At 44.7% G+C, this 72,089-nt stretch overlaps 1 protein-coding gene across 1 annotated transcript; it reads left to right on the top strand.

Moving 5' to 3' along the window:
- The first annotated feature begins 12,410 nt into the window (after positions 1-12,410).
- LOC110512274 (MHC class II transactivator) lies at positions 12,411-57,394 on the top strand. The gene is made up of 23 exons (XM_036973398.1): positions 12,411-12,616; positions 20,073-20,147; positions 28,713-28,766; positions 28,886-28,927; positions 30,013-30,081; positions 33,622-33,861; positions 36,915-37,043; positions 37,498-37,566; positions 39,873-39,926; positions 41,329-41,442; positions 42,038-42,084; positions 42,171-42,335; positions 42,555-43,262; positions 44,055-44,459; positions 45,971-46,422; positions 47,673-47,852; positions 48,170-48,235; positions 48,414-48,494; positions 48,616-48,699; positions 50,856-50,939; positions 53,747-53,830; positions 55,887-55,970; positions 57,014-57,394. Exons 1-23 carry the CDS (start codon positions 12,532-12,534, stop codon positions 57,087-57,089), a joined length of 3,447 nt encoding a protein of 1,148 aa, XP_036829293.1. The 5' UTR covers positions 12,411-12,531; the 3' UTR covers positions 57,090-57,394.
- The last annotated feature ends 14,695 nt before the right edge of the window (positions 57,395-72,089 follow it).

Below are 72,089 nucleotides of genomic sequence, written 5' to 3'. Positions count from 1 at the left end.
TGAATATGGGACCTGATCCAGTTCAGTTACTCTGAGACTGTTTGTGAATATGGGACCTGATCCTAGATCCAGTTCTGTTACTCTGAGACTGTTTGTGAATATGGGACCTGATCCAGTTCAGTTACTCTGAGACTGTTTGTGAATATGGGACCTGATCCTAGATCCAGTTCTGTTACTCTGAGACTGTTTGTGAATATGTGACCTGATCCTAGATCCAGTTCTGTTACTCTGAGACTGTTTGTCAATATGGGACCTGATCCTAGATCCAGTTCTGTTACTCTGAGACTGTTTGTGAATATGGGACCTGATCCTAGATCCAGTTCTGTTCCTCTGAGACTGTTTGTCAATATGGGACCTGATCCTAGATCCAGTTCTGTTACTCTGAGACTTATTTGTGAATATGGGACCTGATCCTAGATCCAGTTCTGTTACTCTCAGACTGTTTGTCAATATGTGTACAGCTCTTTAGTATCACAACTCTTGACTTAATTTTTTAATTGATAGTTCACCTGAAATGATATTTTGATTTCCTTACCCTGTTTACCTGGACACTGTCTCCAAATATTAAATGTTGTTGTTGTCCAAAACCTTGCAAGTCAATGTCCTCCCTCATGTCCTGGGTGAACTATCCCGTCAACCTTTTACACTGCTGGGGATTGGTTTTTATAGACGGGGCTAAACTGGATGGTTTCTTACAGAAGAAATATGGGATGCATAAACATAGTATAATTATTTTTTAAAGAACAGTTTGGAGATTATGGGAACAGTAACCACTGCTTATTGTGATCGGGAACAACCCAGGGTATGACACCGTGTCATCTAGTCAATACAACCCAGGGTGTGACACCGTGTCATCTAGTCAATACAACCCAGGGTATGACACCGTGTCATCTAGTCTATACAACAAACCACTGCTTATTGTGATCGGAACAACCCAGGGTATGACACCGTGTCATCTAGTCTATACAACAAACCACTGCTTATTGTGATCGGAACAACCCAGGGTATGACACCGTGTCATCTAGTCTATACAACAAACCACTGCTTATTGTGATCGGGAACAACCCAGGGTATGACACCGTGTCATCTAGTCTATACAACCCAGGGTATGACACCGTGTCATCTAGTCAATACAACCCAGGGTATGACACCGTGTCATCTAGTCTATACAACAAACCACTGCTTATTGTGATCGGAACAACCCAGGGTATGACACCGTGTCATCTAGTCAATACAACCCAGGGTATGACACCGTGTCATCTAGTCAATACAACCCAGGGTATGACACCGTGTCATCTAGTCTATACAACAAACCACTGCTTATTGTGATCGGGAACAACCCAGGGTATGACACCGTGTCATCTAGTCAATACAACCCAGGGTATGACACCGTGTCATCTAGTCAATACAACCCAGGGTATGACACCGTGTCATCTAGTCTATACAACAAACCACTGCTTATTGTGATCGGAACAACCCAGGGTATGACACCGTGTCATCTAGTCTATACAACAAACCACTGCTTATTGTGATCGGGAACAACCCAGGGTATGACACCGTGTCATCTAGTCTATACAACCCAGGGTATGACACCGTGTCATCTAGTCAATACAACCCAGGGTATGACACCGTGTCATCTAGTCTATACAACAAACCACTGCTTATTGTGATCGGAACAACCCAGGGTATGACACCGTGTCATCTAGTCAATACAACCCAGGGTATGACACCGTGTCATCTAGTCAATACAACCCAGGGTATGACACCGTGTCATCTAGTCTATACAACAAACCACTGCTTATTGTGATCGGGAACAACCCAGGGTATGACACCGTGTCATCTAGTCAATACAACCCAGGGTATGACACCGTGTCATCTAGTCAATACAACCCAGGGTATGACACCGTGTCATCTAGTCTATACAACAAACCACTGCTTATTGTGATCGGGAACAACCCAGGGTATGACACCGTGTCATCTAGTCAATACAACCCAGGGTATGACACCGTGTCATCTAGTCAATACAACCCAGGGTATGACACCGTGTCATCTAGTCTATACAACAAACCACTGCTTATTGTGATCGGGAACAACCCAGGGTATGACACCGTGTCATCTAGTCAATACAACCCAGGGTATGACACCGTGTCATCTAGTCAATACAACCCAGGGTATGACACCGTGTCATCTAGTCTATACAACAAACCACTGCTTATTGTGATCGGAACAACCCAGGGTATGACACCGTGTCATCTAGTCAATACAACCCAGGGTATGACACCGTGTCATCTAGTCAATACAACCCAGGGTATGACACCGTGTCATCTAGTCAATACAACCCAGGGTATGACACCGTGTCATCTAGTCTATACAACAAACCACTGCTTATTGTGATCCGGAACAACCCAGGGTATGACACCGTGTCATCTAGTCAATACAACCCAGGGTATGACACCGTGTCATCTAGTCAATACAACCCAGGGTATGACACCGTGTCATCTAGTCTATACAACAAACCACTGCTTATTGTGATCGGGAACAACCCAGGGTATGACACCGTGTCATCTAGTCAATACAACCCAGGGTATGACACCGTGTCATCTAGTCAATACAACCCAGGGTATGACTCCGTGTCATCTAGTCAATACAACCCAGGGTATGACACCGTGTCATCTAGTCAATACAACCCAGGGTATGACGCCGTGTCATCTAGTCAATACAACCCAGGGTATGACACCGTGTCATCTAGTCAATACAACCCAGGGTATGACACCGTGTCATCTAGTCAATACAACCCAGGGTATGACACCGTGTCATCTAGTCAATACAACCCAGGGTATGACACCGTGTCATCTAGTCAATACAACCCAGGGTATGACACCGTGTCATCTAGTCAATACAACCCAGGGTATGACTCCGTGTCATCTAGTCAATACAACCCAGGGTATGACGCCGTGTCATCTAGTCATTGTACGTCTAACATAGTGATTATAAACGGTGACACCGTTTTTATTGACGGGACTTTTATTATTATTGATGCACATTTGGACTCGGGTGTGTTTGTTTGTTTTGCTTGTATGACATCAGCGCCGTATTGATTTGATAACTCTGAACGTCTAGTTTTTCACGTCCTCGAGTCCTCGTAATGTAGAGCGTTTTAACCTCAAGTCCTGTAACAAAATTGGCAAAAAAACGTGGCCCAATTAGTGGGATGGACGGGGCAATCTGGGCCACGTTCAGTAGGTTACTGGGGCCACATTCAGTAGGTTACTGGGGATGTTACCGGGGCCACGTTCAGTAGGTTACTGGGAATGTTACCTGGGCCACGTTCAGTAGGTTACTGGGAATGTTACCAGGGCCACGTTCAGTGGGTTACTGGGAATGTTACCGGGGCCACGTTCAGTAGGTTAATGAGAATGTTACCGGGGCCACGTTCAGTAGACTACTGGGAATGCTACCGGGGCCACGTTCAGTAGACTACTGGGAATGCTACCTGGGCCACGTTCAGTAGGTTACTGGGAATGTTACCGGGGCCACGTTCAGTAGGTTACTGGGAATGTTACCGGGGCCACGTTCAGTAGGTTACTGGGAATGTTACCTGGGCCACGTTCAGTAGGTTACTGGGAATGTTACCAGGGCCACGTTCAGTGGGTTACTGGGAATGCTACCTGGGCCACGTTCAGTAGGTTACTGGGGATGCTACCTGGGCCACGTTCAGTAGGCTACTGGGAATGTTACCGGGGCCACGTTCAGTAGGCTACTGGGAATGTTACTGGGGTCACGTTCAGTAGGTTACTGGGAATGTTACCGGGGCCACGTTCAGTAGACTGCTGGGAATGTTACCGGGGCCACGTTCAGTAGACTACTGGGAATGCTACCGGGGCCACGTTCAGTATGCTACTGGGAATGTTACCGGGGCCACGTTCAGTAGACTACTGGGAATGCTACCGGGGCCACGTTCAGTAGGCTACCGGGAATGTTACCGGGGCCACGTTCAGTAGACTACTGGGAATGCTACCGGGGCCACGTTCAGTAGGCTACTGGGAATGTTACCGGGGCCACGTTCAGTAGGCTACCGGGAATGTTACCGGGGCCACGTTCAGTAGGTTACTGGGGATGTTACCGGGGCCACATTCAGTAGGCTACTGGGAATGTTACCGGGGCCACGTTCAGTAGACTACTGGGAATGCTACCGGGGCCACGTTCAGTAGGCTACCGGGAATGTTACCGGGGCCACGTTCAGTAGGCTACCGGGAATGTTACCTGGGCCACGTTCAGTAGACTACCGGGAATGTTACCGGGGCCACGTTCAGTAGGCTACCGGGAATGTTACCGGGGCCACGTTCAGTAGGTTACTGGGGATGTTACCGGGGCCACGTTCAGTAGGCTACTGGGAATGTTACCGGGGCCACGTTCAGTAGACTACTGGGAATGCTACCGGGGCCACGTTCAGTAGGCTACCGGGAATGTTACCGGGGCCACGTTCAGTAGGTTACTGGGGATGCTACCTGGGCCACGTTCAGTAGGTTACTGGGGATGCTACCTGGGCCACGTTCAGTAGACTACTGGGAATGCTACCTGGGCCACGTTCAGTAGGTTACTGGGGATGCTACCTGGGCCACGTTCAGTAGACTACTGGGAATGCTACCTGGGCCACGTTCAGTAGGTTACTGGGAATGTTACCGGGGCCACGTTCAGTAGGTTACTGGGAATGTTACCGGGGCCACGTTCAGTAGGTTACTGGGAATGTTACCTGGGCCACGTTCAGTAGGTTACTGGGAATGTTACCAGGGCCATGTTCAGTGGGTTACTGGGAATGTTACCGGGGCCACGTTCAGTAGGTTAATGAGAATGTTACCGGGGCCACGTTCAGTAGACTACTGGGAATGCTACCTGGGCCACGTTCAGTAGGTTACTGGGAATGTTACCGGGGCCACGTTCAGTAGGTTACTGGGAATGTTACCGGGGCCACGTTCAGTAGGTTACTGGGAATGTTACCTGGGCCACGTTCAGTAGGTTACTGGGAATGTTACCAGGGCCACGTTCAGTGGGTTACTGGGAATGCTACCTGGGCCACGTTCAGTAGGTTACTGGGGATGCTACCTGGGCCACGTTCAGTAGGCTACTGGGAATGTTACCGGGGCCACGTTCAGTAGGCTACTGGGAATGTTACCGGGGCCACGTTCAGTAGGTTACTGGGAATGTTACCGGGGCCACGTTCAGTAGACTACTGGGAATGTTACCGGGGCCACGTTCAGTAGACTACTGGGAATGCTACCGGGGCCACGTTCAGTAGGCTACTGGGAATGTTACCGGGGCCACGTTCAGTAGACTACTGGGAATGCTACCGGGGCCACGTTCAGTAGGCTACCGGGAATGTTACCGGGGCCACGTTCAGTAGACTACTGGGAATGCTACCGGGGCCACGTTCAGTAGGCTACTGGGAATGTTACCGGGGCCACGTTCAGTAGACTACTGGGAATGCTACCGGGGCCACGTTCAGTAGGCTACCGGGAATGTTACCGGGGCCACGTTCAGTAGGCTACCGGGAATGTTACCGGGGCCACGTTCAGTAGGCTACCGGGAATGTTACCGGGGCAACGTTCAGTAGGCTACCGGGAATGTTACCGGGGCCACGTTCAGTAGGTTACTGGGGATGTTACCGGGGCCACGTTCAGTAGGCTACTGGGAATGTTACCGGGGCCACGTTCAGTAGACTACTGGGAATGCTACCGGGGCCACGTTCAGTAGGCTACCGGGAATGTTACCGGGGCCACGTTCAGTAGGCTACCGGGAATGTTACCTGGGCCACGTTCAGTAGACTACCGGGAATGTTACCGGGGCCACGTTCAGTAGACTACTGGGAATGTTACCGGGGCCACGTTCAGTAGGCTACCGTGAATGTTACCTGGGCCACGTTCAGTAGACTACCGGGAATGTTACCGGGGCCACGTTCAGTAGGTTACTGGGAATGTTACCAGGGACACGTTCAGTAGACTACTGGGAATGTTACCAGGGACACGTTCAGTAGACTACTGGGAATGTTACCAGGGACACGTTCAGTAGACTACTGGGAATGTTACCAGGGACACGTTCAGTAGACTACTGGGAATGTTACCGGGGCCACGTTCAGTAGGTTACTGGGAATGTTACCAGGGACACGTTCAGTAGGCTACTGGGAATGTTACCAGGGACACGTTCAGTAGACTACTGGGAATGTTACCAGGGACACGTTCAGTAGACTACTGGGAATGTTACCGGGGCCACGTTCAGTAGGTTACTGGGAATGTTACCGGGGCCACGTTCAGTAGGTTACTGGGAATGTTACCTGGGCCACGTTCAGTAGACTACTGGGAATGTTACCGGGGCCACGTTCAGTAGACTACTGGGAATGTTACCGGGGCCACGTTCAGTAGGTTACTGGGAATGTTACCGGGGCTACGTTCAGTAGACTACTGGGAATGTTACCGGGGCCACGTTCAGTAGGCTACTGGGAATGTTACCGGGGCCACGTTCAGTAGGTTACTGGGAATGTTACCGGGGCCACGTTCAGTAGGCTACTGGGAATGTTACCGGGGCCACGTTCAGTAGGTTACTGGGAATGTTACCGGGGCCACGTTCAGTAGGCTACTGGGAATGTTACCGGGGCTACGTTCAGTAGGTTACTGGGAATGTTACCGGGGCTACGTTCAGTAGGTTACTGGGAATGTTACCGGGGCCACGTTCAGTAGGCTACTGGGAATGTTACCGGGGCTACGTTCAGTAGGTTACTGGGAATGTTACCGGGGCCACGTTCAGTAGGTTACTGGGGATGTTAGCGGATGTTTTATTATCCTATGAAGATAAACGTCAGGTTGTCTTGGTAACAGCTGCTGTCAAACCGTCATTTGAGTTTCTTAAGAAAGTGTGTGTGTGTGTGTTGCAGTCCCACTCGTTTATACCACCACAGTCTTTCTCAGTAATCTAGACTACAGATTGGGTAAGACCACTATTCCACTGTATTAAAATAGTGAAGTGAAATCAGAAGCAGCCCAGAAAGTGACGTATTTCCAGAACCCTCCCTGAGGACAACAGACAACCGCAAGTAAAACCACGGCAAGGCTGTTATCGTCACATCGAACAACAGAAAACAACAACATCCAACGCCGTCCTATTTAAATGGTGGATTGAATGGAGGTACAGGACAAAAACACGTGGAACTCAATCAACAAGATCGACATCACTGTGCTACTGCAGACAACACAATAATATGGCCATTCAGTTAGGAGACATCACTGTGCTACTGCAGACAACACAATGATATGGCCATTCAGTTAGGAGACATCATAATGACATGGCCATTCAGTTAGTAGACATCACTGTGCTACTGCAGACAACACAATGATATGGCCATTCAGTTAGTAGACACAATGATATGGCCATTCAGTTAGTAGACATCACTGTGCTACTGCAGACAACACAATGATATGGCCATTCAGTTAGTAGACACAATGATATGGCCATTCAGTTAGTAGACATCACTGTGCTACTGCAGACAACACAATGATATGGCCATTCAGTTAGGAGACATCACTGTGCTACTGCAGACAACACAATGATATGGCCATTCAGTTAGGAGACATCATAATGACATGGCCATTCAGTTAGTAGACATCACTGTGCTACTGCAGACAACACAATGATATGGCCATTCAGTTAGCAGACAACACAATGATATGGCCATTCAGTTAGGAGACATCACTGTGCTACTACAGACAACACAATGATATGGCCATTCAGTTAGCAGACAACACAATGATATGGCCATTCAGTTAGTAGACACAATGATATGGCCATTCAGTTAGTAGACAACACAATGATATGGCCATTCAGTTAGTAGACACAATGATATGGCCATTCAGTTAGTAGACAACACAATGATATGGCCATTCAGTTAGTAGACATGATGTCGCCGGAACCGCGGGTGGTGAGTAAGGGCCTACAAGCCTGGAGGTCCATAGCTCCAGGGGGTAAGCTCTACTCTCATGTAATAGAACGTGACCCAATCATAGATGAGTAAAGAAGGTGACTGAAAGTGAAAGGGAAAGTCACACCAGTAAAATATTACTTGAGTAAAAGTTTTTAAAAAAGGATTTGGTTTTAAGTATACTTAAGTATCAGAAGTAAACGTATAAATCATTCAAAATTCCTTATATTAAGCAAACCAGACGGCACGGTTGTTTAAAAAGATAATAATTACGTATAGCCAGGGGCGCATTCTAAAACTCAGGCATCATTTACAAACAAAGCATTTGTGTTTAGTGAGTCCTCCAGATCAGAGGCAGTAGGGATGACCAGGGATGTTCTCTGTTTAGTGAGTCCTCCAGATCAGAGGCAGTAGGGAGGACCAGGGATGTTCTCTGTTTAGTGAGTCCTCCAGATCAGAGGCAGTAGGGATGACCAGGGATGTTCTCTGTTTAGTGAGTCCTCCAGATCAGAGGCAGTAGGGAGGACCAGGGATGTTCTGTTTAGTGAGTCCTCCAGATCAGAGGCAGTAGGGATGACCAGGGATGTTCTCTGTTTAGTGAGTCCTCCAGATCAGAGGCAGTAGGGATGACCAGGGATGTTCTGTTTAGTGAGTCCTCCAGATCAGAGGCAGTAGGGATGACCAGGGATGTTCTCTGTTTAGTGAGTCCACCAGATCAGAGGCAGTAGGGATGACCAGGGATGTTCTCTGTTTAGTGAGTCTGCCAGATAAGAGGCAGTAGGGATGATCAGGGATGTTCTCTGTTTAGTGAGTCCTCCAGATCAGAGTCAGTAGGGATGACCAGGGATGTTCTCTGTTTAGTGAGTCCTCCAGATCAGAGGCAGTAGGGATGACCAGGGATGTTCTCTGTTTAGTGAGTCCTCCAGATCAGAGGCAGTAGAGATGACCAGGGTTGTTCTCTGTTTAGTGAGTCCTCCAGATCAGAGTCAGAAGGGATGACCAGGGATGTTCTCTGTTTAGTGAGTCTGCCAGATCAGAGGCAGTAGGGATGATCAGGGATGTTCTCTGTTTAGTGAGTCTGCCAGATCAGAGGCAGTAGGGATGACCAGGGATGTTCTCTGTTTAGTGAGTCCTCCAGATCAGAGGCAGTAGGGATGACCAGGGATGTTCTCTGTTTAGTGAGTCCTCCAGATCAGAGGCAGTAGGGATGACCAGGGATGTTCTCTGTTTAGTGAGTCCTCCAGATCAGAGGCAGTAGAGATGACCAGGGTTGTTCTCTGTTTAGTGAGTCCTCCAGATCAGAGTCAGTAGGGATGACAAGGGATGTTCTCTGTTTAGTGAGTCTGCCAGATCAGAGGCAGTAGGGATGATCAGGGATGTTCTCTGTTTAGTGAGTCTGCCAGATCAGAGGCAGTAGGGATGATCAGGGATGTTGTCTGTTTAGTGAGTCCTCCAGATCTGAGGCAGTAGGGATGACCAGGGATGTTGTATGTTTAGTGAGTCCTCCAGATCAGAGGAAGTAGATGACCAGGGATGTTCTCTGTTTAGTGAGTCCACCAGATCAGAGGCAGTAGGGATGACCAGGGATGTTCTCTGTTTAGTGAGTCTGCCAGATAAGAGGCAGTAGGGATGATCAGGGATGTTCTCTGTTTAGTTAGTCCTCCAGATCAGAGGCAGTAGGGATGACCAGGGATGTTCTCTGTTTAGTGAGTCCTCCAGATCAGAGGCAGTAGGGATGACCAGGGATGTTCTCTGTTTAGTGAGTCCTCCAGATCAGAGGCAGTAGAGATGACCAGGGTTGTTCTCTGTTTAGTGAGTCCTCCAGATCAGAGTCAGTAGGGATGACCAGGGATGTTCTCTGTTTAGTGAGTCCTCCAGTTCAGAGGCAGTAGGGATGACCAGGGATGTTCTCTGTTTAGTGAGTCCTCCAGATCAGAGGCAGTAGAGATGACAAGGGTTGTTCTCTGTTTAGTGAGTCCTCCAGATCAGAGTCAGTAGGGATGACCAGGGATGTTCTCTGTTTAGTGAGTCCTCCAGTTCAGAGTCAGTAGGGATGACCAGGGATGTTCTCTGTTTAGTGAGTCCTCCGGATCAGACTCAGTAGGGACGACCAGGGATGTTCTCTGTTTAGTGAGTCCTCCAGATCAGACTCAGTAGGGATGACCAGGGTTGTTCTCTGTTTTCCCTGTTGAACAGGAGACTAATTTAGGCCTATTGAACAGGAGACTAATTTAGGCCTATTGAACAGGAGACTAATTTAGGCCTATTGAACAGGAGACTAATTTAGGCCTATTGAACAGGAGACTAATTTAGGCCTATTGAACAGGAGACTAATTTAGGCCTATTGAACAGGAGACTAATTTAGGACTATTGAACAGGAGACTAATTTAGGACTATTGAACAGGAGACTAATTTAGGCCTGTTGAACAGGAGACTAATTTAGGCCTATTGAACAGGAGACTAATTTAGGCCTATTGAACAGGAGACTAATTTAGGCCTATTGAACAGGAGACTAATTTAGGCCTATTGAACAGGAGACTAATTTAGGCCTGTTGAACAGGAGACTAATTTAGGCCTATTGAACAGGAGACTAATTTAGGCCTATTGAACAGGAGACTAATTTAGGCCTATTGAACAGGAGACTAATTTAGGACTATTGAACAGGAGACCAATTTAGGACTATTGAACAGGAGACTAATTTAGGACTATTGAACATGAGACTAATTAAGGCCCATTGAACAGGAGACTAAGGCCTATTGAACATGAGACTAATTTAGGCCTATTGAACAGGAGACTAAGGCCTATTGAACATGAGACTAATTTAGGACTATTGAAAAGGAGACTAATTTAGGCCTATTGAACAGGAGACTAATCTAGGACTATTGAACAGGAGACTAATTTAGGCCTGTTGAACAGGAGACTAATTTAGGCCTATTGAACAGGAGACTAATTAAGGCCTATTGAACAGGAGACTAATTTAGGCCTATTGAACAGGATGCTTCTGTGAAAATGCACTGTTCTACTAGGCTACTTTGCCCTTGAACAATTTATTAAACTGAACAATGACGTTTTTCTTGAGCGTTTAGGTCCTATTCATTTAAAACGTTTTTTTGAACAGTAGCCTCCTGTTGCTGAAACATAACAGAGTGTGAAACAATTGGCCCTAAATGGCCCTCTTGTTGGCCGACTGCCTATGTGGGCTAATAGCATATGAATTAACTTATTTAAAAATATATATATATATATAATGAAAAAATAAAATAAAAATAGGCTATAACAACATAAAGTTTAGAAAATCTAAGTCCCCACCGTCTTACTCATCACTGTTGACTACATCCGGTTCTACCATTGAACAATAGCCTGTAAATCAATAGTTATTCTGAACAAAATACCTTTTTCGATGAATTCTTGTTGTTTGGTTTTATTGTCTGAACAGTCGCTGAGATTACATTTGTTTATCAATGCAACAACAAAAAAATATTTTAAAAAAATAGTCTATTCTGATGAATAGGTTATAGATCAGATCAAGGAACCCGGTGCCTACACTGCCCCGCATCGCTGCGGAAGAAATGATACATCGTGTTTGCATTTTTCAGGTCGTAACATGTCGGAATGCTGAATGTAACATGTCGGAGGGCATTTTACACGGAGCTCGTCCGTTTTGTCACGTTCTGTGTTAGAGCGTTTGAGGACACACTGGCGTGTGGGTTTTGCGTCTGGCATCCGTTTGATGCGAGCACGTCAGCGCCTGGTAACCAAACTGGTATTACCATGCCAGCTACAATGTCAGTGAAAGGAATGAGGGGGGCATTTCCGCGAGGGAGGGGGGGAGGGGGTGTGTGGTATGGTGAAGTAAGTGGCGTGGCTGGTATCTGTTTATGTTGCGCCTGTGCGTGTGTATGCGCCTATCAGACTGGTATGGCATATGGCCACACAGATAGACCGGTTGGTATGGCTGGTACTTTCCCAGCTAGACTGAAGCCAAACTCCCATGTAATTTCCTCCTCTAAAAAAACAGAGGGAGGGAGAGAAAGAGGGAGAGGTCCTCTGGTCCAGGAGTCTTCTTCTGTCTTTTTTTTGTCCTAGCAACATAATCAGCTCTTTAACATTACCAATAGTTAGTCGGGCATTAGTGGGGTTCCCCAGTCTCTCCTGTATCCGATTGTAGCCAATGGGGCGGCAGGGTAGCCTAGTGGTTAGAGCGTTGGACTAGTAACCTGAAAGGTTGCAAGTTCAAATCCCCGAGCTGACAAATCTGTCGTTCTGCCCCTGAACAGGCCGTCATTGAAAATAAAAAATGTGTTCTTAACTGACTTGCCTAGTTAAATAAAGGTAACATAAATACACCCCTTGGTCTGAGTGATGAAAGCACTTGTCTTTAAGTTTGTAGAACAGTGGAAACGAATGGGACAGAGAGAGAGAGAGAGAGAGAGAAGAGAATAGACGCACAATGAGATTCCTATCGAAAGTAAAAGTGAATCGATGCCGTGGGTGCGACGCGAACAGACAGACGCACAACAAACGGCAGCAAAGTGCACGGAGCGTTCAAGGACAGCTATAGCTTAATGCATGGATCATATAGTGGATCATATGGTGGAAGCTGTTGCGTTTTAACCGAGGGGATGGAGACTCTCGATGCCCGCCAGACAGGTGAGAATTTTTGGGGTCTTTTTCTCCTCAATGTAGTTTTTATCCGACGCACTTGCTCCGGTGAAATAAAAAAAAACATTTCTTTTTTTGAAAAGACAATTCATGTGAACTTATTTTGTACTATTTATTTAAGAGTTGTACTGTTTTTATATTTGTAAATCAAATTTAATTTCGCAATTACTTTTTGTTTGTGAATGATTGCATGTGGCGTGTGATTTGATGCGGGTTTTTTGGGGGTGTTTGGGGGGGATTCCAGTCAACAACGAGAAAAAGTGAATGACCAGGTGTCCTCTAATGGCCCTCGGTAGGTGCTGTTCTCCGTCCTGTTATTCAGAAGGAATACTACCGTGTGTTGCAATCTTGTCTTCTGTAATGTTTAATTTGTGTTTGGCAGGTTATCTGGAATTTATTATTTTACTGTAGGACTTGTATCATGCCCCCCCCCCCCCCCCCCCCCCCCACATGTTTCAAAGAGCAATACTGTGACACGTGTGTGTGTGTGTGGGGGGGGGGGGGGGGGGCGTGGAGTTCATTAATTAGGCAATGCTTTTACTTTCTGATCTGTTTTAATATCATTCTCTCACCCCCCCCCCCCCCCCCCCCCCAGGATGTGGGTAGCTCATAGGCTAGTTACAGAGTAAATCAACAACTATTATGTTTAGAGAGAGACGGGACATGCTGCTCTGGGGTCCCTGCTGAAGCCCAATAGGCTAGTTATAGTGTAAACAGACAGAGCCCAGAGACATTATGTTTAGAGACAGAGACCAGACAGACCAGACAGAGACCAGAGACATTATGTTTAGAGACAGAGACCAGACAGACAGACAGAGACCAGAGACATTATGTTTAGAGACAGAGACCAGACAGACAGACAGAGACCAGAGACATTATGTTTAGAGACAGAGACCAGACAGACAGACAGAGACCAGAGACATTATGTTTAGAGACAGAGACCAGACAGACAGACAGAGACCAGAGACATTATGTTTAGAGACAGAGACCAGACAGACAGACAGAGACCAGAGACATTATGTTTAGAGACAGAGACCAGACAGACAGACAGAGACCAGAGACATTATGTTTAGAGAGATGGGACAAAACATTGAGAATGTTGAATATTGTTCAAAATTCTAGAAATTTAGTTTATTATTTTATTTAACTAGACAATTTCAGTTAAGAACAAATTCTTATTTTACAATGATGGCATACCCCGACCAAACCCTCCCCTAACCCGAACGACCCTGGGCCAATATTGCACCGCCCTATGGGACCCTCGATCTCGACCGTAACCCAATGAGAGGTCCTGATGCTAGAGACCGTAACCCAATGAGAGGTCCTGATGCTAGAGACCGTAACCCAATGAGAGGCCCTGATGCTAGAGACCGTAACCCAATGAGAGGTCCTGATGCTAGAGACCGTAACCCAATGAGAGGCCCTGATGCTAGAGACCGTAACCCAACACCTTATTGAGAGGTCCTGATGCTAGAGACCGTAACCCTGGATCCCGTGCTTCCTACACCTAGCTGAGAGGCCCTGATGCTAGAGACCGTAACCCTGGACCCCGTGCTTCCTACACCTAGCTGAGAGGTCCTGATGCTAGAGACCGTAACCCTGGACCCCGTGCTTCCTACACCTAGCTGAGAGGTCCTGATGCTAGAGACCGTAACCCTGGACCCCGTGCTTCCTACACCTAGCTGTAGCTGCAGACATCATTGCTCCCCCCTTAACATGTATTTTTAACCTCACGCTTGATGTCAAACATTTTCCCACATTATGGAAATCTGCTTTTGTACTGCCTCTCATGAAAGGTGGAGATCCTTCGCTACTTGACAACTATTATTAACCCGTATCAACATTGTCTGTACCTTCAAAGGTACTGGAGTCCTTAGTTAGTAAACAGATCAAAGGCCTACTGCCAAGAAAACAACATCTTCAATGGAATGTAAAATCAGGTTTTGTAGGTCTGTCCAACAGCACTGTTTCAGCAACAGTGAAGGTTTTTAAATGACTGTGAGCACTGTGCTCTTGATAAGAAAGTTACATTGTGTTGTCCGTCTTTATCGATTTGTCGAAGGCATTTGACACCGTGGACCATGCTGTGTTCGTAGTGCAAAGGTTTAAATGTTGTGGAATTACTGGTCGTGCTCTAGCTCTGTTTATACACGACCTATCAAATCGTTCAGAATGTGTAACGGCGGATGGTTGTAAATCTGCGTCCATAGAGGTGGTGCTCTAGGTGTTCCGCAAGGTTCTATTTTGGGCCCACTATTTTTTTTGTTTTGTATGTCAACAACATTGGGAATCTTATTGAAAAACACCGGATGTTATTATTGTTTTATGCAGATGATACTTTATTACTTTATTTTAAACTTTATTATTTATTTATATCTTTATTCTAGTGGTAGTAGTTTATCTTTAGATTTTTTTTTAAATGCCCAAAGACCATTTAAACATCATACAACAGAATCTGTATGATTTTAAAGCTGATTCTAAATTCGGGTAAAAACAAAATGCATGGTATTTTCAAATGCCAGGCATGTTACCGATCATGTCATTGCTGCATTGGCTGGACATACTATAGAGCGAGTTAAAGTGTACAAATATTTGGGTGTGTGGGTTGATGATGATCTGAGCTTCACTGTGCATGTAGAGAACTTGATAAGGAAGCTCAAGCTGAAAATAGGATTTTATTACCGTCATAAGGCTTGTTTTTCTTTTGAGGCCAGGAAGGAGCTGGTACGATGTACAGTCGTGGCCAAAAGTTTTGAGAATGACACAAATATTAATTTTCACAAAGTCTGCTGCCTCAGTTTATATGATGGTAATTTGCATGTTCTCCAGAATGTTATGAAGAGTGATCAGATGAATTGCAATTAATTGCAAAGTCCCCCTTTGCCATGCAAATGAACTGAATCCCCCAAAAACATTTCCACTCTATTTCAGCCCTGCCACAAAAGGACTAGCTGACATCATGTCAGTGATTCTCTCATTAACACAGGTGTGAGTGTTGACAAGGACAAGGCTGGAGATTACTCTGTCGTGTTGATTGAGTTTGAATAACAGACTGGAAGCTTTAAAGGAGGGTGGATCTTGGAATCATTGTTCTTCCTCTGTCAACCATGGTTACCTGCAAGGAAACACATGCCATCATCATTGCTTTGCATAAAAATAGCTTCACATGCAAGGATATTGCTGCCAGTAAGATTGCACCTAAATCAACCATTTATCGGATCATCAAGAACTTCAAGGAGAGCGGTTAAATTGTTGTGAAGAAGGCTTCAGGGTGCCCAAGAAAGACCCGCAAGCGCTAGGACCGTCTCCTAAAGTTGATTCAGCTGCGGGATCGGGGCACCACCAGTACAGAGCTTGCTCAGGAATGGCAGCAGGCAGGTGTGAGTGCATCTGCACGCACAGTGAGGCGAAGACTTTTGGAGGATGGCCTGGTGTCAAGAAGGGCAGCAAAGAAGCCACTTCTCTCCAGGAAAAACATCAGGGAAAAACTGATATTCTGCTAAAGGTACAGAGATTGGACTGCTGAGGACTGGGGTAAAGTCATTTTCTCTGATGAATCCCCTTTCCGATTGTTTGGGGTATCCGGAAAAAAGCTTGTCCGGAGAAGACAAGGTGAGCGCTACCATCAGTCCTGTGTCATGCCAACAGTAAAGCATCCTGAGACCATTCATGTGTGGGGTTTCTTCTCAGCTAAGGGAGTGGGCTCACTCACAATTTTGCCTAAGAACACAGCCATGAATAAAGAATGGTTCCAACACATACTCCGAGAGCAACTTCTCCCAACCATCCAGGAACAGTTTGGTGACGAACAATGCGTTTTCCAGCATGATGGAGCACCTTGCCATAAGGCAACAGTAATAACTAAGTGGCTCGGGGAACAAAACATCAATATTTTGAGTCCATGGCCAGGAAACTCCCCAGACCTTAATCCCATTGAGAATTTGTTGTCAATCCTCAAGAGGCGGGTGGACAAACAAAAACCCACAAATTCTGACAAACTCCAAGCATTGATTATGCAAGAATGGGCTGCCATCAGTCAGGATGTGGCCCAGAAGTTAATTGACAGCATGTCAGGGTGGATTGCAGAGGTCTTGAAAAAGAAGGGTCAACACTGCAAATATTGACTCTTTGCATCAACTTCATGTAATTGTCAATAAAAGCTAGGGCCTGTAGGACCTGCCTTGTTGATAGTGTTGTTTAAGAAGGCAGAAACTAGGGCCTGTAGGACCTGCCTTGTTGATAGTGTTGTTAAGAAGGTAGAAACTAGGGCCTATAGGACCTGCCTTGTTTATAGTGTTGTTTAAGAAGGCAGAAACTAGGGCCTGTAGGACCTGCCTTGTTGATAGTGTTGTTTAAGAAGGCAGAAACTAGGGCCTGTAGGACCTGCCTTGTTGATAGTGTTGTTTAAGAAGGCATAAACTAGGGCCTATAGGACCTGCCTTGTTTATAGTGTTGTTTAAGAAGGCAGAAACTAGGGCCTGTAGGACCTGCCTTGTTGATAGTGTTGTTTAAGAAGGCAGAAACTAGGGCCTATAGGACCTGCCTTGTTTATAGTGTTGTTTAAGAAGGCAGAAACTAGGGCCTGTAGGACCTGCCTTGTTGATAGTGTTAAGAAGGTAGAGCAGCGCTTTATTATGGACAGACTTCTCCCCATCTTAGCTAATGTTGTATCAGTATGTTTTGACCATGACAGTTTATATTTCAGTGTTACATCAAGCAGTTTAGTCACCTCTACTTGGTACATTTCCACGTTATTCATTACAAGATTTAGTTGAGGTTTAGGGTTTAGTGAACGATTTGACTCAAATACAATGCTTTTAGTTTATAGATATTTAGGACTAACTTATTCCTTGACATTCATTCTGAAACTATCTGCAGCTGTTTGTTAAGTGTTGCAGTCATTTCAGTCGCTGTCGTAGCTGACTTGTCTAGTGTTGAGTCATCCGCATACATAGAAACTCTGGCTTTACTCATGTCATTAGTAAAGATTGAAAAAAGCAAGGGGCCTAGACAGCTGCCCTGGGGAATTCCTGATTCTACCTGGATTATGTTTGAGAGGCTTCCATTAAAGAACACCCTCTGTGTTCTGTTAGACAAGTAACTCTTTATCCACATTATAGCAGGGGGGTGTAAAGCCATAACACATACGTTTTTCCAGCAGCAGACTATGATTGCTAATGTCAAAAGTGGCATTGAAGTCTAACAAGACAGCCCCCACAATCTTTTTTTTTAAATCAACACATTATTCAATTTCTGTTAGTCACATTTCTGTGGAACTTGTTCAGTTTATGTCTCAGTTGTTGAATCTTGTCGTGTTCATACAAATATTTACACATATTAAGTCTGCTGAAAATAAACACAGTTGACAGTGAGAGGACATTTATTTTTTTGAAGAGTTTATCTGGTCAAACACAAGTGGTAACAGGCTGATTGGTCAGCTATTTGAGCCAGTAAAAGGTGCTTTACTATTCTTAGGTAGTGGAATGACTTTAGCTTCCCTTCAAGCCTGAGGGGTCACACACTTTCTAGCAGGCTTAAATTAAAGATGTGGCAAATAGGAGTGGGCAATATCGTCCGTGATTATCCTCAGTCATTTTCCATCCAGATTGTCAGATCCTCTGTGACTTGTCCTTATTGTCAATACTTTGTTCACCTCTTTCACACTGACTTTACGGAACTCAAAAGTACAATTCTTGTCTGTCATAATATGGTCAGATATACAATCGATGTGTCGTGTCAGCGTTTGTTGCTGGCGTGTCATCATGCCTAAGTTTGCTTATCTTGCCAATTTAAAAAAAAAAATCCTTGAGGTAGTTTGGCAATATCAGTGGGTTTTATAATGAATGAGCCATCTGATTCAATGAATGACGGAGCTGAGTTTGCCTTATTTCCCAACATGTCATTGAAGGTGCTCCGAAGATTTTTACTGTCATTATTTATGACCCTTGACCTTTGTTTCATAGTTTCTTTTTTATTCAGTTTGGTCACATGACAGGACGTTAGCCAATCTTTTTTATTCAGTTTGGTCACATGGCAGTACGTTAGCCAATCGGTTGTGCAGCCAGACTTATTTTCCATTCCTTTTGCCTCATCCCTCTCAAACCATAACATCCTCATTCCTCTCAAACCATAACATCCTCATCCCTCTCAAACCATAACATCTCCATTCCTCTCAAACCATAACATCTTCATCCCTCTCAAACCATAACATCTTCATCCCTCTCTCTTCTCTCTCTCCTCATCAATCCACAGGGGATTTTAACAGTTTTTTTTTTAAACAAGTCATGTTCTTAACGAGTGTGTGCCTATTAGTTACTGGGATAAGCAATTTCATAAATGTGTCAAGTGCAACGTCTGGGTTGCTTCTCATTACACACCACGGACCAACAAATATTCTTTACATCAACAACATGGGAATCACTACAAAACATATTGTATGACCTCATACACTATATTAGGCCCAGCCTTTGGAACTGGTTTTCCTACGTTGAGAGAATGCCAAGAGTGGTGCAAAGCTGGCATCAAGGCAAAGGGTGGCTATATTGAAGAATCTCAAATATATTCAAAAATTTCTAAACACTTTTTTGGTTACTACATGATTCCATCTGTGTTATTTCATAGTTTTGATGTCTTCACTGTTATTCTACAATGTAGAAAATAGTTTAAACAATAAGAAAAACCCTGGAATGTGTAGGTGTTCTAGAACCCTGGAATGTGTCGGTGTTCTAGAACCCTGGAATGTGTCGGTGTTCTAGAACCCTGGAATGTGTAGGTGTTCTAGAACCCTGGAATGAGTCGGCGTGTCCAAATTTTTGACTCTCAGTTGATATCACATATATTATCAAGCATTTCACACACGTTATCCAGATACTGACTGTTAGCACTTGGTGGTCTATAGCAGCTTCCCACGAGAATGGGCTTTGGGTGAGGCAGATTAATCTGTAGCCATTATTACATCAACAGTATTTAACATGAGATCCTCTCTAATCTTTACAGGAATGTGGTTTTGAATATAAACAGCCACACCTCCACCATTGGAATTCCTGTCTTTTCTAGTAAATGTTATAACCATGTATTGCTACCACTGTATCATTAAAGGTATTGTCTAAGTAGAGTTTCAGATGTAGTCAGAATATGAATGTAATCTGTTACTAGCAAGTTATTCATTTCATGAACCTTGTTTCTTAAAGCTACGTAGGTTAACGTGGGCTATTTTTGAGCACTTTTCTGTGATGCTTGCTTGTTTTCATTGCTTTACTGGGAAACTTATCAGAAGTAGACATTCTCATGTTATTTATGTTAGTGCAGGGTGAGCTGCACACGGTGGACTTCCTCCGAGGGCAAACCCGCATCAGTATTAACAGCATAAATCTGGTTCCTAGGCACGTGATTGCTGCGTACAATAGATGTAGAATATGGTGATCCAATGTGATTTGGTCAACAGGTGCCAGGATGCAGGATATGGACATCATGGATCTGCCCCCCTCCCTTACACCTGAGGTTGAAGACTTTCTGCCAGGTAACCCTGGACAAAACACGGATCTACAGAGATATAGTTACCCTGGACTAACACAGAGATATAGTTACCCTGGACTGTCACAGAGATATAGTTACCCTGGACTAACACAGATATATAGTTACCCTGGACTAACACAGAGATATAGTTACCCTGGACTAACACAGATATATAGTTACCCTGGAGTAACACAGATATATAGTTACCCTGGACTAACACAGATATATAGTTACCCTGGACTAACACAGAGATATAGTTACCCTGGACTAACACAGAGATATAGTTTCCCTGGACTAACACAGATATATAGTAACCCTGGACTAACACAGAGATATAGTTACCCTGGACTAAACACTGATCTACAGAGATATAGTTACCCTGGACTAACACAGATATATAGTTACCCTGGACAAACACAGATATATAGTTACCCTGGACCAACACAGAGATATAGTTACCCTGGACTAACACAGATATATAGTTACCCTGGGCTAACACAGAGATATAGTTACCCTGGACTAACACAGAGATATAGTTACCCTGGACTAAACACTGTTCTACAGAGATATAGTTACCCTGGACTAACACAGAGATTTAGTTACCCTGGACTAGCACAAAGATATAGTTACCCTGGACTAACACAGAGATATAGTTACCCTGGACTAAACACTGATCTACAGAGATATAGTTACCCTAGACTAACACAGAGATTTAGTTACCCTGGACTAGCACAAAGATATAGTTACCCTGGACTAACACAGAGATATAGTTACCCTGGACTAAACACTGATCTACAGAGATATAGTTACCCTGGACTAACACTGATCTACAGAGATATAGTTACCCTGGACTAACACATAGATATAGTTACCCTGGACTAACACAGATATATAGTTACCCTCGACTAACACAGAGATATAGTTACCCTGGACTAAACACAGAGATATAGTTACCCTGGACTAAACACAGAGATATAGTTACCCTGGACTAACACAGAGATATAGTTACCCTGGACTAACACAGAGATATAGTTACCCTGGACTAAACACTGTTCTACATAGATATAGTTACCCTGGACTAACACAAAGATATAGTTACCCTGGACTAACACAGAGATATAGTTACCCTGGACTAACACAGAGATATAGTTACCCTGGACTAAACACTGTTCTACAGATAAATAGTTACCCTGGACTAACACAGAGATATAGTTACCCTGGACTAACACAGAGATATAGTTACCCTGGACTAACACAGAGATATAGTTACCCTGGACTAACACAGATATATAGTTACCCTGGACTAACACAGAGATATAGTTACCCTGGACTAAACACAGAGATATAGTTACCCTGGACTAACACAGATATATAGTTACCCTGGACTAACACAGATATATAGTTACCCTGGACTAACACAGAGATATAGTTACCCTGGACTAACACAGAGATATAGTTACCCTGGACTAAACACTGATCTACAGAGATATAGTTACCCTGGACTAACACAGAGATATAGTTACCCTGGACTAACACAGAAATATAGTTACCCTGGACTAAACACTGTTCTACATAGATATAGTTACCCTGGACTAGCCTGTTATCTCTGTTAGCTCTGTTAGCCCTGTTAGCCTTTTTAGCTCTGTTACCCTGTTAGCTTTGTTAGCTTTGTTAGCTCTGTTAGCTCTGTTAGCCCTGTTAGCCTTTTTAGCTCTGTTACCCTGTTAGCTTTGTTAGCTTTGTTAGCTCTGTTAGCTCTGTTACCCCTGTTAGCTCTGTTAGCCCTGTTAGCTCTGTTAGCCCTGTTAGCCTTTTTAGCTCTGTTACCCTGTTAGCTTTGTTAGCTTTGTTAGCTCTGTTAGCTCTGTTAGCTCTGTTAGCTCTGTTAGCCCTGTTAGCCTTTTTAGCTCTGTTACCCTGTTAGCTTTGTTAGCTTTGTTAGCTCTGTTAGCTCTGTTACCCTGTTAGCTTTGTTAGCTTTGTTAGCTCTGTTAGCTCTGTTAGCCCTGTTAGCTCTGTTAGCCCTGTTAGCTCTGTTAACATCTTATCTATGTTACCCAACTATTCTGATTCATCCCCAACACCTGTTAGCCCTGTTAGCTGCCCCCAGAGCAGGTTTGTTCTGAAGGATTCGTTGCCATTACCTGGCTAAATGGTGAACCACTTTTGTGGTACCAGTTATCCTGAATTTAACTCAAGAGTTGACTAAAGTTACCTTGGTAGTTTATAGGACTCGGGTAACCGTGCAACAATTACCTTGGTAGTTTATAGGACTCAGGTAACCGTGCAACAATTACCTTGGTAGTTTATAGGACTCAGGTAACCATGCAACAATTACCTTGGTAGTTTATAGGACTCAGGTAACCATGCAACAATTACCTTGGTAGTTTATAGGACTCAGGTAACCGTGCAACAATTACCTTGGTAGTTTATAGGACTCAGGTAACCATGCAACAATTACCTTGGTAGTTATAGGGCTACCAGGTAACCGTGCAACAATTACCTTGGTAGTTTATAGGACTCAGGTAACCATGCAACAATTACCTTGGTAGTTATAGGGCTACCAGGTAACCGTGCAACAATTACCTTGGTAGTTATAGGGCTACCAGGTAACCGTGCAACAATTACCTTGGTAGTTATAGGGCTACCAGGTAACCGTGCAACAATTACCTTGGTAGTTATAGGGCTACCAGGTAACCGTGCAACAATTACCTTGGTAGTTAAAGGGCTACCAGGTAACCGTGCAACAATTACCTTGGTAGTTATAGGGCTACCAGGTAACCGTGCAACAATTACCTTGGTAGTTATAGGGCTACCAGGTAACCGTGCAACAATTACCTTGGTAGTTATAGGGCTACCAGGTAACCGTGCAACAATTACCTTGGTAGTTATAGGGCTACCAGGTAACCGTGCAACAATTACCTTGGTAGTTTATAGGACTCGGGTAACCGTGCAACAATTACCTTGGTAGTTTATAGGACTCAGGTAACCGTGCAACAATTACCTTGGTAGTTTATAGGACTCAGGTAACCATGCAACAATTACCTTGGTAGTTTATAGGACTCAGGTAACCATGCAACAATTACCTTGGTAGTTTATAGGACTCAGGTAACCGTGCAACAATTACCTTGGTAGTTTATAGGACTCAGGTAACCATGCAACAATTACCTTGGTAGTTATAGGGCTACCAGGTAACCGTGCAACAATTACCTTGGTAGTTTATAGGACTCAGGTAACCGTGCAACAATTACCTTGGTAGTTATAGGGCTACCAGGTAACCGTGCAACAATTACCTTGGTAGTTATAGGGCTACCAGGTAACCGTGCAACAATTACCTTGGTAGTTATAGGGCTACCAGGTAACCGTGCAACAATTACCTTGGTAGTTATAGGGCTACCAGGTAACCGTGCAACAATTACCTTGGTAGTTAAAGGGCTACCAGGTAACCGTGCAACAATTACCTTGGTAGTTATAGGGCTACCAGGTAACCGTGCAACAATTACCTTGGTAGTTATAGGGCTACCAGGTAACCGTGCAACAATTACCTTGGTAGTTATAGGGCTACCAGGTAACCGTGCAACAATTACCTTGGTAGTTATAGGGCTACCAGGTAACCGTGCAACAATTACCTTGGTAGTTATAGGGCTACCAGGTAACCGTGCAACAATTACCTTGGTAGTTATAGGGCTACCAGGTAACCGTGCAACAATTACCTTGGTAGTTATAGGGCTACCAGGTAACCGTGCAACAATTACCTTGGTAGTTATAGGGCTACCAGGTAACCGTGCAACAATTACCTTGGTAGTTATAGGGCTACCAGGTAACCGTGCAACAATTACCTTGGTAGTTAAAGGGCTACCAGGTAACCGTTCAACAATTACCTTGGTAGTTATAGGGCTACCAGGTAACCGTGCAACAATTACCTTGGTAGTTATAGGGCTACCAGGTAACCGTGCAACAATTACCTTGGTAGTTATAGGGCTACCAGGTAACCGTGCAACAATTACCTTGGTAGTTATAGGGCTACCAGGTAACCGTGCAACAATTACCTTGGTAGTTATAGGGCTACCAGGTAACCGTGCAACAATTACCTTGGTAGTTATAGGGCTACCAGGTAACCGTGCAACAATTACCTTGGTAGTTATAGGGCTACCAGGTAACCGTGCAACAATTACCTTGGTAGTTATAGGGCTACCAGGTAACCGTGCAACAATTACCTTGGTAGTTATAGGGCTACCAGGTAACCGTGCAACAATTACCTTGGTAGTTATAGGGCTACCAGGTAACCGTGCAACAATTACCTTGGTAGTTATAGGGCTACCAGGTAACCGTGCAACAATTACCTTGGTAGTTATAGGGCTACCAGGTAACCGTGCAACAATTACCTTGGTAGTTATAGGGCTACCAGGTAACCGTGCAACAATTACCTTGGTAGTTATAGGGCTACCAGGTAACCGTGCAACAATTACCTTGGTAGTTAAAGGGCTACCAGGTAACCGTGCAACAATTACCTTGGTAGTTATAGGGCTACCAGGTAACCGTGCAACAATTACCTTGGTAGTTATAGGGCTACCAGGTAACCGTGCAACATAACACTGTTCTACAAAGGACAATGTTCAGAAACGTTTGGTTCCGTATGGATAACTCACTCACACACAACCCCTGCACCCAAACCACAGGAGGTTGGTGGCACTTTAATTTGGGAGGACGGGCTTGTAGTAATGGCTGGAGAGGACGAGGTGGAATGGTATCAAACACATGGTTTCCATGGTTTCCGTGGTTTGATGCCATTCCATTCGCTCCGTTCCAGCCATTTTTACGAGCCGTCCTCCAATCAGCAGCAGTCCCCCCCAAACACTGTTCTATAAAGGAGAACTGTTCATTACAAAACATTTAGTTCCACATATCTCACACACACACACACACACACACACACACACACACACACACACACACACACACTACACACACACACACACACACACACACACACACACACACACACACACACACACACACACACACACACACACACTGTTAACCCCTGCAGCCAAACACTGTTCTATAAAGGAGAACTGTTCATTACAAAACGTTTAGTTCCACATATCTCTCTCACACACACACACACACACACACACACACACACACACACACACACACACACACACACACACACACACACACACACACACACACTGTTAACCCCTGCAGCCAAACACTGTTCTATAAAGGGAACTGTTCTTCTATACAGGACATAGTGTTGATGAACATGATTAGAGGACGTTAAGTCCCTCAACTCTGCACCGTAACACTCTATTCCTCCTCCTCATAAATCCACCTTCCTGTCTCCCTGTCCCAATATTCCTCCTCCTCCTCTATTCCTCCTCTAGTAATCCACCTTCCTGTATCCCTGTCCCAATATTCCTCGTCCTCCTCTATTCCTCCTCCAGAAATCCACCTTCCTGTCTCCCTGTCCCAATATTCCTCCTCCTCCTCTATTCCTCCTCTAGTAATCCACCTTCCTGTATCCCTGTCCCAATATTCCTCCTCTTCCTCTATTCCTCCTCCAGAAATCCACCTTCCTGTCTCCCTGTCCCAATATTCCTCCTCTTCCTCCATTCCTCCTCCTGATAAATCCACCTTCCTGTCTCCCTGTCCCAATATTCCTCCTCCTCCATTCCTCCTCCAGTAATCCACTTTCCTGTCTCCCTGTCCCAATATTCCTCTTCTCCCTTCTATTCCTCCTCCAGTAATCCACCTTCCTGTATCCCTGTCCCAATATTCCTCCTCCTCCTCTATTCCTCCTCCAGTAATCCACCTTCCTGTCTCCCTGTCCCAATATTCCTCTTCTCCCTTCTATTCCTCCTCCAGTAATCCACCTTCCTGTATCCCTGTCCCAATATTCCTCCTCCTCCTCTATTCCTCCTCCAGTAATCCACCTTCCTGTATCCCTGTCCCAATATTCCTCCTCCTCTATTCCTCCTCCAGAAATCCACCTTCCTGTCTCCCTGTCCCAATATTCCTCTTCTCCCGACTTCGTTTGTGTCTCCATCTCCTAATAGTCCTGCTCACCTTGGAAAGGTGTCTTTTCGGGCGCCCCAAGAACCTTTCACTCATGAGGGAACGGATATAGTTGTTGTTATAATATTCACTTCACTTCCTGTTTAGTCACTGCCAGGTAAAGTGATTGGCTGTTTAGTCAGAACCAGGGAAGGTGATTGGCTGTTTAGTCACAGCCAGGTAAAGTGATTGGCTGTTTAGTCACAGCCAGGTAAAATGATTGGCTGTTTAGTCACAGCCGGGGAGGTGATTGGCTGTTTAGTCAGAACCAGGGAAGGTGATTGGCTGTTTAGTCAGAACCAGGGAAGGTGATTGGCTGTTTAGTCAGAACCAGGGAAGGTGATTGGCTGTTTAGTCAGAACCAGGGAAGGTGATTGGCTGTTTAGTCAGAACCAGGGAAGGTGATTGGCTGTTTAGTCACAGCCAGGTAAAGTGATTGGCTGTTTAGTCACAGCCAGGTAAAATGATTGGCTGTTTAGTCACAGCCGGGGAGGTGATTGGCTGTTTAGTCAGAACCAGGGAAGGTGATTGGCTGTTTAGTCAGAACCAGGGAAGGTGATTGGCTGTTTAGTCAGAACCAGGGAAGGTGATTGGCTGTTTAGTCAGAACCAGGGAAGGTGATTGGCTGTTTAGTCAGAACCAGGGAAGGTGATTGGCTGTTTAGTCAGAACCAGGGAAGGTGATTGGCTGTTTAGTCAGAACCAGGGAAGGTGATTGGCTGTTTAGTCACAGCCAGGTAAAGTGATTGGCTGTTTAGTCACAGCCAGGTAAAATGATTGGCTGTTTAGTCACAGCCGGGGAGGTGATTGGCTGTTTAGTCAGAACCAGGGAAGGTGATTGGCTGTTTAGTCAGAACCAGGGAAGGTGATTGGCTGTTTAGTCAGAACCAGGGAAGGTGATTGGCTGTTTAGTCAGAACCAGGGAAGGTGATTGGCTGTTTAGTCAGAACCAGGGAAGGTGATTGGCTGTTTAGTCAGAACCAGGGAAGGTGATTGGCTGTTTAGTCACAGCCAGGTAAAGTGATTGGCTGTTTAGTCACAGCCAGGTAAAGTGATTGGCTGTTTAGTCACAGCCGGGAAGGTGATTGGCTGTTTAGTCAGAACCAGGGAAGGTGATTGGCTGTTTAGTCAGAACCAGGGAAGGTGATTGGCTGTTTAGTCAGAACCAGGGAAGGTGATTGGCTGTTTAGTCAGAACCAGGGAAGGTGATTGGCTGTTTAGTCAGAACCAGGGAAGGTGATTGGCTGTTTAGTCACAGCCGGGGAAGGTGATTGGCTGTTTAGTCAGAACCAGGGAAGGTGATTGGCTGTTTAGTCACAGCCGGGAAGGTGATTGGCTGTTTAGTCACAGCCGGGGAAGGTGATTGGCTGTTTAGTCAGAACCAGGGAAGGTGATTGGCTGTTTAGTCAGAACCAGGGAAGGTGATTGGCTGTTTAGTCACAGCCGGGGGAGGTGATTGGCTGTTTAGTCAGAACCAGGGAAGGTGATTGGCTGTTTAGTCAGAACCAGGGAAGGTGATTGGCTGTTTAGTCAGAACCAGGGAAGGTGATTGGCTGTTTAGTCAGAACCAGGGAAGGTGATTGGCTGTTTAGTCAGAACCAGGGAAGGTGATTGGCTGTTTAGTCACAGCCAGGTAAAGTGATTGGCTGTTTAGTCACAGCCAGGTAAAATGATTGGCTGTTTAGTCACAGCCGGGGAGGTGATTGGCTGTTTAGTCAGAACCAGGGAAGGTGATTGGCTGTTTAGTCAGAACCAGGGAAGGTGATTGGCTGTTTAGTCAGAACCAGGGAAGGTGATTGGCTGTTTAGTCAGAACCAGGGAAGGTGATTGGCTGTTTAGTCAGAACCAGGGAAGGTGATTGGCTGTTTAGTCACAGCCAGGTAAAGTGATTGGCTGTTTAGTCACAGCCAGGTAAAGTGATTGGCTGTTTAGTCACAGCCGGGAAGGTGATTGGCTGTTTAGTCAGAACCAGGGAAGGTGATTGGCTGTTTAGTCAGAACCAGGGAAGGTGATTGGCTGTTTAGTCAGAACCAGGGAAGGTGATTGGCTGTTTAGTCAGAACCAGGGAAGGTGATTGGCTGTTTAGTCAGAACCAGGGAAGGTGATTGGCTGTTTAGTCACAGCCGGGGAAGGTGATTGGCTGTTTAGTCAGAACCAGGGAAGGTGATTGGCTGTTTAGTCACAGCCGGGAAGGTGATTGGCTGTTTAGTCACAGCCGGGGAAGGTGATTGGCTGTTTAGTCAGAACCAGGGAAGGTGATTGGCTGTTTAGTCAGAACCAGGGAAGGTGATTGGCTGTTTAGTCACAGCCGGGGGAGGTGATTGGCTGTTTAGTCAGAACCAGGGAAGGTGATTGGCTGTTTAGTCAGAACCAGGGAAGGTGATTGGCTGTTTAGTCAGAACCAGGGAAGGTGATTGGCTGTTTAGTCAGAACCAGGGAAGATGATTGACTGTTTAGTCAGAACCAGGGAAGGTGATTGGCTGTTTGACTGTTTTCTTCCTGTTTCTCAGAATTAGACCTGGATGGCTTTCTGGAACATGAGGATTTTCCTTTTGACTTCAATGGTAAGTTACACACACACACACACACACACACACACACACACACACACACACACACACACACACACACACACACACAGTGACTGGCTGATTGACTCAAAGCATTTTTCTCTCCGTTTCAGATGCTCTGTTTGACCTGGACTTTACTGTGGACATACAGACAGGTGAGGAGTTTAGAAACAGGTGCTTCTAGTTGTTGTGTTTCTATACCTGGTGAGGTCCCAGAGTCACTCCACTTTAATGTGGACATACAGACAGGTGAGGAGTTTAGAAACAGGTGCTTCTAGTCGTTGTGTTTCTATACCTGGTGAGGTCCCAGAGTCACTCCACTTTAATGTGGACATACAGACTGGTAAGGAGTTTAGAAACAGGTGCTTCTAGATGTTGTGTTTCTATACCTGGTGAGGTCCCAGAGTCACTCCACTTTACTGTGGACATACAGACTGGTGAGGAGTTTAGAAACAGGTGCTTCTAGTCGTTGTGTTTCTATGATGCCGTCTGTCTGTTCTAGTGGGTGTGTTTCTATACCTGGTGATGCCGTCTGTCTGTTCTAGTGGTTGTGTTTCTATACATGGTGATGCCGTCTGTCTGTTCTAGTGGGTGTGTTTCTATGATGCCGTCTGTCTGTTCTAGTGGGTGTGTTTCTATGATGCCGTCTGTCTGTTCTAGTGGTTGTGTTTCTATGATGCCTTCTGTCTGTTCTAGTGGTTGTGTTTCTATGATACCGTCTGTCTGTTCTAGTGGTTGTGTTTCTATGATGCCGTCTGTCTGTTCTAGTGGGTGTGTTTCTATGATGCCGTCTGTCTGTTCTAGTGGTTGTGTTTCTATGATGCCGTCTGTTTGTTCTAGTGGTTGTGTTTCTATACCCGGTGATGCCGTCTGTCTGTTCTAGTGGTTGTGTTTCTATGATGCCATCTGTCTGTTCTAGTGGTTGTGTTTCTATGATGCTGTCTGTCTGTTCTAGTGGTTTTGTTTCTATACCCGGTGATGCCATCTGTCTGTTCTAGCGGTTGTGTTTTTACGATACCATCTGTCTGTTCTAGTGGTTTTGTTTCTATACCTGGTGACACCATCTGTCTGTTCTAGTGGTTTTGTTTCTATACCTGGTGACACCATCTGTCTGTTCTAGCGGTTGTGTTTCTATACCCGGTGACGCCATCTGTCTGTTCTAGTGGTTGTGTTTCTATACCCGGTGATGCCAGGTCCCAGAGTCAACTCTCTCACTTCCTCTGTCTGGTGTGGTGTGTAGGTGAGGTTGCCATGCCGACAGCTGTGGCCGAGTCAGGCGACCAGAAACAGAACTGCGAGACACAGAGAGGTAAACGCGCCTCATTCAGATATAAATGGCTTGGCGTATTAAAGACTTTAATAAACTGTTGTTGCTGCTTGACTTATTATTATTATTATTATTATTATTATTTTTATTATTATTTTTAAATGCCTTCCTCACCATCTCAAATAAACATGCCCCATTCCAGAAAGTTAGAACCACGAACAGATATAGCCCTTGGTTCTCCCCAGACCTGACTGCCCTAGACCAGCACAAAAAAACATCCTATGGCGTTCTGCATTAGCATCGAACAGCCCCCGTGATATGCAGCTGTTCAGGGAAGTTAGAAACCAATATACACAGGCAGTTAGAAAAGCCAAGGCTAGCTTTTTCAAGCAGAAATTTGCTTCCTGCAACACTAACTCAAAAAAGTTCTGGGACACTGTAAAGTCCATGGAGAATAAGAACCCCTCCTCCCAGCTGCCCACTGCACTGAAGATAGGAAACACTTTCACCACTGACAAATCCACCATAATTGAGAATTTCAATAAGCATTTTTCTACGGCTGGCCATGCTTTCCACCTGGCTACCCCTACCCCGGTCAACAGCACTGCACCCCCCACAGCAACTCGCCCAAGCCTTCCCCATTTCTCCTTCTCCCAAATCCGTTCAGCTGATGTTCTGAAAGAGCTGCAACATCTGGACCCCTACAAATCAGCCGAGCTAGACAATCTGGACCCTTTCTTTCTGAAATTATCTGCTGAAATTGTTGCCACCCCTATTACTAGCCTGGTCAACCTCTCTTTCGTATTGTCTGAGATCCCCAAAGATTGGAAAGCTGCCGCGGTCATCCCCCTCTTCAAAGGGGGGGACACTCTCGACCCAAACTGATACAGAACTATATCTATCCTACCCTGCCTTTCTAAGGTCTTTGAAAGCCAAGTCAACAAACAGATTACCGACCATTTTGAATCCCACCATACCTTCTCCACTTTGCAATCTTGTTTCAGAGCTGGTCATGGGTGCACCTCAGCCACGCTCAAGGTCCTAAGCGATATCTTAACCACCATCGATAAGAAACAATACTGTGCAGCCGTATTCATTGACCTGGCCAAGGCTTTCGACTCTGTCAATCACCACATCCTCATCGGCAGACTCGACAATGACTGCTTCGCCTGATTCACCGACTACTTCTCAGACAGAGTTCAGTGTGTCAAATTGGAGGGCCTGTTGTCCGGACCTCTGGCAGTCTCTATGGCGGTACCACAGGGTTCAATTCTTGGACCGACTCTCTTCTCTGTATACATCAATGATGTCGCTCTTGCTGCTGGTGAGTCTCTGATGTGTGCTCTTCAACCGATCGCTGCCCGCACCTACCCGCCTGTCCAACATCACTACTCTGGACGGTTCTGACTTAGAATACGTGGACAACTACGAATACCTGGGTGTCTGGTTAGACTGTAAACTCTCCTTCCAGACTCACTTTAAGCATCTCCAATCCTAAATTAAATCTAGAATCGGCTGCCTATTTCGCAACAAAGCCGCCTTCACTCATGCTGCCAAACATACCCTCGTAAAACTGACTATCCTACCGATCCTTGACTTTGGCGATGTCATTTACAAAATAGCCTCCAATACCCTACTCAACAAACTGGATGCAGTCTATCACAGTGCCATCCGTTTTGTCACCAAAGCCCCATATACTACCCACCACTGCGACCTGTACGCTCTCGTTGGCTGGCCCTCGCTTCATACTCGTCGCCAAACCCACTGGCTCCAGGTAATCTACAAGACCCTGCTAGGTAAAGTCCCCCCTTATCTCAGCTCGCTGGTCACCATAGCAGCGCCCACCTGTAGCACGTGCTCCAGCAGGTATATCTCTCTAGTCACCCCCAAAACCAATTCTTTCTTTGGCCGCCTCTCCTTCCAGTTCTCTGCTGCCAATGACTGGAACGAACTACAAAAATCTCTGAAACTGGAAACACTTATCTCCCTCACTAGCTTTAAGCACCAACAGTCAGAGCACCTCACAGATTACTGCACCTGTACATAGCCCATCTAGAATTTAGCCCAAACAACTACCTCTCCCCCTACTGTATTTAATTAATTAATTTATTTTGCTCCTTTGCACCCCATTATTTTTATTTCTACTTTGCACATTCTTCCACTGCAAATCTACCATTCCAGTGTTTTACTTGCTATATTGTATTTACTTTGCCACCATGGCCTTTTTTTGCCTTTACCTCCCTTATCTCACCTCATTTGCTCACATCGTATATAGACTTGTTTCTACTGTATTATTGACTGTATGTTTGTTTTACTCCATGTGTAACTCTGTGTCGTTGTATGTGTCGAACTGCTTTGCTTTATCTTGGCCAGGTCGCAGTTGTAAATGAGAACTTGTTCTCAACTAGACTACCTGGTTAAATAAGCGGTTGTTTCTGCTTGGCTTATTAAAGACTTAAATAAGCGGTTGTTTCTGCTTGGCTTATTAAAGACTTAAATAAGCTGTTGTTTCTGCTTGGCTTATTAAAGACTTAAATAAGCTGTTGTTTCTGCTTGGCTTATTAAAGACTTAAATAAGCTGTTGTTTCTGCTTGACTTATTAAAGACTTAAATAAGCTGTTGTTTCTGCTTGGCTTATTAAAGACTTAAATAAGCTGTTGTTTCTGCTTGACTTATTAAATACTTAAATAAGCTGTTGTTTCTGCTTGGCTTATTAAAGACTTAAATAAGCTGTTGTTTCTGCTTGGCTTATTAAAGACTTAAATAAGCTGTTGTTTCTGCTTGACTTATTAAAGACTTAAATAAGCTGTTGTTTCTGCTTGGCTTATTAAAGACTTAAATAAGCTGTTGTTTCTGCTTGGCTTATTAAAGACTTAAATAAGCTGTTGTTTCTGCTTGGCTTATTAAAGACTTAAATAAGCTGTTGTTTCTGCTTGACTTATTAAAGACTTAAATAAGCTGTTGTTTCTGCTTGGCTTATTAAAGACTTAAATAAGCTGTTGTTTCTGCTTGGCTTATTAAAGACTTAAATAAGCTGTTGTTTCTGCTTGGCTTATTAAATACTTAAATAAGCTGTTGTTTCTGCTTGGCTTATTAAAGACTTAAATAAGCTGTTGTTTCTGCTTGGCTTATTAAAGACTTAAATAAGCTGTTGTTTCTGCTTGACTTATTAAAGACTTAAATAAGCTGTTGTTTCTGCTTGGCTTATTAAAGACTTAAATAAGCTGTTGTTTCTGCTTGGCTTATTAAAGACTTAAATAAGCTGTTGTTTCTGCTTGACTTATTAAAGACTTAAATAAGCTGTTGTTTCTGCTTGACTTATTAAAGACTTAAATAAGCTGTTGTTTCTGCTTGGCTTATTAAAGACTTAAATAAGCTGTTGTTTCTGCTTGGCTTATTAAAGACTTAAATAAGCTGTTGTTTCTACTTGGCTTATTAAAGACTTAAATAAGCTGTTGTTTCTGCTTGACCGTAGCAGAAGCCTGCACTCACAACGGCCCCATATAGAGGTATGACGTCAGCAACAGTTGGTTGATTGGTTGATTGAAACAACAGTGTCCTCTGTGATGTTGTCCCTGACAGAGCTTGGTGACGGACAGAGGAAGAGGGGATCGACAGAGGCTGGTGACGGACAGAGGAAGAGAGAGACAGAGCTTGGTGACGGACAGAGGAAGAGGGGATCGACAGAGGCTGGTGACGAACAGAGGAAGAGGAGATCGACAGAGCCTGGTGACAGACAGAGGAAGAGAGCGAAGAGGAGAGCGACAGAGCCTGTGGACGGACAGAGGAAGAGAGAGACTCAGACAGACTCTCCCATCAGAGGTAAGAACCAACTCTGTTTCTACCTTCTCCCTTATCCCTGAAGTGTACACTCCATCACTCTCTCTTATCCCTGTAGTGTGCACTCCATCACTCTCTCTTATCCCTGTAGTGTGCACTCCATCACTCTCTCTTATCCCTGTAGTGTACACTCCATCACTCTCTCTTATCCCTGTAGTGTACACTCCATCACTCTCTCTTATCCCTGTAGTGTACACTCCATCACTCTCTCTTATCCCTGTAGTGTACACTCCATCACTCTCTCTTATCCCTGTAGTGTACACTCCATCACTCTCTCTTATCCCTGAAGTATACACTCCATCACTCTCTCTTATCCCTGTAGTGTACACTCCATCACTCTCTCTTATCCCTGTAGTGTACACTCCATCACTCTCTCTTATCCCTGTAGTGTACACTCCATCACTCTCTCTTATCCCTGTAGTGTACACTCCATCACTCTCTCTTATCCCTGAAGTGTACACTCCATCACTCTCTCTTATCCCTGTAGTGTACACTCCATCACTCTCTCTTATCCCTGTAGTGTGCACTCCATCACTCTCTCTTATCCCTGTAGTGTACACTCCATCACTCTCTCTTATCCCTGTAGTGTGCACTCCATTACTCTCTCTTATCCCTGTAGTGTACACTCCATCACTCTCTCTTATCCCTGTAGTGTACACTCCATCACTCTCTCTTATCCCTGTAGTGTACACTCCATCACTCTCTCTTATCCCTGAAGTGTACACTCCATCACTCTCTCTTATCCCTGTAGTGTACACTCCATCACTCTCTCTTATCCCTGTAGTGTACACTCCATCACTCTCTCTTATCCCTGTAGTGTACACTCCATCACTCTCTCTTATCCCTGTAGTGTACACTCCATCACTCTCTCTTATCCCTGAAGTGTACACTCCATCACTCTCTCTTATCCCTGTAGTGTACACTCCATCACTCTCTCTTATCCCTGTAGTGTACACTCCATCACTCTCTCTTATCCCTGAAGTGTACACTCCATCACTCTCTCTTATCCCTGTAGTGTACACTCCATCACTCTCTCTTATCCCTGTAGTGTACACTCCATCACTCTCTCTTATCCCTGTAGTGTACACTCCATCACTCTCTCTTATCCCTTAAGTGTACACTCCATCACTCTCTCTTATCCCTGTAGTGTACACTCCATCACTCTCTCTTATCCCTGTAGTGTACACTCCATCACTCTCTCTTATCCCTGTAGTGTACACTCCATCACTCTCTCTTATCCCTGTAGTGTGCACTCCATCACTCTCTCTTATCCCTGTAGTGTGCACTCCATCACTCTCTCTTATCCCTGTAGTGGGCACTCCATCACTCTCTCTTATCCCTGTAGTGTGCACTCCATCACTCTCTCTTATCCCTGTAGTGTGCACACCCTGACCAAACCAAAATAAAAAGGCTCTCTAAGGTCAGGACGTGACAGTAACACCACCCAAAGGTGCGGACTCCGGCCGCAAAACCTGAACCTACAGGGGAGGGTCTGGGTGGGCATCTATCCGCAGTGGCGTCTCTGGTGCGGAACGTGGCCCCCGATCCACCTCTGGCTCACCCCATTTTGGTGGCGCCTCTGGTGCGGGAACTCTCGCCGCGGGCCCCGGACTGGGGACCCTCGCTGCGGGCCCCGACTGTCTTTACTTCAGTTCCTCTACAGTGAGGTAGTGTGGCTGAGAGACTTGTATAAAGGAACGTGGGGTTCAGTTCCTCTACAGTGAGGTAGTGTGGCTGAGAGACTGGTATAAAGGAACGTGGGGTTCAGTTCCTCTACAGTGAGGTAGTGTGGCTGAGAGACTGGTATAGAGGAACGTGGGGTTCAGTTCCTCTACAGTGAGGTAGTGTGGCTGAGAGACTGGTATAGAGGAACGTGGGGTTCAGTTCCTCTACAGTGAGGTAGTGTGGCTGAGAGACTGGTATAGAGGAACGTGGGGTTCAGTTCCTCTACAGTGAGGTAGTGTGGCTGAGAGACTGGTATAGAGGAACGTGGGGTTCAGTTCCTCTACAGTGAGGTAGTGTGGCTGAGAGACTGGTATAGAGGAACGTGGGGTTCAGTTCCTCTACAGTGAGGTAGTGTGGCTGAGAGACTGGTATAGACGAACGTGGGGTTCAGTTCCTCTACAGTGAGGTAGTGTGGCTGAGAGACTGGTATAGAGGAACGTGGGGTTCAGTTCCTCTACAGTGAGGTAGTGTGGCTGAGAGACTGGTATAAAGGAACGTGGGGTTCAGTTCCTCTACAGTGAGGTAGTGTGGCTGAGAGACTGGTATAGAGGAACGTGGGGTTCAGTTCCTCTACAGTGAGGTAGTGTGGCTGAGAGACTGGTATAGAGGAACGTGGGGTTCAGTTCCTCTACAGTGAGGTAGTGTGGCTGAGAGACTGGTATAAAGGAACGTGGGGTTCAGTTCCTCTACAGTGAGGTAGTGTGGCTGAGAGACTGGTATAGAGGAACGTGGGGTTCAGTTCCTCTACAGTGAGGTAGTGTGGCTGAGAGAGTGGTATAGAGGAACGTGGGGTTCAGTTCCTCTACAGTGAGGTAGTGTGGCTGAGAGACTGGTATAGAGGAACGTGGGGTTCAGTTCCTCTACAGTGAGGTAGTGTGGCTGAGAGACTGGTATAGAGGAACGTGGGGTTCAGTTCCTCTACAGTGAGGTAGTGTGGCTGAGAGACTGGTATATAGGAACGTGGGGTTCAGTTCCTCTACAGTGAGGTAGTGTGGCTGAGAGACTGGTATAGAGGAACGTGGGGTTCAGTTCCTCTACAGTGAGGTAGTGTGGCTGAGAGACTGGTATAGAGGAACGTGGGGTTCAGTTCCTCTACAGTGAGGTAGTGTGGCTGAGAGACTGGTATAAAGGAACGTGGGGTTCAGTTCCTCTACAGTGAGGTAGTGTGGCTGAGAGACTGGTATAGAGGAACGTGGGGTTCAGAAGTGATAAAGTCTAACCTTTTACTTTAGGTATTGATGTTCTTGGCTTGTTTTTAAAATGGAACTGAATTAATCAAACTGAATATTTTTTTTTTGTGTTCTCTGTAGGCTGTGCTGGCTCTCCTCCCCTCTCGGCCGTGACTCTCTCTCCTCCTCCTCCCAGACTTGTCCAGATCGCTCCTTCTCTCCTTTACATTCCTGGGTTTGGGACTGCTACTTTCGTCTCTTCGTGTAGCAGTAAGTGTGATGATGATGGTGGTATGTGCTGGTTTCCCCAGACACATGAAGAGTTAATGCTGGACTCATAAAGCACTTTCAATGGAGATGTTTCATATAGTCCATCTGTAGGGAGGGAGGGAGGGAGGGAGGGAGGGAGGGAGGGGAGGGAGGGAGGGAGGGAGGGGAGGGAGGGAGGGAGGGAGGGAGGGGAGGGAGGGGAGGGAGGGAGGGAGGGAGGGAGAGAGAGAGAGAGAGAGAGAGAGAGTAACCTGTGCTCTGTGTGTGAGAGAGTAACCTGTGCTCTGTGTGTGAGAGAGTAACCTGTGCTCTGTGTGTGAGAGAGTAACCTGTGTTCTGTGTGTGAGAGAGTAACCTGTGTTCTGTGTGTGAGAGAGTAACCTGTGCTCTGTGTGTGAGAGAGTAACCTGTGCTCTGTGTGTGAGAGAGTAACCTGTGCTCTGTGTCCTTACAGATGGCTCAGAGCTGCAGCTGGTTCAAGCCCCTGTTTTCGGCTTCTCAAGATCTCCCACCTACATACTGAGTGAGTGTGTGTGTGTCTGTGAGTCAAATCAAAGTTCATTGGTAGCGTACAACGTTTAGCAAAATGCTTCTGTTTCTAGCTCCTGCAGTGGAGCAAAATGCTCTTGTTTCTAGCTCCAACAGTGGAGCAAAATGCTCCTGTTTCTAGCTCCAACAGTGGAGCAAAATGCTCCTGTTTCTAGCTCCAACAGTGGAGCAAAATGCTCCTGTTTCTAGCTCCAACAGTGGAGCAAAATGCTCCTGTTTCTAGCTCCAACAGTGGAGCAAAAAGCTTCTGTTTCTAGCTCCAACAGTGGAGCAAAATGCTTCTGTTTCTAGCTCCAACAGTGGAGCAAAATGCTCCTGTTTCTAGCTCCAACATTGGAGCAAAATGCTCCTGTTTCTAGCTCCAACAGTGGAGCAAAATGCTCCTGTTTCTAGCTCCAACAGTGGAGCAAAAAGCTTCTGTTTCTAGCTCCAACAGTGGAGCAAAATGCTTCTGTTTCTAGCTCCAACAGTGGAGCAAAATGCTCCTGTTTCTAGCTCCAACAGTGGAGCAAAATGCTCCTGTTTCTAGCTCCAACAGTGGAGCAAAATGCTCCTGTTTCTAGCTCCAACAGTGGAGCAAAATGCTCCTGTTTCTAGCTCCAACAGTGGAGCAAAATGCTCCTGTTTCTAGCTCCAACAGTGGAGCAAAATGCTCCTGTTTCTAGCTCCAACAGTGGAGCAAAATGCTCCTGTTTCTAGCTCCAACAGTGGAGCAAAATGCTCCTGTTTCTAGCTCCAACAGTGGAGCAAAATGCTCCTGTTTCTAGCTCCAACAGTGGAGCAAAATGCTTCTGTTTTTAGCTCCAACAGTGGAGCAAAATTATTCTGTTTCTAGCTCCAACAGTGGAGCAAAATGCTCCTGTTTCTAGCTCCAACAGTGGAGCAAAATGCTCCTGTTTCTAGCTCCAACAGTGGAGCAAAATGCTCCTGTTTCTAGCTCCAACAGTGGAGCAAAATGCTTCTGTTTCTAGCTCCAACAGTGGAGCAAAATGCTCCTGTTTCTAGCTCCAACAGTGGAGCAAAATGCTTCTGTTTTTAGCTCCAACAGTGGAGCAAAATGATTCTGTTTCTAGCTCCAACAGTGGAGCAAAATGCTCCTGTTTCTAGCTCCAACAGTGGAGCAAAATGCTCCTGTTTCTAGCTCCAACAATGGAACATGTATGTCCGTGAGTCTGTGTGTCTGTGACTCTGTGTGTCTGTGACTCTGTGTGTCTGTGACTCTGTGTGTCCGGGACTCTGTGTGTCCGTGACTCTGTGTGTCCATGACTCTGTGTGTCCATGACTCTGTGAGTCTGTGTGTCCGTGACTCTGTGTGTCCGTGACTCTGTGTGTCCGGGACTCTGTGTGTCTGTGACTCTGTGTGTCCGTGACTCTGTGTGTCCGTGACTCTGTGTGTCTGGGACTCTGTGTTGTGTGTCCGTGACTCTGTGTGTCCGTGACTCTGTGACTCTGTGTGTCTGTGACTCTGTGACTCTGTGTGTCTGTGACTCTGTGACTCTGTGTGTCCGTGACTCTGTGAGTCTGTGACTCTGTGTGTCCGTGAGTCTGTGTGTCCGGGAGTATGTGTGTCCGTGACTCTGTGTGTCCGTGAGTCTGTGTGTCCGTGAGTATGTGTGTCCGTGACTCTGTGTGTCCGTGAGTCTGTGTTGTGTGTCAGTGACTCTGTGTTGTGTGTCCGTGACTCTGTGACTCTGTGTGTCCGTGACTCTGTGTTGTGTGTCCGTGACTCTGTGACTCTGTGTGTCCGTGACTCTGTGACTCTGTGTGTCCGTGACTCTGTGACTCTGTGTGTCCGTGACTCTGTGTTGTGTGTCCGTGACTCTGTGACTCTGTGTGTCCGTGACTCTGTGACTCTGTGTGTCCGTGACTCTGTGTTATGTGTCCGTGACTCTGTGACTCTGTGTGTTCGTGACTCTGTGACTCTGTGTGTCCGTGACTCTGTGTTGTGTGTCCGTGACTCTGTGTGTCCGTGACTCTGTGTGTCCGTGACTCTGTGTTATGTGTCCGTGACTCTGTGACTCTGTGTGTTCGTGACTCTGTGACTCTGTGTGTCCGTGACTCTGTGTTGTGTGTCCGTGACTCTGTGTGTCCGTGACTCTGTGTTGTGTGTCCGTGACTCTATGTTGTGTGTCCGTGACTCTGTGTTGTGTGTCCGTGACTCTGTGACTCTGTGTGTCCGTGACTCTGTGTTGTGTGTCCGTGACTCTGTGTTTCCGTGACTCTGTGTTTCCGTGAGTCTGTGTGCCTGCGTGTGTTACCTGACGTACTGTGTCCTTGCAGTGTCTTCTCCCTCGCTGTCTCCTAGAACCCTCGACGTCCTACCTCTCTCTCCAGGTGAGTGCTGACCAACATCAACACCTCAATTTGACCCAACTTTGTACTGTGTTGTGACTGATAGAGTGACTCCCATATGGCACCCTATTCCCTATCTAGTGCACTACTTTAGACCAGAGCCCTATTCCCTATATAGTGCACTACTATAGACCAGAGTCCTATTCCCTATCTGGTGCACTACTATAGACCAGAGCCCTATTCCCTATATAGTGCACTACTTTAGACCAGAGCCATATTCCCTATATACAGCACTACTATAGACCAGAGCCCTATTCCCTATATAGTGCACTACTATAGACCAGAGCCCTATTCCCTATCTAGTGCACTACTTTAGACCAGAGCCCTATTCCCTACATAGTGCACTACTATAGACCAGAGCCCTATTCCCTATATAGTTTACTACTATGGACCAGAGCCCTATTCCCCATATAGTGCACTACTATAGACCAGAGTCATATTCCCTATCTAGTGCACTACTTTAGACCAGAGCCCTATTCCCTACATAGTGCACTACTATAGACCAGAGCCCTACTAGTGCACTATATATAGGGAATAGGGTTCTATAGGGCTCTGGTCAAGAGTAGTGCACTATATATAGGGAATAGGGTTCTATAGGGCTCTGGTCTAAAGTAGTGCACTATATAGGGAATAGGGTTTTATAGGGCTCTGGTCAAGAGTAGTGCACTATATATAGGGAATAGGGTTCTATAGGGTTCTGGTCTAAAGTAGTGCACTATATATAGGGAATATGGTTCTACTCAGAGTCATTGATGAGACAGGGGGATTTACTTCCTGCATGACTGAGAGCAGCTTCCTTCAGAGGGGGAATACCATCAATTCATCCATCCATTCATTCATTCATTCATTCATCCATCCATTCATTCATTCATTCATTCATTCATTCATTCATCCATCCATTCATCCATTCATCCATCCATTCATTCATCCATTCATTCATTCATCCATTCATTCATCCATTCATTCATCCATTCATTCAATCATCCATTCATTCATCCATCCATTCATCCATCCATTCATTCATTCATCCATCCATTCATTCATCCATTCATTCATTCATCCATCCATTCATCCATTCATTCATTCATTCATCCGTCCATTCATTCATTCATCCATCCATTCATTCATCCATTCATTCATTCATTCATCCATCCATTCATTCATTCATTCATCCATCCATTCATTCATCCATTCATTCATTCATTCATCCATTCATTCATTCATTCATTCATCCAGTCATCACTGACCTCACTGATACTGAGTCAATAAGTCAATCAACATGAGTCAGTTTGAATACTGGGTGTGGTTGTTACTCATGTTGTGTGTGTGTGTGTGTGTGTGTGTGTGTGTGTGTGTGTGTGTGTGTGTGTGTGTGTGTGTGTAGTTGACGGTGAGGTAGCTCCAGACTCGATGTGTTCGTATCCTCCTGGGTCTCTGTCTGACTGTGCCAGCCAAGCCCTGTCTCCCCCCTCTGCCTCCCCCCTCTCCCCCAGGACAGGTGAGTTAGAGTCTGTCCTCTCCCTGTCTCTCTGTCCTCTCCATGTCTCTCTGTCCTCTCCCTGTCTCTCTGTCCTCTCCCTGTCTCTCTGTCCTCTCCCTGTCTCTCTGTCCTCTCCCTGTCTCTCTGTCCTCTCCCTGTCTCTCTGTCCTCTCCCTGTCTCTCTGTCCTCTCCCTGTCCTCTCTGTCCTCTCCCTGTCTCTCTGTCCTCTCCATGTCTCTCTGTCCTCTCCCTGTCCTCTCTGTCCTCTCCATGTCTCTCTGTCCTCTCCCTGTCTCTCTGTCCTCTCCCTGTCTCTCTGTCCTCTCCCTGTCTCTCTGTCCTCTCCCTGTCTCTCTGTCCTCTCCCTGTCTCTCTGTCCTCTCTGTCCTCTCTGTCCTCTCCCTGTCTCTCTGTCCTCTCTGTCCTCTCTGTCCTCTCCCTGTCTCTCTGTCCTCCCTGTCTCTCTGTCCTCTCTTCCTCCTGACCCTGTACCCTATATATGCAAAAAACATCTTAAACAAAGGCAATCACTTGAGAATGTTGCTGTGTGTGTGTGTGTGTGTGTGTGTGTGTGTGTGTGTGTGTGTGTGTGTGTGTGTGTGTGTGTTACAGAGGAGTACATTCACCAAGCCAAGGCTCACCTGAGGGGAATGTGCCAGGTAAGACCAAGGGGAACAGATAGTTGGGACTTTTTTTCAAAAGACAACTCTACCTGTCTCTCCAACCAATGACGTTGTCTCAACAGGAGATGGAGGCGGGCCTTAGCCTGGCGTCCCACTATGTTGACGTGCGATTGGTCCAGAGGCAGATCCTGATTGGCTCAGGGAAGAACACCAGCAAGTGCCTGGAGAAAGATTTGGTCGTTATCGGAGACGCGGAGAGGAGGCGGGGCTCGTTGGCCAGGAGTCAGGTCAGACCCTGTGACATCATCGTTACGTCGTCACCTACAGAGACACTATTAGTATTTAGTCCGAAGGCTGTCGTTACGTTGTCATTACAGGTTTTTCTTCCTCGGTTTATGATTCTGTCTGTCAGGAAAAGTAATTAAATAATGAATTATAATTATAATTATAAATAATAATAAGTGTAATTAATAATGAATGTATTTATTGTCTGTGTTTGTCGTCAGGTGTTTGAGAGCTCCCCCGGGGCAAAACCCAAACGTTCCATCGTGTTGCTAGGCAACGCCGGCATGGGCAAAAGCACGCTCATCAAGAAGCTCTGCGTTGATTGGTCCGACGGCCTCCTGCCTCAGTTTGACTTTGTGTTCTTACTGGACGGTAAGGCTCTGACCCTCCCCCCCGAGCCGACCTATAGCCTACGGTCCCTCCTCCTACACCTCTCCTGCCCCCACCCACGGGATGTCTTCAATCAGGTCCTCTCTGTCCCGGAGCGTGTGCTGGTGATATTCGATGGCTTCGAGGTGGTGCGTGACTTGGAGGGGCTGCTTCAGTCTCCAGCGGATGACAGTAAAGGGGAGAACTACAGCGTTAGACAGCTGTTCTCAGGTCTGCTCCAGAGGAAGCTGCTACCAGGCTGCTCTCTGCTCCTCTCTGCCCGACCACGAGGCACCGTCAGTGGGCTGCTGAGACGGGCTGACAGCCTCCTGGAACTCTCTGGCTTCTCCCCTCCGGACATCGAGAGATACCTGGGACAATACTTCTCTGGACAGTCCCTAGAGGCCCCAACCTCAGTCCCAGCCTCAGACTCAATCCCAGTCCCAAACTCAGTCCTAGCACCAGTCCCAGACTCAGTCCTAGCCTCAGCCCCAGTCTCAGTCCCAGTCCCAGTCCCAGTCCCAGTCTCAGTCTCAGTCCCAGTCTCAGTCCCAGCCTCAGTCCCAGTCTCAGTCCCAGTCCCAGTCCCAGCCTCAGTCCCAGTCACAACCTCAGCCTCAGTCCCAGTCCCAACCTCAGCCTCAGTCCCAGTCACAACCTCAGCCTCAGTCCCAGTCCCAGTCCTAGTCCCAATCCCAGTCCCAGCCCCAGTCCCAACCTCAGTCCCAGTCCCAGTCCTAGCCCCAGTCCCAGTCCCAGTCCCAGTCCCAGTCCCAGTCCCAGTCCTAGCCCTCACCAGGCTCCATAGCCAGCCGTACCTTCTGTCTATGTGTTGGAACCCAGCTCTGTGTCACATGGTCTGTCTGCTTCTAGAACACTGGGATGTTTCGGACCCACTCCCCTCCACGCTGACGGGACTGTGTTACAGTGTGTTGCTACTAAAGATGAGACGACACACCCGGAAAAACACACACTGTCAAACCCTACCCCAAACTCAAACCCAGGCACACACTCACACCCTTAAACACAGTCAAAAACACACCCTGAAACACACACGCAACTGGACACGAACACACATCCGCACTCGCTCTCACACTCAATCCCAAAATCAATTAGAAGACGAGAAGAGGAGGATAGAGACGAGGGAGGAGGAAGAGAGGGAGGAGGGTGAGAAAGAGAGAGAGGAGAAGAGGGAGGAGGAAGAGAGAGAGAGGGAGGAGGGAGAGAAAGAGAGAGAGGAGAAGAGGGAGGAAGAGAGAGAGAGGGAGGAGGGAGAGAAAGAGAGACAGATGAAGAGGGAGGAGGGAGAGAAAGAGAGACAGGAGAAGAGGGAGGAGGAAGTGAGAGAGAGGGAGGAGGAAGAGGAAGAGAGAGAGGAGAAGAGGGAGGAGGAAGAGAGAGAGAGGGTGGAGGGAGAGGAAGAGAAAGAGAAAGAGAGAGAGGAAGAGAACAGGTGTGTTCTGTCAGAGTTGAGCGGTCTGGCTTGGCAGGGGGTTAAAGGTCATTCATCTCTCCTGACCCTGACTCTGGACAATACCGTCTGTGTCAAGCTGCGGTTGTTTGGCCTGAGGACTGGACTTGTCCATTCTCACTGGCTGAGGGGGGAGCAGGGCAGAGATGGTGACGGTGGCGGCGTGAGTTCCGACAACATCCTGTCCTGGGCCCACCCTTTCCTGCAAAGCTTTCTGGGCGGGGCCCACCTGTCCGTCTCCAGCTGTGTGTCTGACCGCGCTCTGCTGGCCCAGATACTACCACAGGTAGAATGACTGTTTTCTATTGAAACTCTGTCTGTCCATATGTCCCTCTGTAGACTATGACCTGAACTAGCACCTCCTAGCTCGGAGTCTGTGTCTTTCCTATATCTGTGATATGTGGTTGTTCCTCACAGCTTCCTGAAGATGAATGTACTGACAGGAAGTGGCTCTGGATAAGAGTGTCTGCCAAATGACTAACGTGTAAATGTGCTCCTGTTCTACTCTACTCTGTTCTGCTCTACTATATTCTACTCTGTTCTACTCTACCCTGTTCTGCTCTACTCTGTTCTACTCTACTCTGTTCTGCTCTGTTCTACTCTACTCTACTCTGTTCTACTCTACTCTGTTCTGTTCTACTCTACTCTGTTCTACTCTACTCTGTTCTACTCTACTCTGTTCTACTCTACTTTGTTCTGCTCTACTATATTCTACTCTGTTCTACTCTACCCTGTTCTGCTCTACTCTGTTCTACTCTACTCTGTTCTGCTCTGTTCTACTCTACTCTGTTCTACTCTACTTTGTTCTACTCTATTCTACTCTACTTTGTTCTACTCTACTCTGTTCTGCTCTACTATATTCTACTCTGTTCTACTCTACCCTGTTCTGCTCTACTCTGTTCTACTCTACTCTGTTCTGCTCTGTTCTACTCTACTCTACTCTGTTCTACTCTACTCTGTTCTGTTCTACTCTACTCTGTTCTACTCTACTCTGTTCTACTCTACTCTGTCCTACTCTATTCTACTCTACTTTGTTATACTCTATTCTACTCTACTCTGTTCTACTCTACTATATTCTACTCTACTCTGTTCTACTCTACTCTGTTCTACTCTACTATGTTCTACTCTATTCTACTCTACTCTGTTCTACTCTACTCTGTTCTATTCTACTCTGTTCTACTCTACTCTGTTCTACTCTACTCTGTTCTACTCTATTCTACTCTACTCTGTTCTACTCTACTCTGTTCTACTCTGTTCTATTCTACTCTATTCTACTCTACTCTGTTCTACTCTGTTCTACTCTACTCTGTTCTACTCTGTTCTACTCTACTCTGTTCTACTCTACTCTGTTCTATTCTACTCTATTCTACTCTACTCTATTCTACTCTACTCTGTTCTACTCTACTCTGTTCTACTCTGTTCTATTCTACTCTATTCTACTCTACTCTGTTCTACTCTATTCTACTCTACTCTGTTCTATTCTACTCTGTTCTACTCTACTCTATTCTTCTCTGTTCTACTCTACTCTGTTGTACTCTACTCTGTTCTACTCTATTCTATTCTACTCTATTCTATTCTACTCTATTCAACTATATTCTACTCTGTTCTACTCTGATCTACTCTGTTCTACTCTACTATACTCTGTTCTACTCTACTCTGTTCTACTCTACTCTATTCTACTCTACTCTGTTCTACTCTACTCTGTTCTACTCTACTCTATTATACTCAACTCTGTTCTACTCTATTCTACTCTGTTCTACTCTATTCTACTCTGTTCTACTCTACTCTACTCTGCAGCCCAGGGGGAGGCGACGGCCTCAGGGAGAGTGTCTGGACCTTGCTCAGAGATTCGCTGTCGGGCTGCTTTTCCGGAACAATGCGGAACTCTGGGATCTGGCCACCCTGGATACCGGCGCCATGAAAGTGGTGGCGGCCAAGCGAGCCGCTGTGATATCACACCTGGAGAACCTTCACCATGGCGACCTGAGCCCCGCTCGGCTCCTGGAGGCGTGTCACTGCGTTTACGAGACAGGCGACATCCACTTGGTCAGGCACCTGGTACGGAACCTTCCCGAGGTTCTGTCGTTCCAAGGGGTTCCGCTGTGCCCCGCCGACGCCTTCGTAGTGTGGAACCTTTTGGACCAGTGTAGAACGCTGAGGAGGAGGTTCTGTCTGGGGCTGGAGGACACAGGACTGAGGATGACAGGATTAAAACTACTGACGGGTCTCAACAACATACACTCATACAGGTACTGGTACTGTTACACTGATAGACCTGCTACAGATCTGTTACACTGATAGACCTGCTACAGATCTGTTACAGTGTATATCTAGAACAGTATAGATCTGTTACAGTATAGATCTAGAACAGTACAGATATGTTAACAGTATAGAGCTAGAACAGTATAGATCTGTTTCAGTATAGATCTAGAACAGTATAGATATGTTACAGTATAGATCTAGAACAGTATAGATCTGTTACAGTGTATATCTAGAACAGTATAGATCTGTTACAGTATAGATCTAGAACAGTACAGATATGTTAACAGTATAGAGCTAGAACAGTATAGATCTGTTTCAGTATAGATCTAGAACAGTATAGATCTGTTACAGTATAGATCTAGAACAGTATAGATCTGTTTCAGTATAGATCTAGAACAGTATAGATCTGTTACAGTATAGATCTAGAACAGTATATATCTGTTACAGTATAGATCTAGAACAGTATATATCTGTTACAGTATATATCTAGAACAGTATATATCTGTTACAGTATAGATCTAGAACAGTATAGATCTGTTACAGTATAGATCTAGAACAGTATAGATCTGTTACAGTATAGATCTAGAACAGTATAGATCTAGAACAGTATAGATATGTTACAGTATATATCTAGAACAGTATAGATCTAGAACAGTAAGATCTGTTACAGTATAGATCTAGAACAGTACAGATCTGTTACAGTATAGATCTGGAACAGTATATATCTGTTACAGTATAGATCTAGAACAGTATAGATCTAGAACAGTATAGATCTAGAACAGTATAGATCTGTTACAGTATAGTACTAGAACAGTACAGATCTGTTACAGTATAGATCTAGAACAGTATAGATCTGATACAGTATATATCTAGAACAGTACAGATCTAGAACAGTACAGATCTGTTACAGTATAGATCTAGAACAGTATAGATCTAGAACAGTATAGATCTAGAACAGTATAGATCTGATACAGTATAGATCTAGAACAGTACAGATCTAGAACAGTACAGATCTGTTACAGTATAGATCTAGAACAGTATAGATCTAGAACAGTATAGATCTAGAACAGTATAGATCTAGAACAGTACAGATCTGTTACAGTATAGATCTAGAACAGTATAGATCTGATGTTCTCACTCTACTGTATGTAGAACTTTGTCATGCACATTTAGTTTTCTGATCTGTGTGTTTTGAACACGACTCTAGCGTGTGTTTGTGTGTGTGTGTCCGTCCCAGGGCGTGTATCGCTGACACCATCACTCTGTGGGAGGAGCTAGAGCAGAGTGGGGAGGAGGAGCTTCTGAAAGCGGTTGTGTCCAAGTTGACCCTTAACCCTTTCAGAGCCACACAGGTGTCCCACGTCCAACACCTGTCCACACTGGTCAACATACACACAAGCAGGAGACTGTCTGAGAGGTACGCCAATACAGCACACACACACACACAACCACACACAACCACACACACACACACACACACGCACACACACACACACACACACACACACTATCTACAATACAATACAGTAGACAGTAACCTGCCCAGCTCGTTACAGCCATCTACAATACATACATACATACACATATATATATACATACATACACAATACATACACAATACATACATAAACATATATATATATATATATATATATATATATATATATATATATATATATATATATACATACATACATACTGGTATGTTCAAAGCCGTGTCCGTCATCATTTCAGCCAATCAGATGGTGTCCTGGGGGAGGGTCTTCCTGCAGTCAGAGATCTCCACAAGCTGGAGTTTGAGTGAGTGTCATTATTCAACCACTATCACTAGGTAATAAGTCAATACACTGATTTGACTAGGTAATAAGTCAATACACTTTAATTTGACTAGGTAATAAGTCAAGAGTTACCACTCTGACTAGGTAATAAGTCAAGAGTTACCACTGGTTTGAGAAAGTGTGCTTGCGTGTGTGTACAGGTTGGGGCCAGTGAATGGTCCTCTGGCGCTCCCTAAACTCCTGGAGCTGCTGCCAGCCCTGCACAGTCTACATCACCTGGAGTAAGTAGCGCTCTACTGATGGACCACGGGACAACGGCTTTCACTTTATTTCACTGTCGGTCTAATCTCTCTGTCGGTCTAATCTCTCTGTCTCCCTAATCTCTCTGTCTCTCTCACCCAGTCTGGAGAACAGTAAACTGGGGGACAGTGGGGCTGAGGGGCTGGCTGGAGCTGTGCTGTCTCTCTCCTCTCTGCAGATTATCAAGTAAGAAACCTCACACTGAGCTCTCTAGTCTCTAGATAAACCTGTCCATCACTGAGCTCTCTACTGTCTAGATCAACCTGTTCGTCACTGAGCTCTCTACTATCTAGATCAACCTGTTCATCACTGAGCTCTCTACTATCTAGATCAACCTGTTCATCACTGAGCTCTCTACTGTCTAGATAAACCTGTTCATCACTGAGCTCTCTACTGTCTTGATCAACCTGTTCATCACTGATCTCTCTACTGTCTAAATCAACCTGTTCATCACTGAGCTCTCTACTGTCTAGATCAACCTGTTCATCACTGAGCTCTCTACTGTCTAGATCAACCTGTTCATCACTGAGCTCTCTACTATCTAGATCAACCTGTTCATCACTGAGCTCTCTACTGTCTAGATAAACCTGTTCATCACTGAGCTCTCTACTGTCTAGATCAACCTGTTCATCACTGAGCTCTCTACTGTCTAGATCAACCTGTTCATCACTGAGCTCTCTACTATCTAGATCAACCTGTTCATCACTGAGCTCTCTACTATCTAGATCAACCTGTTCATCACTGAGCTCTCTACTGTCTATATCAACCTGTTCATCACTGAGCTCTCTACTATCTAGATCAACCTGTTCATCACTGAGCTCTCTAGACTCTAGATCAACCTGTTCATCACTGAGCTCCCTAGTCTCTAGATCAACATGTCCATCACTGAGCTCTCTACTGTCTAGATCAACCTGTTCATCACTGTGCTCTCTAGTCTCTACTTCAACCTGTCCATCACTGAGCTCTCTACTGTCTAGATCAACCTGTTCATCACTGAGCTCTCTAGTCTCCAGATCAACCTGTTCATCACTGAGCTCTCTAGTCTAGATCAACCTGTTCATCACTGAGCTCTCTTCTCTCAAGATCAACCTGTCCATCACTGAGCTCTCTACTGCCTAGATCAACCTGTTCATCACCGAGCTCTCTACTCTCTAGATCAACCTGTCCATCACTGAGCTCTTTACTGTCTAGATCAACCTGTCCATCACTGAGCTCTCTACTGTCTAGATCAACCTGTTCATCACTGACTAGATGGGCTTAAAGGTCTCTACTCTCTAGATCAACCTGTTCATCACTGAGCTCTCTACTCTCTAGATCAACCTGTTCATCACTGAGCTCTCTAGTCTCTAGATCAACCGATTCATCACTGAGCTTTCTACTCTCTAGATCAACCTGTCTATCACTGAGCTCTCTTGTCTCTAGATCAACCATCAACCTGTCCATCACTGAACTCACTTGTCTCTAGATCAACCTGTCCGTTACTGAGCCCTCTACTCTCTAGATCAACATGTTCATCACTGAGCTCTCTACTCTCTAGATCCACCTGTCCATCACTGAACTCACTTGTCTCTAGATCAACCTGTCTGTCACTGAGCTCTCTACTCTCTAGATCAACCTGTCCATCACTGAGCTCTCTACTCTCTAGATCAACCTGTCCATCACTGAGCTCTCTACTCTCTAGATCAACCTGTCCGTCACTGAGCTCTCTACTCTCTAGATCAACCTGTCCATCACTGAGCTCTCTACTCTCTAGATCAACCTGTCCATCACTGAGCTCTCTTGTCTCTAGATCAACCATCAACCTGTTCATCACTGATCTCTCTACTCTCTAGATCAACCTGTCCGTCACTGAGCTCTCTACTCTCTAGATCAATCTGTCCGTCACTGAGCTCGCTAGATAATGTCTATCTGTAGATCTCTGGGGTCATTAAGACCCAGAAAAGGTTGGTGACCTCTGCCCTAGATAATATCTATCTGCACTATCATTCAGTCAGTTACTGTGCTTTTGTTAACAATGTTTATGGTATCTCCTCCTCTCCCCTCCTCTCCCCTCCTCTCCTTTTTCCTCCCCTCCTCTCTTCTTCTCTTCCTTCCTCTCCTTTTTCCCCTCCTTTCTCCTCCTCTCCTCTCCTCTCCTCCCCTTCTTTCCTTTCTCCTCCCCTCCTCTCTTCTTCCCTCCCCTCCTCTCCTTTCTCCTCCTCTCCTCCCCTCCTCTCCTCTCCTCCCCTTTCTCCTCCTCTTCTTTCTCCTCCGCTTCTCTCCTCCCTCCTCTTTTTCCTCCTTTCCCCTCCTCTCCTCCCCTCCCCTCCCCTCCCCTCTTCTCTTCTCTTCTCTTCTCTCAGTCTGTCCCAGAACTGTATAGGAGACCAGGGAATAGAGAGTCTGGCTCCTGCTCTGTCTACCCTCCCCTCGCTGCACTGTCTCAGGTATACACACACACACACACACACACACACACACACACACACACACACACACACACACACACACACACAAACACACAAACACACACACCCTGTCTATTGTCCAGTCTGTAATCTAATGGTCTAATCCCATCTATTGTCTGGTCTGTAATCTGATGGTCTAATCCTGTCTGTTCTCCAGTCTGTAATCTGATGGTCTAATCCTGTCTATTCTCCAGTCTGTAATCTGATGGTCTAATCCCGTCTATTGTCCAGTCTGTAATCTGATGGTCTAATCCCGTCTATTGTCCAGTCTGTAATCTGATGGTCTAATCCCGTATATTGTCCAGTCTATAATCTGATGGTCTAATCCCATCTATTGTCCAGTCTGTAATCTGATGGTCTAATCCTGTCTGTTCTCCAGTCTGTAATCTGATGGTCTAATCCTGTCTGTTCTCCAGTCTGTAATCTCATGGTCTAATCCTGTCTATTCTCCAGTCTGTAATCTGATGGTCTAATCCCGTCTATTGTCCAGTCTGTAATCTGATGGTCTAATCCCGTCTATTGTCCAGTCTGTAATCTGATGGTCTAATCCTGTCTATTCTCCAGTCTGTAATCTGATGGTCTAATCCCGTCTATTGTCCAGTCTGTAATCTGATGGTCTAATCCCGTCTATTGTCCAGTCTGTAATCTGATGGTCTAATCCCGTCTATTGTCCAGTCTGTAATCTGATGGTCTAATCCTGTCTGTTCTCCAGTCTGTAATCTCATGGTATAATCCTGTCTATTCTCCAGTCTGTAATCTGATGGTCTAATCCTGTCTGTTCTCCAGTCTGTAATCTGATGGTCTAATCCTGTCTGTTCTCCAGTCTGTAATCTCATGGTATAATCCTGTCTATTCTCCAGTCTGTAATCTGATGGTCTAATCCCGTCTATTGTTCAGTCTGTAATCTGATGGTCTAATCCCGTCTATTGTCCAGTCTGTAATCTGATGGTCTAATCCTGTCTGTTCTCCAGTCTGTAATCTGATGGTCTAATCCTGTCTGTTCTCCAGTCTGTAATCTCATGGTATAATCCTGTCTATTCTCCAGTCTGTAATCTGATGGTCTAATCCCGTCTATTGTTCAGTCTGTAATCTGATGGTCTAATCCCGTCTATTGTCCAGTCTGTAATCTGATGGTCTAATCCTGTCTATTCTCCAGTCTGTAATCTGATGGTCTAATCCCGTCTATTGTCCAGTCTGTAATCTGATGGTCTAATCCCGTCTATTGTCCAGTCTGTAATCTGATGGTCTAATCCCGTCTATTGTCCAGTCTGTAATCTGATGGTCTAATCCCGTATATTGTCCAGTCTATAATCTGATGGTCTAATCCCATCTATTGTCCAGTCTATAATCTGATGGTCTAATCCCATCTATTGTCCAGTCTGTAATCTGATGGTCTAATCCTGTCTGTTCTCCAGTCTGTAATCTGATGGTCTAATCCTGTCTATTCTCCAGTCTGTAATCTGATGGTCTAATCCCGTCTATTGTCCAGTCTGTAATCTGATGGTCTAATCCCGTCTATTGTCCAGTCTGTAATCTGATGGTCTAATCCTGTCTGTTCTCCAGTCTGTAATCTGATGGTCTAATCCCGTCTATTCTCCAGTCTGTAATCTGATGGTCTAATCCCGTCTATTGTCCAGTCTGTAATCTGATGGTCTAATCCCGTCTATTGTCCAGTCTGTAATCTGATGGTCTAATCCCGTATATTGTCCAGTCTGTAATCTGATGGTCTAATCCCGTCTATTGTCCAGTCTGTAATCTGATGGTCTAATCCTGTCTGTTCTCCAGTCTGTAATCTGATGGTCTAATCCTGTCTGTTCTCCAGTCTGTAATCTGATGGTCTAATCCTGTCTATTCTCCAGTCTGTAATCTGATGGTCTAATCCCGTCTATTGTCCAGTCTGTAATCTGATGGTCTAATCCCGTTTATTGTCCAGTCTGTAATCTGATGGTCTAATCCTGTCTATTCTCCAGTCTGTAATCTGATGGTCTAATCCCGTCTATTGTCCAGTCTGTAATCTGATGGTCTAATCCCGTCTATTGTCCAGTCTGTAATCTGATGGTCTTATCCCGTCTATTGTCCAGTCTGTAATCTGATGGTCTAATCCCGTATATTGTCCAGTCTATAATCTGATGGTCTAATCCCATCTATTGTCCAGTCTATAATCTGATGGTCTAATCCCATCTATTGTCCAGTCTGTAATCTGATGGTCTAATCCTGTCTGTTCTCCAGTCTGTAATCTGATGGTCTAATCCTGTCTATTCTCCAGTCTGTAATCTGATGGTCTAATCCCGTCCATTCTCCAGTCTGTAATCTGATGGTCTAATCCCGTCTATTGTCCAGTCTGTAATCTGATGGTCTAATCCCGTCTATTGTCCAGTCTGTAATCTGATGGTCTAATCCCGTATATTGTCCAGTCTGTAATCTGATGGTCTAATCCCGTCTATTGTCCAGTCTGTAATCTGATGGTCTAATCCCGTCTATTGTCCAGTCTGTAATCTGATGGTCTAATCCTGTCTATTCTCCAGTCTGTAATCTGAACGGTCTAATCCTGTCTATTCTCCAGTCTGTAATCTGATGGTCTAATCCCGTCTATTCTCCAGTCTGTAATCTCATGGTCTAATCCTGTCTATTCTCCAGTCTGTAATCTGATGGTCTAATCCCGTCTATTGTCCAGTCTGTAATCTGATGGTCTAATCCAGTCTATTCTCCAGTCTGTAATCTGATGGTCTAATCCAGTCTAGTCTCCAGTCTGTAATCTGAACGGTCTAATCCTGTCTATTCTCCAGTCTGTACAGTAATGTGATATCTGACGGGGGTGCTGAGAGTCTGGCTGCTGTTTTACCTCAGATGACATCACTCAGTGACCTGGAGTAAGTCTGAATTATAAAACTATACTGCAGTAAATCTGAATTATAAAACATTACAGCAGTAAGTCTGAATTATAAAACATTACAGCAGTAAGTCTGAATTATAAAACATTACTGCAGTAAGTCTGAATTATAAAACATTACTGCAGTAAATCTGAATTATAAAACATTACAGCAGTAAGTCTGAATTATAAAACATTACTGCAGTAAATCTGAATTATAAAACATTACAGCAGTAAGTCTGAATTATAAAACATTACAGCAGTAAGTCTGAATTATAAAACATTACTGCAGTAAGTCTGAATTATAAAACATTACTGCAGTAAGTCTGAATTATAAAACATTACTGCAGTAAGTCTGAATTATAAAACATTACAGCAGTAAGTCTGAATTATAAAACATTACAGCAGTAACTCTGAATTATAAAACATTACTGCAGTAAGTCTGAATTATAAAACATTACAGCAGTAAGCCTGAATTATAAAACATTACTGCAGTAAGTCTGAATTATAAAACATTACAGCAGTAAGTCTGAATTATAAAACATGACTGCAGTAAGTCTGAATTATAAAACATTACTGCAGTAAGTCTGAATTATAAAACATTACAGCAGTAAGTCGGAATTATAAAACATGACTGCAGTAAGTCTGAATTATAAAACATTACTGCAGTAAGTCTTAATTATAAAACATGACTGCAGTAAGTCTGAATTATAAAACATTACAGCAGTAAGCCTGAATTATAAAACATTACTGCAGTAAGTCTGAATTATAAAACATTACTGCAATAAGTCTGAATTATAAAACATGACTGCAGTAAGTCTGAATTATAAAACATTACAGCAGTAAGTCTGAATTATAAAACATTACAGCAGTAAGTCTGAATTATAAAACATTACAGCAGTAAGTCTGAATTATAAAACATGACTGCAGTAAGTCTGAATTATAAAACATTACAGCAGTAAGTCTGAATTATAAAACATTACAGCAGTAATAATGCAGAAGTCTGAATTATAAAACATGACTGCAGTAAGTCTGAATTATAAAACATTACTGCAGTAAGTCTGAATTATAAAACATTACTGCAGTAAGTCTGAATTATAAAACATTACTGCAGTAAGTCTGAATTATAAAACATTACAGCAGTAAGTCTGAATTATAAAACATGACTGCAGTAAGTCTGAATTATAAAACATTACTGCAGTAAATCTGAATTATAAAACATTACTGCAGTAAGTCTGAATTATAAAACATTACAGCAGTAAGTCTGAATTATAAAACATGACTGCAGTAAGTCTGAATTATAAAACATTACTGCAGTAAGTCTGATTTATAAAACATTACTGCAGTAAGTCTGAATTATAAAACATTACAGCAGTAAGTCTGAATTATAAAACATGACTGCAGTAAGTCTGAATTATAAAACATTACTGCAGTAAGTCTGAATTATAAAACAATACTGCAGTAAGTCTGAATTATAAAACATTACTGCAGTAAGTCTGAATTATAAAACATTACAGCAGTAAGTCTGAAATATAAAACATTACTGCAGTAAGTCTGAATTATAAAACATTACTGCAGTAAGTCTGAATTATAAAACATTACTGCAGTAAGTCTGAATTATAAAACATTACTGCAGTAAGTCTGAATTATAAAACATTACTGCAGTAAGTCTGAATTATAAAACATTACAGCAGTAAGTCTGAATTATAAAACATTACTGCAGTAAGTCTGAATTATAAAACATTCCTGCAGTAAGTCTGAATTATAAAACATTACAGCAGTAAGTCTGAATTATAAAACATTACTGCAGTAAGTCTGAATTATAAAACATTACTGCAGTAAGTCTGAATTATAAAACATTACTGCAGTAAGTCTGAATTATAAAACATTACTGCAGTAAGTCTGAATTATAAAACATGACTGCAGTAGCACATCAGTATTGATACGGTAGTGTGTATGTAGTACCCCCTGTTGCTATGGGATCAGTAGCTGTCGCCACACTACTGTTCGCCACTACTACAGTCCGACTCATTGTTTCCCCCGTGTTTTGTCTGCAGTATCAAGTACAACAGTTTCACGGCCCTGGGAGCTCAGAGTCTGGCTTCCAGTCTGAGGGACTGTCCGTGGATCAAGAGTCTGGGGTAGGACACTCATCGAACACAATCACATCGCCATAACATACAGGAGGAAGTCCCATTGATCAATAGTCGATCACAATCACGATAACGTCTAGGAGGAAGACTAGTCACTGTAGAACAGAAGGAAACATGGAAACAGAGATGGTTTCGCTCAAAATACAATATTTCATTGTATTTTCTCTCTCTCTCTCTCTCTCTCTCTCTCTCTCTCTCTCTCTCTCTCTCTCTCTCTCTCTCTCTCTCTCTCTCCCTCTCTCTCTCCTCCCTCTGTCTCTCTTTCTCTCCCTCTCTCTCTCCTCCCTCTCTCTCTCCTCCCTCTCTCTCTCCTCTCCCTCTCTCTCTCCTCCCTCTCTCCGTCTCTCTCTTTATTGGCATGACGTAACAATGTACATATTGCCAAACGCTTATTTTGGACCAAGAGTCAAAATAACCATACATGCAACAATAGGCATACAGTAGAGGACATGTGCAGGTTGATTGGTCTGTCGGACACTGTCCCTCATCTTATGACAGGCAGCAATGTAGTGAGCTGCCAACCCACAACTCTCTGCGTCCTCCCCCAACAGGACGGGTAGCCTATCCCTCCCCCAACAGGACGGGTAGCCTGTCCTCATCAGAGAGGTCTTTGAAACCTTGAATACGGTCTGTGTCCTTCAGGGTAACAGTCCTTTAAGAACAGGTTAGGAAGACACACACACACACACACACACACACACACACACACACACACACACACACACACACACACACACACACACACACAGGTAACGATAGCAATGTAGTGCGCTGCCAACCCACAGCCCTCTGCGCCCTCCCCCAACAGGACAGCCTATCTTCATCAGAGAGGTCTTTGAAACCTTGAATAAGGCTTTCACATTTGGGGAAATGACACTCTGTAATTGTTGTATATTTTTGACATTTAGTCAGGAAATGCAGCCTTGTCTCTACAGGGAGCCAGGTTTTCCTGTGTCTATCCTTCTCAATGGCAAGGCTGGGCTCATTGAGCCTCTACTTACTGTCTCTCTGTCTCTCTCCTCTCTCTCCAGGATGTGGAATGTGTGTATTCCCTACGGAGTGTTAGAGAGACTGCAACAACAGGACCCACGGATACAGCTGCTCTAGAACATCGTTCTAATGTTGTTCTAACAGAACCCCAGAGGATACAGCTGCTCTAGAACATCATTCTAATGTTGTTCTAACAGAACCCCAGAGGATACAGCTGCTCTAGAACATTGTTCTGTTGTTCTAACAGAACCCCAGAGGTTACAACTGCTCTAGAACATTGTTCTGTTGTTCTAACAGAACCCCAGAGGATAGAGCTGCTCAAGAACATTGTTCTGTTGTACTGTTGTACCTCTGTTCTGTGTTCCTGGACACCACTGTTCTGTGTTCCTGGACACCACTGTTCTGTTCTGTGTTCCTGGACACCACTGTTCTGTTCTGTGTTCCTGGACACCACTGTTCTGTGTTCCTGGACACCACTGTACTGTGTTCCTGGACACCACTGTTCTGTACTGTGTTCCTGGACACCACTGTACTGTTCTGTGTTCCTGGACACCACTGTTCTGTACTGTGTTCCTGGACACCACTGTTCTGTTCTGTGTTCCTGGACACCACTGTTCTGTTCTGTGTTCCTGGACACCACTGTACTGTACTGTGTTCCTGGACACCACTGTTCTGTTCTGTGTTCCTGGACACCACTGTTCTGTACTGTGTTCCTGGACACCACTGTTCTGTTCTGTGTTCCTGGACATCACTGTTCTGTTCTGTGTTCCTGGACACCACTGTTCTGTTCTGTGTTCCTGGACACCACTGTACTGTACTGTGTTCCTGGACATCACTGTTCTGTACTGTGTTCCTGGACACCACTGTTCTGTTCTGTGTTCCTGGACACCACTGTTCTGTGTTCCTGGACACCACTGTTCTGTGTTCCTGGACACCTCTGTACTGTGTTCCTGGACACCACTGTTCAATGTTCCTGGACACCACTGTACTGTGTTCCTGGACACCACTGTTCTGTGTTCCAGGACACCACTGTTCTGTGTTCCTGGACACCACTGTACTGTGTTCCTGGACACCACTGTTCTGTGTTCCTGGACACCACTGTACTGTGTTCCTGGACACCACTGTACTGTGTTCCTGGACACCACTGTACTGTGTTCCTGGACACCACTGTACTGTGTTCCTGGACACCACTGTACTGTGTTCCTGGACGCCACTGTACTGTGTTCCTGGACACCACTGTTCTGTGTTCCTGGACACCACTGTTCTGTGTTCCTGGACACCTCTGTACTGTGTTCCTGGACACCACTGTTCAATGTTCCTGGACACCACTGTACTGTGTTCCTGGACACCATTGTTCTGTGTTCCAGGACACCACTGTTCTGTGTTCCTGGACACCACTGTACTGTGTTCCTGGACACCACTGTACTGTGTTCCTGGACACCACTGTACTGTGTTCATGGACACCACTCTACTGTGTTCCTGGACACCACTGTTCTGTGTTCCTGGACACCACTGTTCTGTGTTCCTGGACACCTCTGTACTGTGTTCCTGGACACCACTGTTCAAAGTTCCTGGACACCACTGTACTGTGTTCCTGGACACCACTGTTCTGTGTTCCAGTACACCACTGTTCTGTGTTCCTGGACACCACTGTACTGTGTTCCTGGACACCACTGTGCCGTGTTCCTGGACACCACTGTACTGTGTTCCTGGACACCACTGTTCTGTACTGTGTTCCTGGACACCACTGTACTGTGTTCCTGGACACCACTGTTCTGTGTTCCTGGACACCACTGTTCTGTGTTCCTGGACACCACTGTGCTGTGTTCCTGGACACCACTGTGCTGTGTTCCTGGACACCACTGTACTGTGTTCCTGGACACCACTGTTCTGTGTTCCTGGACACCACTGTACTTTGTTCCTGGACACCACTGTTCTGTGTTCCTGGACACCTCTGTACTGTGTTCCTGGACACCACTGTTCTGTGTTCCTGGACACCACTGTTCTGTGTTCCTGGACACCTCTGTACTGTGTTCCTGGACACCTCTGTTCTATGTTCCTGGACACCACTGTGCTGTGTTCCTGGACACCTCTGTTCTGTGTTCCTGGCCACCACTGTTCTGTGTTCCTGGACACCTCTGTTCTGTGTTCCTGGCCACCACTGTTCTGTGTTCCTGGACACATCTGTTCTGTGTTCCTGGACACCACTGTGCTGTGTTCCTGGACACCACTGTGCTGTGTTCCTGGACACCACTGTACTGTGTTCCTGGACACCACTGTACTGTGTTCCTGGACACCACTGTACTGTGTTCCTGGACACCACTGTACTGTGTTCCTGGACACCACTGTGCTGTGTTCCTGGACACCACTGTACTGTGTTCCTGGACACCACTGTGCTGTGTTCCTGGACACCACAGTTCTGTGTTCCTGGACACCACTGTACTGTGTTCCTGGACACCACTGTACTGTGTTCCTGGACACCACTGTTCTATGTTCCTGGACACCACTGTACTGTGTTCCTGGACACCACTGTGCTGTGTTCCTGGACACCACTGTACTGTGTTCCTGGACACCACTGTGCTGTGTTCCTGGACACCACTGTTCTGTGTTCCTGGACACCACTGTGCTGTGTTCCTGGACACCACTGTGCTGTGTTCCTGGACACCACTGTGCTGTGTTCCTGGACACCACTGTTCTGTGTTCCTGGACACCACTGTGCTGTGTTCCTGGACACCACTGTTCTGTGTTCCTGGACACCACTGTGCTGTGTTCCTGGACACCACTGTGCTGTGTTCCTGGACACCACTGTGCTGTGTTCCTGGACACCACTGTGCTGTGTTCCTGGACACCACTGTTCTGTGTTCCTGGACACCACTGTTCTGTGTTCCTGGACACCACTGTTCTGTGTTCCTGGACACCACTGTTCTGTGTTCCTGGACACCACTGTACTGTGTTCCTGGACACCACTGTTCTGTGTTCCTGGACACCACTGTTCTGTGTTCCTGGACACCTCTGTACTGTGTTCCTGGACACCACTGTTCAATGTTCCTGGACACCACTGTACTGTGTTCCTGGACACCATTGTTCTGTGTTCCAGGACACCACTGTTCTGTGTTCCTGGACACCACTGTACTGTGTTCCTGGACACCACTGTACTGTGTTCCTGGACACCACTGTACTGTGTTCATGGACACCACTCTACTGTGTTCCTGGACACCACTGTTCTGTGTTCCTGGACACCACTGTTCTGTGTTCCTGGACACCTCTGTACTGTGTTCCTGGACACCACTGTTCAAAGTTCCTGGACACCACTGTACTGTGTTCCTGGACACCACTGTTCTGTGTTCCAGTACACCACTGTTCTGTGTTCCTGGACACCACTGTACTGTGTTCCTGGACACCACTGTGCCGTGTTCCTGGACACCACTGTACTGTGTTCCTGGACACCACTGTTCTGTACTGTGTTCCTGGACACCACTGTACTGTGTTCCTGGACACCACTGTTCTGTGTTCCTGGACACCACTGTTCTGTGTTCCTGGACACCACTGTGCTGTGTTCCTGGACACCACTGTGCTGTGTTCCTGGACACCACTGTACTGTGTTCCTGGACACCACTGTTCTGTGTTCCTGGACACCACTGTACTTTGTTCCTGGACACCACTGTTCTGTGTTCCTGGACACCTCTGTACTGTGTTCCTGGACACCTCTGTACTGTGTTCCTGGACACCACTGTTCTGTGTTCCTGGACACCACTGTTCTGTGTTCCTGGACACCTCTGTACTGTGTTCCTGGACACCTCTGTTCTATGTTCCTGGACACCACTGTGCTGTGTTCCTGGACACCTCTGTTCTGTGTTCCTGGCCACCACTGTTCTGTGTTCCTGGACACCTCTGTTCTGTGTTCCTGGCCACCACTGTTCTGTGTTCCTGGACACATCTGTTCTGTGTTCCTGGACACCACTGTGCTGTGTTCCTGGACACCACTGTGCTGTGTTCCTGGACACCACTGTACTGTGTTCCTGGACACCACTGTACTGTGTTCCTGGACACCACTGTACTGTGTTCCTGGACACCACTGTACTGTGTTCCTGGACACCACTGTGCTGTGTTCCTGGACACCACTGTACTGTGTTCCTGGACACCACTGTGCTGTGTTCCTGGACACCACAGTTCTGTGTTCCTGGACACCACTGTACTGTGTTCCTGGACACCACTGTACTGTGTTCCTGGACACCACTGTTCTGTGTTCCTGGACACCACTGTACTGTGTTCCTGGACACCACTGTGCTGTGTTCCTGGACACCACTGTACTGTGTTCCTGGACACCACTGTGCTGTGTTCCTGGACACCACTGTTCTGTGTTCCTGGACACCACTGTGCTGTGTTCCTGGACACCACTGTGCTGTGTTCCTGGACACCACTGTGCTGTGTTCCTGGACACCACTGTTCTGTGTTCCTGGACACCACTGTGCTGTGTTCCTGGACACCACTGTTCTGTGTTCCTGGACACCACTGTGCTGTGTTCCTGGACACCACTGTGCTGTGTTCCTGGACACCACTGTGCTGTGTTCCTGGACACCACTGTGCTGTGTTCCTGGACACCACTGTTCTGTGTTCCTGGACACCACTGTTCTGTGTTCCTGGACACCACTGTTCTGTGTTCCTGGACACCACTGTTCTGTGTTCCTGGACACCACTGTACTGTGTTCCTGGACACCACTGTTCTGTGTTCCTGGACACCACTGTTCTTTGCACTGACATTTGAATGTGTTTGTTATGTTTTATACTGTTCTGTGGATTATTTCTGTACTGATCATTATATTAGGTTTGCACTGAAAAAATAAAACTTGAGGTGGTTAATATAGAACTGGACCTGACTAATCTACAGAACCAGAACCAGAGGAGATGGTTATTATAGAACTGGACCAGACTACTCTACAGAACCAGAACCAGAGATAGACAGAGGAGATGGTTATTATAGAACTGGACCTGACTACTATACAGAACCAGAACCAGAGGAGGTGGTTAATATAGAACTGGACCAGACTACTCTACAGAACCAGAACCAGAGATAGACAGAGGAGATGGTTATTATAGAACTGGACCTGACTACTATACAGAACCAGAACCAGAGGAGATGGTTAATATAGAACTGGACCTGACTACTCTACAGAACCAGAACCAGAGGAGATGGTTAATATAGAACTGGACCTGACTACTCTACAGAACCAGAACCAGAGATAGACAGAGGAGGTGGTTAATATAGAACTGGACCTGACTACTCTACATAACCAGAACCAGAGGAGATGGTTAATATAGAACTGGACTAGACAACTCTACAGAACCAATGTAATGGGTATGTTTGTCAGATACAGGTTCAATCAGGGTTATTTATGGCCTTACTGTTGAAACATGTACAGTACTTCCTTATAGCAGGTTTCTGTTCCGTGTTTTCTGGCTAAAAACAGATTTATCTGAATGTCCTCCGGTTAGAGACGACCAGATGACATTCCTCTCCGGCCTATCAGAGATCAACCTGCACTAGACAATGTTTGTTTTTTTCATGGGAGGAGTTTGTTTTGCATCAACGGTGTGGGTGGAGACTTCACTTCCGGACCAACGGGAAGGTTTAAAATGTGGAAAAACCTCAGTATCTACTGTTATAATATCAGGTACAGTAGTATAATATCAGGTACAGTAGTATAACATCAGGTACAGTAGTATAATATCAGGTACAGTAGTATAATATTAGTATCTACTGTTATACTATCAGGTACAGTAGTATAATATCAGGTACAGTAGTATAATATTAGTATCTACTGTTATAATATCAGGTACAGTAGTATAATATCAGGTACAGTAGTTATAATATCAGGTACAGTAGTATAATATCAGGTACAGTAGTATAATATCAGGTACAGTAGTATAACATCAGGTACAGTAGTATAATATCAGGTACAGTAGTTATAATATCAGGTACAGTAGTATAATATCAGGTACAGTAGTGTAATATCAGTATCTACTGTTATACTATCAGGTACAGTAGTATAATATCAGGTAGAGTAGTATATCATGTACAGTAGTATAATATCAGGTACAGTAGTATAACATCAGGTACAGTAGTATAATATCAGGTACAGTAGTATAATATCATGTACAGTAGTATAATATCAGGTACAGTAGTATAATATCAGGTACAGTGGTATAATATCAGGTACAGTAGTATAATACCAGGTACAGTAGTATAATATCAGGTACAGTAGTATAATACCAGGTACAGTAGTATATCATGTACAGTAGTATAATATCAAGTACACTAGTATAATATCAGGTACAGTAGTATAACATCAGGTACAGTAGTATAATACCAGGTACAGTAGTATAACATCAGGTACAGTAGTATAATATCAGGTACAGTAGTATATCATGTACAGTAGTATAATATCAAGTACAGTAGTATAATATCAGGTACAGTAGGATAATATCAGGTACAGTAGTATAATATTCAAGCAAGGGTTGCCTTCCAGAGAGTCATCAGAGATTGCAACATTCTCGGTTTAACGGAAACATCTCTCTCTCGGGAGATGTTGTCGGAATTGGTTCAGCCACTGGGCTTCTCCCTGCATCGCGTTGACAGAGATAAACCCCTCTCTGGGAAGAGGAGGTGCGGAGGTGTATGCTTCATGATTAATGACTCATGGTGTAATCATAACAACATACAGGAACTCAAGTCCTTCTGTTCGACCCGACCTAGAATTCCTTACAATCAAATGTCGGCCATTCTACCTACCAAAGAGAATTCTCGTCAGTTCTAGTCACAGCTCAAGCGAACACCAAGACGGCCCTCAAGGAACGTCACTGGACTCTATGTAACCTGGAAACCAAATATCTGGAGGCTGCATTTATTGTAGCTGGGGATTTTAAAATGACATACCCAAATCTAACTGCCTGTAGCTCAGGACCTGAAGCAAGGATATGCATATTATTGGTACCATTTGAAAGGAAACACTTTGAATTTTGTGTAAATGTGAAATTAATGTAGGAGAAAATAACACAATAGATCTGGCAAAAGGTAATACAAAGAAAAAAAAATCCATTATTTTGTACCATCATCTTTAAAATGCAAGAGAAAGGCCATAATGTATTATTCCAGCCCAGCTGCAATTTAGATTTGTACCACTAGATGGCAGCAGTGTATGTGCAAAATGTTAGACTGATCCAATGAACCATTGCATTTGTGTTCAAGATTTTGTATCAAGACTGCCCAAATGTGCCTAATTGGTTTATTAATAAGTTTTCACGTTAAAAACTGTGCACTCTCCTCAAACATGGCGAGTACATACAGGTGTCTTTGGGAAAGTATTCAGACCCCTTGACTTGTTCCACATTTTGTTACGTTACAGCCTTACTCTAAAACGGATTAAAAATACCCTCAGTCTACGCACAATACCCCATAAAGACAAAGCAAAAAACAGGTTTATAGAAATGTTTGCAAATTTATTAAAAATAGAAAACCCCCAAAATATCACATTTCCATAAGTGTTCGTGACCCTTTACTCAGTACTTTGTTGAAGCACCTTTTGGCAGCGATTACAGCCTCTAGACTTCTTGGGTTTGACGCTACAAGCTTGGCACACCTGTTTTTGGGGAGTTTCTCCCATTCTTCTCTGCAGATCCTCTCAAGGTCTGTCAGGTTGGATGGGGAGCGTCGCTGCACAGCTGTTGTCAGGTCTCTCCAGAGATGTTCATTTGGGTTCAAGTCCGGGCTCTGGCTGGGCCACTCAAGGACATTCAGAGACTTGTCCAGAAGTCATTCCTGCATTGTCTTGGGTGTGTGCTTAGGGTCATTGTCTTGTTGGAAGGTGAACCTTCGCCCCAGTCTAAAGTTCTGAGCGCTCTGGAATAGGTTTTCATCAAAGATCTCTGTTCTTTGCTCCGTTCATCTTTCCCTCGATCCTGACTAGTCTCCCAGTCCCTGCCGCTGAAAATCCCCACAGCATGATGCTGCCACCACCATGCTTCACAGTAGGGATGGTGCCAGGTTTCTTCCAGATATGACGCTTGGCATTCAGGACAACGAGTTCAATCTTGGTTTCATCAGACAAGAGAATCTTGTTTCTCGTGGTCTGAGAGTTCTTTAGGTACCTTTTGGCAAACTCCAAGCGGGTTGTCATGTGCCTTTTACTGAGGAGTGGCTTTCGTCTGGCCACTCTACCATAAAGGCCTGATTGGTGGAGTGCTGCGGCCAGCTCCAGGAAGAGTCTTGGTGGTTCCAAACTTCTTCCATTTGAGACTGATGGAGGCCACTGTGTTCTTGGGGACCTTCAATGCTGCAGACATGTTTTGGTACCCTTCTCCAGATCTGTGCCTCGACACAATCCTGTCTCAGATCTCTACGGACAATTCCTTCAACCTCATGGCTTGGTTTTTGCTCTGACGTGCACTGTCAACTGTGGCACCTTATAAAGACAGATGTGTGCCTTTCCAAATCATATCCAATCAATTGAATTTACCACAGGTGGACCTCCAATCAAGTTGTAGAAACATCTCAAGGATGATCAATGGAAACAGTATTGTGATGTCCTTATGGTGTATTGTGATGTCATTATGGGATATTGTGATGTCATTATGGGATAATGTGATGTCCATGGAAACAGGAAGCACCTGAGCTCAATTTCGAGTCTATCTATTATTTTTAATACATTGGAAAACATTTCTAAAAACCTGTTTTCGCTTTGTTATTATTGGGTATTGTGTGTAGATCGATGACAATTTGTATTTATTTAATCAATTTTCCACAAAATGTGGAAATAGTCAAGAGCTATTATGAATACTTTCTGAAGGCTCTGTACTCTATAGAGGGAGTATTGAGGAAGTTCTGAATGCTCTGTACTCTATAGAGGGAGTATTGAGGAAGTTATGAATGCTATGTACTCTATAGAGGGAGTATTGAGGAAGTTCTGAATGCTCTGTACTCTATAGAGGGAGTATTGAGGAAGTTCTGAATGCTCTGTACTCTATAGAGGGAGTATTGAGGAAGTTATGAATGCTATGTACTCTATAGAGGGAGTATTGAGGAAGTTCTGAATGCTCTGTACTCTATAGAGGGAGTATTGAGGAAGTTATGAATGCTATGTACTCTATAGAGGGAGTATTGAGGAAGTTCTGAATGCTCTGTACTCTATAGAGGGAGTATTGAGGAAGTTATGAATGCTATGTACTCTATAGAGGGAGTATTGAGGAAGTTCTGAATGCTCTGTACTCTATAGAGGGAGTATTGAGGAAGTTCTGAATGCTCTGTACTCTATAGAGGGAGTATTGAGGAAGTTCTGAATGCTCTGTACTCTATAGAGGGAGTATTGAGGAAGTTATGAATGCTCTGTACTCTATAGAGGGAGTACTGAGGAAGTTCTGAATGCTCTGTACTCTATAGAGGGAGTATTGAGGAAGTTCAGCATTACATCCTCATTGAAATTTAAAGGCAATGTTTCCGCGTAGGCCGGAGACCGCATTCACGATAAACGCTGCTCAACAGGGAATTCCCATTTTAAAATTCCTAGCTCGCAATCTGTGAGGCTTCAGCGGATTGAATAGAGCTCTTTATTTTCATACAGTTTAATCAGCTTGTTGTGTATCAGCTCTTGCTTTTGACTTCTTTAGCCAACAACGCTAGGTCACCTCTGATGTTTACCTGTCCTGATATGACTATTTTAGCCAACGCTAGGTCACCTCTGATGTTAACCTGTCCTGATATGACTCTTTTAGCCAACGTTAGGTCACCTTTGATGTTTACCTGTTCTGATGTGACTCTTTTAGCCAACGCTAGGTCACCTCTGATGAGTCACCTGTCCTCATAGAGTCGTACTCCTATCGCCTACAGTACTCCAGTCCGTCCATAGACAGAGTTGCATCTCCCCCTAGTGGATCAAAGCAGACAGTGCATCACATTCAGAATATTACGCAATAATAACTCGGGCTTGTCTTAAAAAAACAAAATGACATTGTATTGTTCCAGTACGACGTATATTTATTTACCAGACGTGATCTCAGGTGTAGTGAGATGCTTGTGTTTCTCTGTTCCAAAAGTGCAGTAAAACAATACACACAAATCCCCCACCAAAAAACATGGTTAAGAAATATCAGAAGGAACGAACATCAGAGTCCGGAATATAAATATAGTTACACTGTATGTACACAAAGATGTGGAGTAGTAGTTATATAGGATGAACTAGAATACAGTATATATATATGAAGTGGACAACAGTAGTTATATAGGATGAGCCTTAACTAGAATACAGTATATACATATGAAGTGGACAGCAGTAGTTATATAGGATGAACTAGAATACAGTATATAGATATGAAGTGGACAACAGTAGTTATATAGGATGAACTAGAATACAGTATATACATATGAAGTGGACAGCAGGATGAACCATGACTAGAATACAGTATATACATATGAAGTGGACAGCAGGATGAACCATGACTAGAATACAGTATATACATATGAAGTGGACAGCAGGATGAACCATGACTAGAATACAGTATATACATATGAAGTGGACAGCCGTAGTTATATAGGATGAACTAGAATACAGTATATACATATGTAGTGGACAGCAGTAGTTATATAGGATGAGCCTTAACTAGAATACAGTATATACATATGAAGTGGACAGCAGTAGTTATATAGGATGGACTAGAATACAGTATATACATATGAAGTGGACAGCAGGATGAACCATGACTAGAATACAGTATATACATATGAAGTGGACAGCAGGATGAACCATGACTAGAATACAGTATATACATATGAAGTGGACAGCAGGATGAACCATGACTAGAATACAGTATATACATATGAAGTGGACAGCAGGATGAACCATGACTAGAATACAGTATATACATATGAAGTGGACAGCAGGATGAACCATGACTAGAATACAGTATATACATATGAAGTGGACAGCAGGATGAACCTTGACTAGAATACAGTATATACATATGAAGTGGACAGCAGTAGTTATATAGGATGAACTAGAATACAGTATATACATATGAAGTGGACAGCAGTAGTTATATAGGATGAACTAGAATACAGTATATACATATGAAGTGGACAGCAGTAGTTATATAGGATGAACCATGACTAGAATACAGTATATACATATGAAGTGGACAGCAGTAGTTATATAGGATGAACCATGACTAGAATACAGTATATACATATGAAGTGGACAGCAGGATGAACCATGACTAGAATACAGTATATACATATGAAGTGGACAGCAGTAGTTATATAGGATGAACTAGAATACAGTATATACATATGAAGTGGACAGCAGTAGTTATAAAGGATGAACCATGACTAGAATACAGTATATACATATGAAGTGGACAGCAGGATGAACCATGACTAGAATACAGTATATACATATGAAGTGGACAACAGTAGTTATATAGAATGAACCATGACTAGAATACAGTATATACATATGAAGTGGACAGCAGGATGAACCATGACTAGAATGCAGTATATACATATGAAGTGGACAGCAGTAGTTATATAGGATGAACCATGACTAGAATACAGTATATACATATGAAGTGGACAGCAGTAGTTATATAGGATGAGCCTTAACTAGAATACAGTATATACATATGTAGTGGACAGCAGGATGAACCATGACTAGAATACAGTATATACATATGAAGTGGACAGCAGGATGAACCATGACTAGAATACAGTATATACATATGAAGTGGACAGCAGGATGAACCATGACTAGAATACAGTATATACATATGAAGTGGACAGCAGTAGTTATATAGGATGAACTAGAATACAGTATATACATATGTAGTGGACAGCAGTAGTTATATAGGATGAACTATGACTTGAATACAGTATATACATATGAAGTGGACAGCAGTAGTTATATAGGATGAACTAGAATACAGTATATACATATGAAGTGGACAGCAGTAGTTATATAGGATGAACCATGACTAGAATACAGTATATACATATGAAGTGGACAGCAGTAGTTATATAGGATGAACTAGAATACAGTATATACATATGAAGTGGACAGCAGTAGTTATATAGGATGGACTAGAATACAGTATATACATATGAAGTGGACAGCAGTAGTTATATAGGATGAACCATGACTAGAATACAGTATATACATATGAAGTGGACAGCAGTAGTTATAAAGGATGAACCATGACTATAATACAGTATATACATATGAAGTGGACAGCAGTAGTTATATAGGATGAACTAGAATACAGTATATACATATGAAGTGGACAGCAGTAGTTATATAGGATGAACTAGAATACAGTATATACATATGAAGTGGACAGCAGTAGTTATATAGGATGAACCATGACTAGAATACAGTATATACATATGAAGTGGACAGCAGGATGAACCATGACTAGAATACAGTATATACATATGAAGTGGACAGCAGGATGAACCATGACTAGAATACAGTATATACATATGAAGTGGACAGCAGGATGAACCATGACTAGAATACAGTATATACATATGAAGTGGACAGCAGTAGTTATATAGGATGAACTAGAATACAGTATATACATATGAAGTGGACAGCAGGATGAACCATGACTAGAATACAGTATATACATATGAAGTGGACAGCAGGATGAACCTTGACTAGAATACAGTATATACATATGAAGTGGACAGCAGTAGTTATATAGGATGAACCATGACTAGAATACAGTATATACATATGAAGTGGACAGCAGTAGTTATATAGGATGGACTAGAATACAGTATATACATATGAAGTGGACAGCAGTAGTTATATAGGATGAACTAGAATACAGTATATACATATGAAGTGGACAGCAGTAGTTATATAGGATGAACTATGACTAGAATACAGTATATACATATGAAGTGGACAGCAGTAGTTATATAGGATGAACTAGAATACAGTATATACATATGAAGTGGACAGCAGTAGTTATATAGGATGGACTAGAATACAGTATATACATATGAAGTGGACAGCAGTAGTTATATAGGATGAACTAGAATACAGTATATACATATGAAGTGGACAGCAGTAGTTATATAGGATGGACTAGAATACAGTATATACATATGAAGTGGACAGCAGGATGAACCATGACTAGAATAACATTGACTATAGTTCAGGGCAGGGTACTGGGGGGAGGCTAGTAACAGTGACTATAGTTCAGGGCAGGGTACTGGGGGGAGGCTAGTAACAGTGACTATAGTTCAGGGTACTGGGGGGAGGCTAGTAACAGTGACTATAGTTCAGGGTACTGGGGGGAGGCTAGTAACAGTGACTATAGTTCAGGGTACTGGGGGAGACTAGTAACAGTGACTATAGTTCAGGGTACTGGGGGGAGACTAGTAACAGTGACTATAGTTCAGGGTACTGGGGGAGACTAGTAACAGTGACTATAGTTCAGGGTACTGGGGGGAGACTAGTAACAGTGACTATAGTTCAGGGTACTGGGGGGAGACTAGTAACAGTGACTATAGTTCAGGGTACTGGGGGGAGGCTAGTAACAGTGACTATAGTTCAGGGTACTGGGGGGAGACTAGTAACAGTGACTATAGTTCAGGGTACTGGGGGAGACTAGTAACAGTGACTATAGATCAGGGTACTGGGGGGAGACTAGTAACAGTGACTATAGTTCAGGGTACTGGGGGGAGGCTAGTAACAGTGACTATAGTTCAGGGTACTGGGGGGAGACTAGTAACAGTGACTATAGTTCAGGGTACTGGGGGGAGACTAGTAACAGTGACTATAGTTCAGGGTACTGGGGGGAGGCTAGTAACAGTGACTATAGTTCAGGGTACTGGGGGGAGACTAGTAACAGTGACTATAGTTCAGGGTACTGGGGGAGGCTAGTAACAGTGACTATAGTTCAGGGTACTGGGGGAGACTAGTAACAGTGACTATAGTTCAGGGTACTGGGGGGAGACTAGTAACAGTGACTATAGTTCAGGGTACTGGGGGGAGGCTAGTAACAGTGACTATAGTTCAGGGTACTGGGGGAGGCTAGTAACAGTGACTATAGTTCAGGGTACTGGGGGGAGGCTAGTAACAGTGACTATAGTTCAGGGCAGGGTACTGGGGGGAGACTAGTAACAGTGACTATAGTTCAGGGTACTGGGGGGAGACTAGTAACAGTGACTATAGTTCAGGGTACTGGGGGGAGACTAGTAACAGTGACTATAGTTCAGGGTACTGGGGGGAGGCTAGTAACAGTGACTATAGTTCAGGGTACTGGGGGAAGCTAGTAACAGTGACTATAGTTCAGGGTACTGGGGGGAGACTAGTAACAGTGACTATAGTTCAGGGTACTGGGGGGAGACTAGTAACAGTGACTATAGTTCAGGGTACTGGGGGGAGACTAGTAACAGTGACTATAGTTCAGGGTACTGGGGGGAGACTAGTAACAGTGACTATAGTTCAGGGTACTGGGGGAGACTAGTAACAGTGACTATAGTTCAGGGTACTGGGGGGAGACTAGTAACAGTGACTATAGTTCAGGGTACTGGGGGAGGCTAGTAACAGTGACTATAGTTCAGGGTACTGGGGGAGGCTAGTAACAGTGACTATAGTTCAGGGTACTGGGGGAGGCTAGTAACAGTGACTATAGTTCAGGGTACTGGGGGGAGACTAGTAACAGTGACTATAGTTCAGGGTACTGGGGGGAGACTAGTAACAGTGACTATAGTTCAGGGTACTGGGGGGAGGCTAGTAACAGTGACTATAGTTCAGGGTACTGGGGGAGACTAGTAACAGTGACTATAGTTCAGGGTACTGGGGGAGGCTAGTAACAGTGACTATAGTTCAGGGCAGGGTACTGGGGGGAGGCTAGTAACAGTGACTATAGTTCAGGGTACTGGGGGGGAGGCCGACTAGTCGTGACTATTTAACAGTGTGATGGCCTTGATATAGAAGCTGTTTCTCAGTCTCTCAGTCCCAGCCTTGATGCACCTGTGCTGTCTCTGCCTTCTAGATGGTAGCAGGGGGAACAGGCTGGGGCACGGGGGGGCTGAGGTCATTGAAGACCTTCTAGATGGTA

The sequence above is a fragment of the Oncorhynchus mykiss genome, unplaced genomic scaffold (genome assembly GCF_013265735.2).
Source record: "Oncorhynchus mykiss isolate Arlee unplaced genomic scaffold, USDA_OmykA_1.1 un_scaffold_246, whole genome shotgun sequence".
NCBI classification, from domain to species: domain Eukaryota; kingdom Metazoa; phylum Chordata; class Actinopteri; order Salmoniformes; family Salmonidae; genus Oncorhynchus; species Oncorhynchus mykiss.
The sequence above is the reverse complement of the archived record's forward strand: the minus strand, read 5'-3'. Positions and strand labels throughout refer to the sequence as shown.

Bases quoted from the DNA above. Each gene is read 5' to 3' on its own strand.
- LOC110512274 (XM_036973398.1), top strand. From the start codon at position 12,532: ATGCATGGATCATATAGTGGATCATATGGTGGAAGCTGTTGCGTTTTA. The intron at 42,085-42,170 runs GTAAGACCAAGG...TTGTCTCAACAG, and splicing joins ACCTGAGGGGAATGTGCCAG to GAGATGGAGGCGGGCCTTAG. The intron at 47,853-48,169 runs GTACGCCAATAC...TCATCATTTCAG, and splicing joins AGCAGGAGACTGTCTGAGAG to CCAATCAGATGGTGTCCTGG.